Source organism: Salvelinus fontinalis, chromosome 12 (assembly GCF_029448725.1).
Source record: "Salvelinus fontinalis isolate EN_2023a chromosome 12, ASM2944872v1, whole genome shotgun sequence".
Taxonomy (NCBI): domain Eukaryota; kingdom Metazoa; phylum Chordata; class Actinopteri; order Salmoniformes; family Salmonidae; genus Salvelinus; species Salvelinus fontinalis.
This window is the reverse complement of record NC_074676.1, coordinates 58,336,024-58,408,112: the sequence shown is the minus strand read 5'-3', so window position 1 is coordinate 58,408,112 and position 72,089 is coordinate 58,336,024. Positions and strand designations below refer to the sequence as shown.

Below are 72,089 nucleotides of genomic sequence, written 5' to 3'. Positions count from 1 at the left end.
ACTATCATTACTTCATAGGCTATGTTGGTATGTCCTGTATACTATCATTACTTCATAGGCTATGTTGGTATGTCCTATACACTATCATTACTTCATAGGCTATGTTGGTATGTCCTGGGTACTATCATTACTTCATAGGCTATGTTGGTATGTCCTATACACTATCATTACTTCATAGGCTATGTTGGTATGTCCTATACACTATCATTACTTCATAGGCTATGTTGGTATGTCCTGTATACTATCATTACTTCATAGGCTATGTTGGTATGTCCTATACACTATCATTACTTCATAGGCTATGTTGGTATGTCCTGGGTACTATCATTACTTCATAGGCTATGTTGGTATGTCCTATACACTATCATTACTTCATAGGCTATGTTGGTATGTCCTATACACTATCATTACTTCATAGGCTATGTTGGTATGTCCTGTACACAATCATTACTTCATAGGCTATGTTGGTATGTCCTATACACTATCATTACTTCATTGGCTATGTTGGTATGTCCTGTACACTATCATTACTTCATAGGCTATGTTGGTATGTCCTGGGTACTATCATTACTTCATAGGCTATGTTGGTATGTCCTGGGTACTATCATTACTTCATAGGCTATGTTGGTATGTCCTGGGTACTATCATTACTTCATAGGCTATGTTGGTATGTCCTGGGTACTATCATTACTTCATAGGCTATGTTGGTATGTCCTGGGTACTATCATTACTTCATAGGCTATGTTGGTATGTCCTGTACACTATCATTACTTCATAGGCTATGTTGGTATGTCCTGTACACTATCATTACTTCATAGGCTATGTTGGTATGTCCTGGGTACTATCATTACTTCATAGGCTATGTTGGTATGTCCTATACACTATCATTACTTCATAGGCTATGTTGGTATGTCCTATACACTATCATTACTTCATAGGCTATGTTGGTATGTCCTGTACACTATCATTACTTCATAGGCTATGTTGGTATGTCCTGTACACTATCATTACTTCATAGGCTATGTTGGTATGTCCTATACACTATCATTACTTCATAGGCTATGTTGGTATGTCCTGTACACTATCATTACTTCATAGGCTATGTTGGTATGTCCTGGGTACTATCATTACTTCATAGGCTATGTTGGTATGTCCTATACACTATCATTACTTCATTGGCTATGTTGGTATGTCCTGTACACTATCATTACTTCATAGGCTATGTTGGTATGTCCTGTATACTATCATTACTTCATAGGCTATGTTGGTATGTCCTGTACACTATCATTACTTCATAGGCTATGTTGGTATGTCCTATACACTATCATTACTTCATAGGCTATGTTGGTATGTCCTATACACTATCATTACTTCATAGGCTATGTTGGTATGTCCTATACACTATCATTACTTCATAGGCTATGTTGGTATGTCCTGTACACTATCATTACTTCATAGGCTATGTTGGTATGTCCTATACACTATCATTACTTCATAGGCTATGTTGGTATGTCCTGTACACTATCATTACTTCATAGGCTATGTTGGTATGTCCTGGGTACTATCATTACTTCATAGGCTATGTTGGTATGTCCTGTATACTAACCACACATCTGAAGAAATATAATTTGCTTCTGAAAAAGTCTTTAAACACATTTGCTTACTAGCTCCTCTGAGTCGTTCAGCTAAAAACAGACACTGTCTTGTCGTTTTGCTCAACATATTTTTGATATCCAGACATTCTATATACACTACCGTTGAAAAGTTTGTGGTCACTGAGAAATGTGCTTGTTTTTGAAAGACAAACACAGGATAGAAAGTGGAGTGGGAGGCCCCGGAGCACAACTGAGCAAGAGGACAAGTACATTAGAGTGTCTAGTTTGAGAAACAAGACGCCTCACAAGTCCTCAACTGGCAGCTTCATTAAATAGTACCCATAAAACACCAGTCTCAACGTCAACAGTGAGGAGGCGACTCCGGGATGATGGCCTTCTAGGCAGAGTTGCAAAGAAAGCCATATCTCAGACTGGCCAATAAAAAGAAAAGATTAAGATGGGCAAAAGAACACAGACACTGGACAGAGGAACTCTGCCTAGAAGGCCAGCATCCCGGAGTCGGTTAAAGGGATACTTTGGGCATCCCGGAGCTGTGCACCGGGGCCTCCCACTCCACTTTCTATCCTGTGTTTGTCTTTCAAAAACAAGGTCATATCTAAGTGACCCCAAACTTTTCAACGGTAGTGTACACACTGAGTATACTAAACATTAGGAACACCTTCCTAATATTCAGTTGCACCCCTCTTTTCCCCCTCAGAACAGCCTTAATTTGTCGGCGCATGGACTCTACAAGGTGTCGAAAGCTTTCCACAGGGATGCTGGCCCATGTTGACTCCAATGAGCATGGCACCTACTACCATACCCCGTTCAAAGGCACTTCAATATTTAGTCTTGCCCATTCACCCTCTGAATGGCACACAATACACAATCCATGTCTCAATTGTCTCAAGGATTAAAAATCCTTCTTTAACCTGTCTCCTCCTCTTCATCTACACTGATTTGAAGTGGATTTAACAAGTGACATCAATAAGGGATCATAGCTTTCATTCTGGTCAGTCTACGTCATGGAATGTTAATGTTTTGTATACTCCGTGTGTCTGTCATTCCAATACACCTCTGACTGGTCTCCTTACTGTATGTCCCCTATCTCCCCCCCCCCCCCCCCCCTCCCCAGGAGAGGAGTTGATCTACCTGGACCCCCACACCACCCAGTCTGCAGTAGAGCCCTGTGAGGACGGTCAGGTCCTTGACGACACTTACCACTGTCAGCACCCGCCGTGCCGCATGCACATCTGTGAAATAGACCCCTCCGTCGCAGTGGTAAGAAGGACAGAGGCAGGGCCTATGTAGGTCAAAGAAGATGGAGCAATACTTTTAGCTTGCTGGCCGCAGGTACAACTTCATTTTCTGGGTGACCTAAATATGAACTAGTTTTCATCAAGCTGCCCACTCAAGGAAAAAGCTTCAAACGGTAATCAGTGTCTGTAACCTGTTATCAGTCAACCTACCAGAGTAGTAATAAACAGCAGAGGAATGAAATCATCCACATGTATTGATCACATCTTTACTAATGCTTCAGAAATCTGCTTTAAAGCAGTATCCAAATCAATAGAATGTATTGATCATAATATAGTAAGCCACATCTAGGAAAACCCAACGATCCAAAGGCTGGGCCTAGTGTCTAAGAGATCATACGAGAGGTTCTGTAGGGATTCCTATGTTGAAGATGTAAATAGTATTTATTGGTGTGATGAGGAGCCATCAGACGCTGCACTTGATTCTTTTAACTGGGTCTTCCACAGACCGATAACCCATTTAAAGGGATACTTTGGGATTTTGGCAATGAATCCATTTACCTACTATAGAGGGGGGAAAAATGGTCTTTATACACAGTGTACAAAACATTAAGAACACCTTCCTAAAATGTAGTTGCGCACCCTCCCCCGCTGCAGTTCTTGACAGAAACCGGTGCGCCTGGCACCTGCTACCGTAGGCCGTTCAAAGGCACTTAATGGCACACACACACTGAATGGTACACATACACAATCCATGTCTCAAGTCTTACAAATTATAATTCTGTCTCCTCCCCCTTCATCTACACTGATTTTGAAGTGGATTAATAAGTTATCAACTTCCTTCATACTTCATGCAGAGACATACAGATGTTATCCACGAGTTCATCTGACTCTGGGGAATTAAATAAGAAGAGCTTCATTACTAAAATCCCTGATTATCCCTTTAAGAAACTGACTGTAAAAACTGCTAAATCTCTGGATTGATGAGGAATTAAAACATTTAAGCAAAAGGAATGGCAAATAAGTCTGGCTGCACAGCCGATTGGTAAACGTACTGTAAATTGAAAAATCATGTGACTAAACAAAAATAATATACTGTACTATGAAATAATTAAATTATATTAAGGATGATAGTAAACACCTTTGGAGTGCCTTCATTTTTAAATTTTGCTCAAAAAGGCGAACTCCGCTCCGCTCCATGACCTAACACAAATGACTGAAAGACATAAGATTATAGGAGCTGCTGTTAAAAATCCCATCTGTTATAGCTTTACATCCTCTGCTATATTGTGGATCGAGATTTGTTACCTGTCTAACGGAACACACCGCCTCGCCAACATAATCGAGGTAGAGTCGGGCATACCCCAGGGCAGCTGTCTAGGCCCCTAACTTTTTCTATTATTTCTAATAACCTACCACTAGCATTGAGTAAAGCCTGTGTCTAGCTATACTGATGACTCAACATTATAATACGTTAGCTACCACAGCCAGACTTAACATAAAGCTGCAGTCCATTTTAGAATCGGTGGCAAGTAATATGCTAATCCTAAATTTATTAATAATTAGCTGAACCATAAACCTCGGGGCGGCAACAGAACCATGACTACACAGAACTCTTCCACACCAAAAATCAGATTTTTATTTTTTAAACGTAACACCTCACGGCACGACACGGAAAGTGAAAAGACAACAAACTCACACACTAACTCAAGCACTCTAGACACACACTGTAGTGTAGTGGATTTTATATTGTACATTTGTAATAGAGTAGTAATATATCTTGTATGATGTAATGTTTTATTTACAATGTAGGCTGTTGTGCTGTGAGGTAATTTATTATATATATATATATATATATATATATATATATATATATATATATATATATATATATATATATATATATATATATTTTTTTTTTAACCCTTTTTGGACCCCAGGAAGCGGTGAGAATTCTAATAAATACTAATGATAGAATTAGCACAAGCTAATTCTGATGACCACTATTTGAAGTGAATGGATAAATGCCTCTTAAGTCAGTTATTTATGATTCCAGTTTCGATAGATGTTTTTTTTTTATTGTACTGTAACAGATTGTTTTAACACAGTAAAGAAGACAATCCTACAGTTGTCTTGTTTTCTGATGCTCACCAGGGTTTCTTCTGCAGAACGGAGGACGACTTCGATGACTGGTGTATGCGTATCCGAAAGGTACAGGACGCTTGTTTTCCCTACGAGGTTAAAGGAAAAATCCACCCCAAAAACCACTCATTCCTTTTCATTTACATAGTATTATTTAACAATGTGAAAACAATATGTTTCATTTTTTGCGTTATAATAATGTTGGTAGCAACATGGGAAAATCGTTGTGGAAATATGTTGCAGCTCAAGTAGACTACAAAACCCACAATGCAGTGCTCTCTCTATGGGCTGGCTGGCTGGCTAGCTAGCTAGGTAGCTAGCAATTGTAGCTACACACAATACCAAAGACAATATCAGCATGTGAAGTAGCTAGTTAGCTGTAAAATCGGCCAAACAAATTGCACTGTCAATTTAGTCTACGAGCTCATCGTGTTCAACCTGCAGATCGATGTTCCTGGAGTCTGACCTGTACTTTTGAGGAGATGGGGAAACGCTGCTCATGCTACGTCAATGAGCCACACAGTGCATTCTGGGCGATTCTGGGACAAAGAGCGCTCTCCTTCAAGGAGTGAATGGGGGTCTATTGGGCGCTAGCTCAAAAACCCAAATATTAGCACAAAGTTTGTCAACAAAAAGTACAACATTACAAATCTTTCAATATTGTTAAAAATTTGATCAATGGCTCATTCGAGAGAACATTCTCCTGAGTTATGACATCAGCCAGTATTGTAACCTGACGTTTTCGCAATCTAAAAGTCATATTCCAATTAACTTCCGGTGTAGTGAGAGAGACTTTTATCACAGTGCTACATCGTACCGGCAGGATTTCTGTCTGCTTAAACGCCAATAGCTCAGATAAACATGAAATGACCCTGGGAATCAATAGAACATCACTCAAGAGATGCATTTAAAAACAATATAATTCAAAATGGGTGAATCTTTCCTGTTTAAAAAAAATAATTCACCTTGACACACAACTGATTTTCTGATGTGTTAGTCCCTATTCCTCTGGATCCCAGGAAGACTTGGTTCCTAAGGCGTCAGCTAATAGGGGATCTAGAGAAAGAAAGGGGTAGTCCTGCTGTGGTTGTTAGCCAGGCCCTGTGAGTATTGTGTCCTATGGTGCTGAGTGTATTATCTAACCTGTGTGCCCCCCCCCACCCCCACCCCCCAGTTGTCCCACACTAGAGGAAGCCTGCCCATGTTTGAGCTGGTAGACTGTCAACCATCTCACTTCGCCTGCTCTGTAGACGTGCTCAACCTTACTCCGGGTAAATATCAAACACTTCTGTCTACTTGACCTGTCGGGGGAAGAGATATTCTCTTGACCCGTCGGGGGAAGAGATATTCTCTTGACCCGTCGGGGGAAGAGATATTCTCTTGACCCGTCGGGGGAAGAGATATTCTCTTGACCCGTCGGGGGAAGAGATATTCTCTTGACCCGTCGGGGGAAGAGATATTCTCTTGACCCGTCGGGGGAAGAGATATTCTCTTGACCCGTCGGGGGAAGAGATATTGTGACTTCTCTTTACAGATGAGGCTGGGATTCAGTCAGAGGTGCGTTGTGGACGAGCACAATGCACTACCGACAAAGCGCCTTTTAAAGGCAATTTCCCTGATGTTCGCGGAGATCGCGTTCACGGTAAAATAACATATTAAAAAGCTGCTGACGTCGGCTCAAGTGGAAGTTACATTTTAAATGTCGAGAGCAGTGTCTTAATCTACAACACACTTTTTTGTTGTTGCTTGAATCCTGAATCCAGGACATTATGTTGAGGACTAGATCATGTGATTTGATGTCTCTTTACAGATTATACATGTGTTTAAGACATTGATGTGAGAATGTTGCTAAATCCTACATTTCTCACTCCATCTCCCGTCTATAGATTTCTCAGACCGGTTGGAGCGGTTCTTTGATTCTGAGGATGAAGAGTTTGAGATCTTGTCCCTGTGATGAACAGGAGGAATACAGTTACTATCTTGTCCTGGCAGAAGCCCCCGACGATTCTTCTCTGTGTCAGAAGGGAAGCCATAGGGGACAGGAGATGACTGGTGACATCACTAGCCAGTCTGGCACCGATGGTGTAGTGATGTGTCAAACAGTTGTCTTCTGGTCAGGTGCTCTCCGTGTCCAATGAGGAGACTCCTTGCTGCGAGGTGGTACCAGGTAGTGCTCTCCGTGTCCAATGAGGAGACTCCTTGCTGCGAGGTGTTACCAGGTAGCAGGAGCTCTCAGGAAACATTCAGTGCTACGTGTATCTTCATATTGTTTTCTCAATTTTTAAGTCTTAACACGTTAAATATTTCCTTTAAGTCAGGGGTGTCAAACTCATTCCACGGAGGGCTGAGTGTCTGCAGGTTTTGTCCCCCCCCCCCCCCCCCCCCATTAAATGAAGACCTAGACAAGTAGATGAATGAAGTTCCCTACTAATTAGTGACCTTAATTCATCAATCAATTACAAGGGTGAAGCAAAAAAAACAGACACTCGGGCGTCTGTGGAATGAGTTTGACACGTGTGCTTTAAGTGATATGGTGCCTTCCCCCCCCCCCCCCCCCCCTCCCTAAACTGAATTACCATAACACACAACGGTGGCTTTAGGAACTTGGTTTACTCTGTACACTTGGCTTATGTCACTACCTGTATTGACTGATGTCAATTGTAAACCAAAATGTGGTTGAGTGAAATTTGCAGACAAAGTTAGATATGCTTGTATTTATAATTTGTTTATTGAGACTACCATTATGTCTAAAATCTCTGTACTGAACACTGGCTCATTTTAAAGATGATTTATTTTCTTCTAACGACGCATAAAGAAAGATGAATGGACATGTCAATGAAAATACAATTTAAAAAGTTAAAGCTTGGACATTTAATTTAGTAGTTGTGGGGGGTGCTCTTTAGAGAAATAAGGATTTGAAATGGTTGATTTATATATATACCCACTTAAATATTGTACAACATATCCTCTTCATATTCAAGGCTTTTCCCTTCTCTGACCTTCATATTCAAGGCTTTTCCCTTCTCTGACTTCTTATCCTTGTGTACAGGCAGTGTCAGATGTAATCGAGGCCAGTGTGTGATCTTTCTCTCTAAGAGGATATATTCCATTTAGGCTTCCTGCTCCTTAGACACCAGGGTCACGTTCATTCGGTACCAAATAGACAAACAGGGAGGGATTACCTGGACTTGTCCAATAAGAAACACTAACACTACTATAACATTTTGCTACAGTGTGCCATAATGAACATGACCCAGGTAGGTCACTTCCACAGCTCCCCCGATAGGCTCATTCTCTGATGCATTAATGGTGTTTTACACCTGTGGTTGTTAATGTCTGTGCGCACATCTTCAATGTTCTTGGCCGCATCAATCCCCTAGGAGAAGAAAGACAAGAATATGACTCTTATCGATATCAACTGATCTACAGTAGGACTTAATTCAGCCTTTACTTGTGTTGAATAAAGAATGATGGATGGAAACCAAGGGCTGTGTTCATTAGTGCACACTGTAGCAAAACTTGAGCGCTTCTTATTGGACACGTTCCAATAGTACCTCCCCGTTTCGCTCAGTTTGAGTTTTTTTTAATCCCTTTTGTACCTATTGAACACAACCCAAATCTCCCCAGAGCCACTTACATGCCAGTTGTGACAGAGGGGTCCTTCCTCAGCTGTTCAAACTTTCTGCTGTACGGCTTTCTGGAAGGCGCTGGTCTCATATCTTAAATCAAACTGGCTCCGCTGGGCCGCCTCCTCCTCCTCCTCGGGGTTGATCAGAAGGAACACCACTGGGGCTGCCGACGCAATCCCTACGTCAGGCATCGTACACCAGACTGAAATCCGGTAGACCTACTGTAACAGCTAGTTGTTACTGGACTCTTAACCTTAGCCCTGGATCTATGTCTTTGGGTTAAAGATGTCCTCCAGTAATTAAAAAAAAACTTTTCCTGTTGAATAGTGAGTATTTATACTTGGGATAATCACTAAAGGGTACAAAAATGTTTTGAGCAAAATAGTTAAAAATAAATACATGTTTTACACAACTGCAAACTTGAAGGAGAAGGGTATTCAGGGAGTTGGTCTGATGGGACATTGTGACTTTGTGACCCAGAAGGAGAGTGATGGACTGCTGAATCAGATGACCTGGCCTCCACAATCACCCGACCTCAACCCAATTGAGATGGTTTGGGATGAGTTGGACCGCAGAGTGAAGGAAAAGCAGCCAACAAGTTCTCAGCATATGTGGGAACTCCTTCAAGACTGTTGGAAAAACATTCCAGGTGAAGCTGGTTGAGAGAATGCCAAAGGTGTGCAAAGCTGTCATCAAGGCAAAGGGTAGCTACATTGAAGATTCTCAAATATATTTCGATTTGTATAACACTTTTTTTGGTTACTACATGATTCCATATGTGCGTGTTCAGTCTTTATACATTCTTGCAAATCTTCAGACTCCTTGAATCCATACACCTGAAGGAGAAGGATGGTGTCATCTTTTTAATATTGACTATGGAACAGGGGAAAATATCAATATGGGATCATTATAGGAAACATAATACGTTTACATTATTGATAACTTCAATTTCAAATGTTTACTGGACAGCTGCCCATTTGGTCCCTCTGGACATGGCCCCTTTTTTCTCCAGTTGATGGAAAAGCGTTTCAGTGACTACTGGGTTGATAATGTCTGGGAAATCTGCATGATCTGTCACATACTGTTGTACATCTGACACATTTAGTTCTTCAACTGTTGGCATTATCAAGTCCCGTCAGAGCAGCACAAACACTCATTTGGGTCGGTACTGCCTTACACCAGGGTCTGTGGAATTTGGAGGTGTGGCTACACGAGGCAAGCAGCAATGATGTTTTTTTATAACTAACCGAGGTAGTGAGATCCTATTGGCGCGTTCTAGTATTTTATTAGCATATTTTCATTTGGGAACACCTACTCTGTGAAGTGGGCGTGTGCAATAACTCTCCCTTGCGCTCCTTAGAAACATTTACATTTAAGTCATTTAGCAGACGCTCTTGTCCAGAAACAACGCAAAGGGTGAAGTCTACAAACGCAGTCCACTCTGTTACAGATTTTAGATGGGGAAAAAGAAGACTGTATCGATGAGAAATTGCAGAATGTCAAACTCCATCTCGCTCCATCTTCTCCCACCGTGGCTTCCTCTCATCACCATATTTGGTCATGAGTGGCTTCCTCTCATCACCATATTTGGTCATGAGTGGCTTCCTCTCATCACCATATTTGGTCATGAGTGGCTTCCTCTCATCACCATATTTGGTCATGAGTGGAAACGCCAACCAGATGGTTCACATTTATTCGTCCGGTCATAATATACTCTACACAAATATAAAAACGCAACATGTAACAATTTTGAAAGATTTTACTGAGTTACAGTTCATATAATGAAAATAGTCAATTGAAATAAATTCATTAGGTCCTAATCTATGGATTTCAAATAAATGGGAATAGAGATATGCATTGGTTGGTCACAGATACCTTAAAAACTAAAAAAAGGTAGGGGTCTGGATCAGAGAACCAGTCAGTATCTGGTGTGACCACCATTTTGCCTCATGCAGCGCTATATCGCCTTCGCATAGAGTTGATCAGGCTGTTGATTGTGGCCTGTGGAATGTTGTCCCACTCCTCGACAATGGCTGTGCGAAGTTGCTGGATATTGTCATGTGACCTACATCCCTCAAACTACTTTCAGAATATCCATTGAGTAGCCGTATCCATGGCACTCCCATTTGTTTGTTCATTTTCAACTCACACAATTTTACATTAATTGCCTGCTAACCCTGAAGGACAGTGTCACTCGCACACCTATTCACTTGGGCCTTCTCCCTGGGGCCTTCCTGACCTCCAGGCTGGCCCCCATTGACCTGGTGACCTCTGCCTCAAGGCCTACACTTCCTGCCCGCCCTCTCCCTGGGCCTGAGAGTGTATAGCTTACTCCCTGGAACTACAGACCTCCAGGCTTCCACACCTACTCTCCCTACCCGGTCAACACCCCTCTCACTGGGCATCACTGTGTCTCGGCCGGTGCTCAGGGGCTCAGCCATCTCCATAACCTTGCCCACCGGGTTCCCCACTAACATGCGGTGCGTATCAGGAGAGGGGCGGCAACTCATCTGGCCACACCCCAAACCCCGTCACGAGCAGCTCGACTCACCTGCCAAAAGAGGCAGGCTATCCCGGACTAACCGAAGATCCATGGCGCTACGGTATGATTACGTTTAGGGGGGGGATTCTGACTTAGAGGTGTTCAGTCATAATCCCACAGATGGTAGCTTCGCACCATTGGCTCCTCAGCCAAGCACATACACCAAATGTGCTTGGGGGATTTGAGTGCGACCGTGACAGGTGGGTATGCTCCTTTTGAACTTCATCAAGTCGACATTCAGTGATCCGTGCCCAGTGGGAACCTAGGCTTCTTCCGTCCGTTTTATGGGTCCGTAGCAAATCAATGGGCGTGGATGGTACTACCCACATCAGATGTAGGCCTCCCTTCCCAGACAAGCTGGAGATACCTCTCCCCACTTCGTAGGGCATGAGCCAGATCCATGCAATGTCCTATCACTGCGGGGCCAATGGGTTTAGTTTCTGCCTCAAGTCTAGTGAGCATAGAGGAGACCTCCCCACCTACAATGTGTGGTGAACGCATTCAGGCAAGCCTGAGGCCTGGTAGTGTCAGCTAATGGTAAGGCACATGCCATCTCCACTACGTGCTCCAAGGAGCGTGGAGGAGAGCTCCCACATAGAATGTGTAGAGTCCCGCACCCAGGCGGCCCTGAGACCTGGCAGTGTCCATAACTGCTAAGCACATTCCATCTCCATTTAGTGCTCCACTGTTAGCGGGTCGAGCCGAAGCCAGCGCCCGATTCAAACCTTTGCGGTTTAGAGTTAGCTAAGTATACGGGGGACACGTGTTTTAAACGTTTCACCACAGTCACTCTGTGATCAGACTGATGCCAGTAAGTAAACTATCAGCCATCTCCCAGGACTTAACTCCCTCTTCCCAGCCAAAGCCAGGGATGTGTTCGAGCCATCATTCTCTGATTGGCTTCCTGTCAAGGTCAGGATTTGTTAACAAGAGCGCCTCAGCAAATCATCGAGTCTGGTGGAACCGCCCTCACATCTTCATGCTTGACCTAAAGCCCCATATTCCAGGACCGACTGCCGCCTTTCTGTTAACGATCAACAGCCGTCACCATCTGCAGGACTGTCTTTGCGTACGGACTAGTACTGAGGTAACTCCCGTTTGGTTTGCATCGTTAGCGACACTTGAAAACAGGTGGCATACAGGGAGGGATTGGAAGAGCTCTGCTTAGAGGGCTACCTCGTTATCTCCCTTACTAAAGCTCAGGACTCCTTAAGAGAGTCATTATTACTCATTGAATTTCTGCCCAGTGCGCTTCATTGAATTCAGAGCACTGGGCAGAAATCACATTGCGTCAACACCCACCTCGGGCCTTCGTGATGCTTGGTTTTAATTAAACAGTCGGATTCCCCTGGTCCACACCAGTTCTAAGTCAGCTGCTAGGCGCCGGCCGATACGACTCGCCGGAGACCCAGCGCGAACAGGGGAGATGCACAAGAATGATTAACACCCTGTCCCCCAGATTTTCAAGGGCCAACGAGAGCTCACCAGTCACCGCCGGAACTGCAACCCTTTCCAGGGCTTGGGCCCCTCTCTCGTGGCGAACCCATTCCAGGGCGCCATGCCCTTCACAAATAAAAGAGAACTCACCCCGGGGCTCCTTCCAGCTTCTCCGGGATTGATCGCGGTACCGCACTGGACTTCTCAAGGCGCCCGTCTCCGCCAGTCCGTGGACATTTTGAAAGTAGTTTGAGGTCAGTAGGTCACAAATTAGGAAGTTTGAAAAATGTATGTAAAATCTTGTGAGATGATAATGAACAAACTAAAGAGTGTGCAATGTGTAGGCCCACTAAGTGGACATTCTGAACCTTGTTTGAAGTCAGTAGGCCACATGACCAAGGAGCTATTTCATTTTTTTAATTGTTAAAAAATCATGTCAAATCGAGTGATGAAAATGGACAAACTAAAGGGTGTGCAGTATAGAAGGGTAGCCAGTGGACATTCTGCACCTTGGTTGAGGTCAGTAGGTCACATGACAAAGGAGCTATTGAAATTCGAATGTCAAAAAAAGTTTACTTGCTCACATTTCCACATGTGTATTAGATTTGGAAAGCGAATTAATGTCCATATCGTGAAAATAAGACTGTGCAATTTTTCCAACATCATGACACTTATTTGGAAGTCTGTGGCTCAAGTGGTTTGAAAGCGCGAATATCCGTTGAATATCCAACTTCAAACGGGCTTTACCTGGGTCTCAAACCGGTCGTTCGCTCTCCTGCAGTGTTTGGACTAGTTTGTTACATGGTGTCGTTTTCACTGCCTTGTCGATGACTGAGAGCTCCTCTTCGGCATGTCATTGTTAAATAGTGCACGAATATATCTTTATAGCTATTGTACCGGTGTTCGGGAACTCACAAAAGTAAAAGCCTTGTTGTAGCTAGCTAACTTGCCCCCCCCAGACACGGACCGATAACACAATGGAACAGTTCCACGCGCTTTTGTGCAAAACGTCAACAAGGAAGGAACGTCCGGCGGCGCCACATCTGGATTGTTCTTCTTCTTCAAAATAAAATGTAAGTAGCACTTCTGTAAATAGAGGGCGTAATCTACTGTTGACAGAATATTATTACAGTTTTGGAAAACGAGCGACAAAAATGTATTCAAACATTGAAAGCATTGAGTACATTGCTTTGTTTTTAATCAAATGAAAGGAAAACACACAATCACTTAATGACATGTATTTGATTAGAAGTTTACACAACACTTGCATCCGAGGTAACAAACAAATCATACTTCATTATTATTTTTGATTCAACATATATCCATTAATTGTTCTTCCCTGGTATCAAAGCTGACTTAAACTGACTTTCAGACAGCCATGTTATGATTTGTTCTTATGGCAGTGTTTTAGCCATGTTTGACCTTGCCAGAGACGGTTTACAATGTTGATCCAGACTTTGACCTTGCTATTATGGAAGCGTTTGAGCCATGTTATACTTTGCTTTTATGACAGTATCTGAGAGCATCTCTCAGGGCCTCCAGCACCATGTCAACACTGGCCTTGCTGCTGTTACCCCCCATCAGTCCCACACGCAGCACCTGAGGAGAGAGACGAGACAGGTCAGTGAGACGGTTGCACATAGGGGAAGGCATGGTCGAGCCCACACAACCAACCTGTTATCGCAGCAGTAGACAATGGTTGTTATCATTAGTAAAGAGGGCTGATGATCACAATCGTAGCTACTTATCCCATGGTCAAAGCAATGCATAACGGTTCATAAAGGTACCTACTATGACTGGTAACTCATCCAGAACTAAGAAGTAGCAGTAGTCCAGTCTGTGTCCTGGCTTGAGACGACCTCAGTCCACTAACTCAGTGGTTCTCAACCATTTTTTTGCTCTACCCCCTGAAGTAACTCACCTGGCCAACGGATGGTCCCAGTCCTCCAGAGATCTCTAGGTTGTGATTCTTCATGATGTATCTGGTGATCTCCTTCCAGTCATATCCAGGGGGTGCTACTATAGTGGTGACAGTGGGCAACCTGGCGTTCTGGTGAATGGAACCATCAATGGAAAGAGGAGTGTTTAAGGTGTCTGAGTGTTTTGTTTTACAGTAAAACATGTGGAAAGATGAGTGATTGAAAGCGTTCCCAAAGTAAACTGCCTGCTACTCATGCCCAGAAGCTAGGATATGCATATAATTGGTGGATTTGGGTAGAAAACACTCAAAAGTTTCTAAAACTGTTAAAATAATGTCTTTGAGTATAACAGAACGTATTTGGCAGGCGAAACCCCGAGGACAAACCATCGAGATTTTTTTTTTGTTGAGTTCACTGTGTTTTCAATTGGTTTTCTATGGGAAACTAGATTTCTGAGGCACCTGGTTGCAGTTCCTATGGCTTCCACTAGATGTCAAGTCTTTAGAAATTGGTTGATGTTTTTCTTTTGAGTAATGAAGAAGTAGCCCTGTTCAGAATGAGTGTCAAGCCAAGTGCACTCTTTTGTTTGGGGCGCGACCTGTAGCTCGCTCCACTTTGATTTTATCCGCTATTGAACACAGTATATTCCGTCTTAAATTTGATAGATTATTTACGTTTTAGGATACCTAAAGTTGGATTAGGAAGTTGTTTGAAATGTTTGGACCAAGTTTACAGGTAACTTATTAGATGATTTGTAGTCATGTTGGGCGAGTTGGAAATGGTGTTTTTCTGGATCAAACGCGCCAAATAAATTTACATTTTGGAGATATAACGAAGGAATTTATCGAACAAAAGGACCATTTGTGATGTTTATGGGACATTTTGGAGTGCCAACAGAAGAAGATCTTCAAAGGTAAGGCATGAATTATATCGTTATTTCTGACTTTCGTGTCGCACCTCCCTGGTTGAAAAGTATTTGTTATGCATTTGTATAATGAGGCGCTGTCCTCAGATAATCGCATGGTTTGCTTTCGCCGTAAAGCCTTTTTGAAATCTGACACGGCGGCTGGATTATCAACAAGTTAAGCTTTATTTTGGTGTATTGCACTTGTGATTTTATGAAAGTTAAATATTTCTAATAATTTAATTTGAATTCCGCGCTCTGCAATTTCACCGGATGTTGTCGAAAGGAACGTCTAGCCGTAACAGGCTAAGGGGTCTGAGTGTTTTTGTTTTACAGTAAAACATATGGCTGTCTGCAATATATTTAACATACTTCTGTTACAACACAGAATAAGGTTATAGTGTATGTGTAGTTAAATTATTTAATGTTTTTTTTTTTCATTTGTACTTTAAATAGACTACAGTAAATAGTTTACAGTAAATCTCTTTAAGGTCTTTGATACTGACCTTGTCTTTCACAAACAGTTTGAGGCCCATTTTCTCTAGGCCTTCATGGAAATATTCTGCTACTTCCTTGTGTCTTTGCCAGGAGTTCTCCAGACCCTGGGAGAGAGTAGAGACACAGGTCTGTCATTTCATCATCACTAACACAACTACTGTGTTCTCCAGACCCTGGGAGAGAGTAGAGACACAGGTCTGTCATTTCATCATCACTAACAGAACTACTGTGTTCTCCAGACCCTGGGAGAGAGTAGAGACACAGGTCTGTCATTTCATCATCACTAACAGAACTACTGTGTTCTCCAGACCCTGGGAGAGAGTAGAGACACAGGTCTGTCATTTCATCATCACTAACAGAACTACTGTGTTCTCCAGACCCTGGGAGAGAGTAGACACAGGTCTGTCATTTCATCATCACTAACACAACTACCGTGCACTATGCTGCTATAGCATATTCCTGTTTACATTTTCAATGATCTTATAATTGAGAGAGAGAGAGAGAGAAGATTAGTGGATGATTTAAAACATATATCAGAGTGCTATGATATAATTTATCCCTGTGAATTATCTTATGAATCTATAAGATGGAACTCTATCTAAGAGGGTGAATGGCATCATGATTTAGGAACCAGACTAAAGTCACCTGTTCAGCGAGGATAGCCAGGCTCTCCCGGAGAGAGTAGAAGGCAGACACAGGCACAGTGTGGTGGTATCTGTTCAAAGGAACAACGGGTCAGACTAAGTACTGTCACGAATGATACATTCTGCTTAACTTACACTCTGAGCTGTGATTCCCTTGACATTCACAGGAGCATCATCTCAAACTGTTAAACTGTGTTTTTGTTAAGGTAGATGATGTCATAGATTGTGGTGTACGATGATGTCATAGAATGTGGTGTTAGATGATGTCATAGAATGTGGTGTTAGATGATGTCATAGAATGTGGTGTACGGTGATGTCATTGAATGTGGTGTACGATGATGTGATAGGTGGTGTTAGATGAGGTCATAGAAGGCGGTGTTAGATGAGGTCATAGAAGGCGGTGTTAGATGAGGTCATAGAAGGTGGTGTTAGATGAGGTCATAGAAGGTGGTGTTAAAGTATGTCAGAATGTGGTGTTAGATGATGTCATAGAATGTGGTGTACGATGATGTCATAGAATGTGGTGTACGATGATGTCATAGAATGTGGTGTTAGATGATGTCATAGAATGTGGTGTTAGATGATGTGTTGGTGACACAAGACTCTTGATGTAATGCATAATGGGAGTCTCACATTCTAGCAGGTTTGCCGTCACAACCCCAGTAGTTTGCCAGCCATGTCATGTCCAGGAAGAACGACACTGGCTTTGTTTTCCGATTGAATACTTTCTGGCTGGATAGAAGCAGAAAATAAGTGCTCATAGAACAAATTCATTTGATAGTTTTGTTTCTGTTTAATTGCTTCGTAAATATCAGGTCATTTTTGTACCATTTAAAAAAGTGCTTACAACATGTATTTTTTCCCAGCATTTCTAAAGCTACGGACTAGAACACCTTCCTCACCATGCTCTTTCACTGAAGGAAATGGGAGCGGTCCCAGGTGGGGCATTTAGGACCTTCTGTGAGCCAGAGTACAGGATGTCGATACCTGAAGAAAACACAAAAAAACAAAATTAACTTGACTTGTTAAGTTTCAACCTGAAAATCTGTTAGCTCTTATGGCAGTACAATGAATTAAACTAGTAGTAATGCTATTTTCACATCGTTAAATAATTGGTATGTAGCAAAGTTATATGCAGGGTTATGGTGCATGCCAATAGTCCAACGTAACTTCACAATAAGCATCAACACAGGCAAGCTTTCGCCAAGGGTCTTTAACTAGCTTTCCCCCTCAGGGTATTTAACTAGTTTTCCCCCTCAGGGTATTTAACTAGCTTTCCCCCTCAGGGTATTTAACTAGCTTTCCCCCTCAGGGTATTTAACTAGTTTTCCCCCTCAGGGTCTTTAACTAGCTTTCCCCCTCAGGGTATTTAACTAGCTTTCCCCCTCAGGGTCTTTAACTAGCTTTCCCCCTCAGGGTCTTTAACTAGCTTTCCCTCTCAGGGTCTTTAACTAGCTTTCCCTCTCAGGGTCTTTAACTAGCTTTCCCTCAGGGTCTTTAACTAGCTTTCCCCCTCAGGGTCTTTAACTAGCTTTCCCCCTCAGGGTCTTTAACTAGCTTTCCCCCTCAGGGTCTTTAACTAGCTTTCCCTCTCAGGGTCTTTAACTAGCTTTCCCTCAGGGTATTTAACTAGCTTTCCCTCAGGGTATTTAACTAGCTTTCCCCCTCAGGGTCTTTAACTAGCTTTCCCTCTCAGGGTCTTTAACTAGCTTTCCCTCTCAGGGTCTTTAACTAGCTTTCCCCCTCAGGGTCTTTAACTAACTTTCCCTCTCAGGGTCTTTAACTAGCTTTCCCCCTCAGGGTCTTTAACTAGCTTTCCCCCTCAGGGTCTTTAACTAGCTTTCCCCCTCAGGGTCTTTAACTAGCTTTCCCCCTCAGGGTCTTTAACTAGCTTTCCCTCAGGGTATTTAACTAGCTTTCCCTCAGGGTCTTTAACTAGCTTTCCCTCAGGGTCTTTAACTAGCTTTCCCTCAGGGTCTTTAACTAGCTTTCCCTAAGGGTCTTTAACTAGCTTTCCCTAAGGGTCTTTAACTAGCTTTCCCTAAGGGTCTTTAACTAGCTTTCCCTCTCAGGGTCTTTAACTAGCTTTCCCTCAGGGTCTTTAACTAGCTTTCCCTCTCAGGGTCTTTAACTAGCTTTCCCTCAGGGTCTTTAACTAGCTTTCCCCCTCAGGGTCTTTAACTAGCTTTCCCCCTCAGGGTCTTTAACTAGCTTTCCCTCAGGGTCTTTAACTAGCTTTCCCTCAGGGTCTTTAACTAGCTTTCCCCCTCAGGGTCTTTAACTAGCTTCCCCCCTCGGTCTTTAACTAGCTTCCCCTCTCAGGGTCTTTAACTAGCTTTCCCCCTCAGGGTATTTAACTAGCTTTCCCTCTCAGGGTCTTTAACTAGCTTTCCCTCTCAGGGTCTTTAACTAGCTTTCCCTCTCAGGGTCTTTAACTAGCTTTCCCCCTCAGGGTCTTTAACTAGCTTTCCCTCTCAGGGTCTTTAACTAGCTTTCCCTCAGGGTCTTTAACTAGCTTTCCCCCTCAGGGTCTTTAACTAGCTTCCCCCCTCAGGGTCTTTAACTAGCTTTCCCTCGGGGTCTTTAACTAGCTTTCCCTCAGGGTCTTTAACTAGCTTTCCCCCTCAGGGTCTTTAACTAGCTTTCCCTCAGGGTCTTTAACTAGCTTTCCCTCTCAGGGTCTTTAACTAGCTTTCCCTCAGGGTCTTTAACTAGCTTTCCCCCTCAGGGTCTTTAACTAGCTTTCCCCCTCAGGGTCTTTAACTAGCTTTCCCTCGGGGTCTTTAACTAGCTTTCCCTCGGGGTCTTTAACTAACTTTCCCTCTCAGGGTCTTTAACTAGCTTTCCCCCTCAGGGTCTTTAACTAGCTTTCCCCCTCAGGGTCTTTAACTAGCTTTCCCTCTCAGGGTCTTTAACTAGCTTTCCCCCTCAGGGTATTTAACTAGCTTTCCCTCTCAGGGTCTTTAACTAGCTTTCCCCCTCAGGGTCTTTAACTAGCTTTCCCTCTCAGGGTCTTTAACTAGCTTTCCCCCTCAGGGTCTTTAACTAGCTTTCCCTCTCAGGGTCTTTAACTAGCTTTCCCCCTCAGGGTCTTTAACTAGCTTTCCCCCTCAGGGTCTTTAACTAGCTTCCCCCCTCAGGGTCTTTAACTAGCTTTCCCTCGGGGTCTTTAACTAGCTTTCCCTCAGGGTCTTTAACTAGCTTTCCCCCTCAGGGTCTTTAACTAGCTTTCCCTCAGGGTCTTTAACTAGCTTTCCCTCTCAGGGTCTTTAACTAGCTTTCCCTCAGGGTCTTTAACTAGCTTTCCCCCTCAGGGTCTTTAACTAGCTTTCCCCCTCAGGGTCTTTAACTAGCTTTCCCTCGGGGTCTTTAACTAGCTTTCCCCCTCAGGGTCTTTAACTAGCTTTCCCCCTCAGGGTCTTTAACTAGCTTTCCCTCAGGGTCTTTAACTAGCTTTCCCTCAGGGTCTTTAACTAGCTTTCCCTCAGGGTCTTTAACTAGCTTTCCCTCAGGGTCTTTAACTAGCTTTCCCTCAGGGTCTTTAACTAGCTTTCCCTCAGGGTCTTTAACTAGCTTTCCCTCAGGGTCTTTAACTAGCTTTCCCCCTCAGGGTATTTAACTAGCTTTCCCTCTCAGGGTCTTTAACTAGCTTTCCCCCTCAGGGTATTTAACTAGCTTTCCCCCTCAGGGTCTTTAACTAGCTTTCCCTCTCGGGGTCTTTAACTAGCTTTCCCCCTCAGGGTCTTTAACTAGCTTTCCCCCTCAGGGTCTTTAACTAACTTTCCCTCTCAGGGTCTTTAACTAGCTTTCCCCCTCAGGGTCTTTAACTAGCTTTCCCCCTCAGGGTCTTTAACTAGCTTTCCCCCTCAGGGTCTTTAACTAGCTTTCCCCCTCAGGGTATTTAACTAGCTTTCCCCCTCAGGGTCTTTAACTAGCTTTCCCTCTCGGGGTCTTTAACTAGCTTTCCCCCTCAGGGTCTTTAACTAGCTTTCCCTCAGGGTCTTTAACTAGCTTTCCCTCAGGGTCTTTAACTAGCTTTCCCCCTCAGGGTCTTTAACTAACTTTCCCTCTCAGGGTCTTTAACTAGCTTTCCCCCTCAGGGTCTTTAACTAGCTTTCCCCCTCAGGGTCTTTAACTAGCTTTCCCCCTCAGGGTCTTTAACTAGCTTTCCCTCTCAGGGTCTTTAACTAGCTTTCCCTCTCAGGGTCTTTAACTAGCTTTCCCTCTCAGGGTCTTTAACTAGCTTTCCCTCTCAGGGTCTTTAACTAGCTTTCCCTCAGGGTCTTTAACTAACTTTCCCTCTCAGGGTCTTTAACTAGCTTTCCCCCTCAGGGTCTTTAACTAGCTTTCCCTCTCAGGGTCTTTAACTAGCTTTCCCTCTCAGGGTCTTTAACTAGCTTTCCCTAAGGGTCTTTAACTAGCTTTCCCTCTCAGGGTCTTTAACTAGCTTTCCCTCAGGGTCTTTAACTAGCTTTCCCTCTCAGGGTCTTTAACTAGCTTTCCCTCTCAGGGTCTTTAACTAGCTTTCCCTCAGGGTCTTTAACTAGCTTTCCCTCTCAGGGTATTTAACTAGCTTTCCCTCTCAGGGTCTTTAACTAGCTTTCCCCCTCAGGGTCTTTAACTAGCTTTCCCTCTCAGGGTATTTAACTAGCTTTCCCTCTCAGGGTATTTAACTAGCTTTCCCTCGGGGTCTTTAACTAGCTTTCCCTCGGGGTCTTTAACTAGCTTTCCCCCTCGGGGTCTTTAACTAGCTTTCCCCCTCGGGGTCTTTAACTAGCTTTCCCCCTCGGGGTCTTTAACTAGCTTCCCCCCTCAGGGTCTTTAACTAGCTTTCCCCCTCAGGGTCTTTAACTAGCTTTCCCCCTCAGGGTCTTTAACTAGCTTTCCCCCTCGGGGTCTTTAACTAGCTTTCCCCCTCGGGGTCTTTAACTAGCTTTCCCCCTCGGGGTCTTTAACTAGCTTTCCCTCAGGGTATTTAACTAGCTTTCCCCCTCGGGGTCTTTAACTAGCTTTCCCTCAGGGTCTTTAACTAGCTTTCCCTCAGGGTCTTTAACTAGCTTTCCCCCTCAGGGTCTTTAACTAGCTTTCCCCCTCAGGGTCTTTAACTAGCTTTCCCCCTCAGGGTCTTTAACTAGCTTTCCCTCAGGGTCTTTAACTAGCTTCCCCTCTCAGGGTCTTTAACTAGCTTTCCCCCTCAGGGTCTTTAACTAGCTTTCCCCCTCAGGGTCTTTAACTAGCTTTCCCTCGGGGTCTTTAACTAGCTTTCCCTCAGGGTCTTTAACTAGCTTCCCCTCTCAGGGTCTTTAACTAGCTTCCCCTCTCAGGGTCTTTAACTAGCTTTCCCCCTCAGGGTCTTTAACTAGCTTTCCCTCGGGGTCTTTAACTAGCTTTCCCCCTCAGGGTCTTTAACTAGCTTCCCCCCTCAGGGTCTTTAACTAGCTTTCCCCCTCAGGGTCTTTAACTAGCTTTCCCTCGGGGTCTTTAACTAGCTTTCCCCCTCAGGGTCTTTAACTAGCTTCCCCCCTCAGGGTCTTTAACTAGCTTCCCCCTCAGGGTCTTTAACTAGCTTTCCCTCTCAGGGTCTTTAACTAGCTTTCCCTCTCAGGGTCTTTAACTAGCTTTCCCCCTCAGGGTCTTTAACTAGCTTTCCCCCTCAGGGTCTTTAACTAGCTTTCCCTCAGGGTCTTTAACTAGCTTTCCCCCTCAGGGTCTTTAACTAACTTCCCCCCTCAGGGTCTTTAACTAGCTTTCCCCCTCAGGGTCTTTAACTAGCTTCCCCCCTCAGGGTCTTTAACTAGCTTCCCCCCTCAGGGTCTTTAACTAGCTTCCCCCCTCAGGGTCTTTAACTAGGTGGTCTTGATAAACCTGTCTGTGTATCCCGGAGCAACGGGTGTCTCTGTAACACCGATGTGATCTTTGCTCATCCCTCTCAACAGGAACTCTGTTATTCCTGCAGGGTCCTTGTGCTATTTGCTACAGGGTCTCTACAACACAATAACGTGTTGGTCCATGTAAAGTGGGGCACCTCCCTTCATACCTTGTTTGTCCATGTAAAGTGGGGCACCTCCCATTGAAGCCACACAGTCAACGAGAAACAGACAGTTGTGCCTTGCAGAAAGAAAAGAGAGGCGCTACTTTATAACAAATAATTCACTGGTACTGTATATTATCTGTTGGGTTTTATACGCATTTATATTGACGTGGAAGCTGAAGAGGTGGATTAAGGGGCTCTTTACTTGTGACATATGTCTCCAATGCCATCTAGTGGATGAACTACTCCTGTGGAGGATTCTCCGTGGGTTAGGAAGAACAGCACAGGCTTGTGTTTGGCCAGGGCCTGGGGAGAAACAGAGACACGACAGATCAGAAATACCACTCTTGATGCACAGAATGAAATGGGCCCTGGTCAAAAGTGATACACTACATAGGGAATAGGGCACTGGTATATAGTAGTACACTACACAGGGAATAGGGCTCTGGTCAAAAGTGATACACTACATATGGAATAGGGCACTGGTATATAGTAGTACACTACATAGGGAATAGGGCTCTGGTCTAAAGTAATACACTACATAGGTAATAGGGCCCTGGTCTAAAGTAGTGCACTAAATAGGTAATAGGGTTCCACTTGGGATGTACTTATGGTGTATCGATAGCAGCAATTTGGTATATCTATACCTATAGATGAAGGTTAGGGTTGGAGTATCTATACCTATAGATGAAGGTTAGGGTAGGAGCATCAATACCTATAGATGAAGGTTAGGGTAGGAGTATCTATACCTAGAGATGAAGGTTAGGGTAGGAGCATCAATACCTATAGATGAAGGTTAGGGTAGGAGTATCAACACCTATAGATGAAGGTTAGGGTAGGGGTATCTATACCTATAGATGAAGGTTAGGGTTGGGGTATCAACACCTATAGATGAAGGTTAGGGTAGGAGTATCAACACCTATAGATGAAGGTTAGGGTAGGAGTATCAACACCTATAGATGAAGGTTAGGGTAGGAGCATCTATACCTATAGATGAAGGTTAGGGTAGGGGTATCAACACCTATAGATGAAGGTTAGGGTAGGAGTATCAACACCTATAGATGAAGGTTAGGGTTGGGGTATCAACACCTATAGATGAAGGTTAGGGTAGGAGCATCTATACCTATAGATGAAGGTTAGGGTAGGAGCATCTATACCTATAGATGAAGGTTAGGGTTGGAGCATCTATACCTATAGATGAAGGTTAGGGTTGGAGTATCTATACCTATAGATGAAGGTTAGGGTAGGAGTATCTATACCTAGAGATGAAGGTTAGGGTAGGAGCATCTATACCTATAGATGAAGGTTAGGGTAGGAGTATCAACACCTATAGATGAAGGTTAGGGTAGGGGTATCTATACCTATAGATGAAGGTTAGGGTAGGGGTATCTATACCTATAGATGAAGGTTAGGGTTGGGGTATCAACACCTATAGATGAAGGTTAGGGTAGGAGTATCAACACCTATAGATGAAGGTTAGGGTAGGAGTATCAACACCTATAGATGAAGGTTAGGGTAGGAGCATCTATACCTATAGATGAAGGTTAGGGTAGGGGTATCAACACCTATAGATGAAGGTTAGGGTAGGAGTATCAACACCTATAGATGAAGGTTAGGGTTGGGGTATCAACACCTATAGATGAAGGTTAGGGTAGGAGCATCTATACCTATAGATGAAGGTTAGGGTAGGAGCATCTATACCTATAGATGAAGGTTAGGGTTGGAGTATCTATACCTATAGATGAAGGTTAGGGTAGGAGCATCTATACCTATAGATGACAATTAGGGTTGGGGTATCAACACCTATAGATGAAGGTTAGGGTAGGAGTATCTATACCTATAGATGAAGGTTAGGGTAGGAGTATCTATACCTATAGATGACAATTAGGGTTGGGGTATCAACACCTATAGATGAAGGTTAGGGTAGGAGCATCTATACCTATAGATGAAGGTTAGGGTAGGAGCATCTATACCTATAGATGAAGGTTAGGGTAGGAGTATCTATACCTATAGATGAAGGTTAGGGTAGGAGCATCTATACCTATAGATGACAATTAGGGTTGGGGTATCAACACCTATAGATGAAGGTTAGGGTAGGAGCATCTATACCTATAGATGAAGGTTAGGGTAGGATTATCTATACCTATAGATGAAGGTTAGGGTAGGAGCATCTATACCTATAGATGAAGGTTAGGGTAGGATTATCTATACCTATAGATGAAGGTTAGGGTAGGATTATCTATACCTATAGATGACAATTAGGGTTGGGGTATCAACACCTATAGATGAAGGTTAGGGTAGGAGCATCTATACCTATAGATGAAGGTTAGGGTAGGAGCATCTATACCTATAGATGAAGGTTAGGGTAGGAGCATCTATACCTATAGATGACAATTAGGGTTGGGGTATCAACACCTATAGATGACAATTAGGGTTGGGGTATCAACACCTATAGATGACAATTAGGGTTGGGGTATCAACACCTATAGATGACAATTAGGGTTGGGGTATCAACACCTATAGATGACAATTAGGGTTGGGGTATCAACACCTATAGATGAAGGTTAGGGTAGGAGCATCTATACCTATAGATGACAATTAGGGTTGGGGTATCAACACCTATAGATGAAGGTTAGGGTAGGAGCATCTATACCTATAGATGAAGGTTAGGGTAGGAGCATCTATACCTATAGATGACAATTAGGGTTGGGGTATCAACACCTATAGATGAAGGTTAGGGTAGGAGCATCTATACCTATAGATGAAGGTTAGGGTAAGAGTATCTATACCTATAGATGAAGGTTAGGGTAGGAGTATCTATACCTATAGATGACAATTAGGGTTGGGGTATCAACACCTATAGATGAAGGTTAGGGTAGGAGCATCAACACCTATAGATGAAGGTTAGGGTAGGAGCATCTATACCTATAGATGAAGGTTAGGGTAAGAGTATCTATACCTATAGATGAAGGTTAGGGTAGGAGTATCTATACCTATAGATGACAATTAGGGTTGGGGTATCAACACCTATAGATGAAGGTTAGGGTAGGAGCATCTATACCTATAGATGACAATTAGGGTTGGGGTATCAACACCTATAGATGAAGGTTAGGGTAGGAGCATCTATACCTATAGATGAAGGTTAGGGTAGGAGCATCTATACCTATAGATGACAATTAGGGTTGGGGTATCAACACCTATAGATGAAGGTTAGGGTAGGAGCATCTATACCTATAGATGAAGGTTAGGGTAGGAGTATCTATACCTATAGATGAAGGTTAGGGTAGGATTATCTATACCTATAGATGAAGGTTAGGGTAGGAGCATCTATACCTATAGATGACAATTAGGGTTGGGGTATCAACACCTATAGATGAAGGTTAGGGTAGGAGCATCAACACCTATAGATGAAGGTTAGGGTAGGAGCATCTATACCTATAGATGAAGGTTAGGGTAAGAGTATCTATACCTATAGATGAAGGTTAGGGTAGGAGTATCTATACCTATAGATGACAATTAGGGTTGGGGTATCAACACCTATAGATGAAGGTTAGGGTAGGAGCATCAACACCTATAGATGAAGGTTAGGGTAGGAGTATCTATACCTATAGATGAAGGTTAGGGTAGGAGTATCAACACCTATAGATGAAGGTTAGGGTAGGGGTATCTATACCTATAGATGAAGGTTAGGGTAGGAGTATCTATACCTATAGATGAAGGTTAGGGTAGGAGTATCAACACCTATAGATGAAGGTTAGGGTAGGGGTATCTATACCTATAGATGAAGGTTAGGGTAGGAGTATCTATACCTATAGATGACAATTAGGGTTGGGGTATCAACACCTATAGATGAAGGTTAGGGTAGGAGCATCAACACCTATAGATGAAGGTTAGGGTAGGAGTATCTATACCTATAGATGAAGGTTAGGGTAGGAGTATCAACACCTATAGATGAAGGTTAGGGTAGGGGTATCTATACCTATAGATGAAGGTTAGGGTTGGGGTATCAACACCTATAGATGAAGGTTAGGGTAGGAGTATCAACACCTATAGATGAAGGTTAGGGTAGGAGCATCTATACCTATAGATGAAGGTTAGGGTAGGGGTATCAACACCTATAGATGAAGGTTAGGGTAGGAGTATCAACACCTATAGATGAAGGTTAGGGTTGGGGTATCAACACCTATAGATGAAGGTTAGGGTAGGAGCATCTATACCTATAGATGAAGGTTAGGGTAGGAGCATCTATACCTATAGATGAAGGTTAGGGTTGGAGTATCTATACCTATAGATGAAGGTTAGGGTAGGAGCATCTATACCTATAGATGACAATTAGGGTTGGGGTATCAACACCTATAGATGAAGGTTAGGGTAGGGGTATCAACACCTATAGATGAAGGTTAGGGTAGGAGTATCTATACCTATAGATGAAGGTTAGGGTAGGAGTATCTATACCTATAGATGACAATTAGGGTTGGGGTATCAACACCTATAGATGAAGGTTAGGGTAGGAGCATCTATACCTATAGATGAAGGTTAGGGTAGGAGCATCTATACCTATAGATGAAGGTTAGGGTAGGAGTATCTATACCTATAGATGAAGGTTAGGGTAGGAGCATCTATACCTATAGATGACAATTAGGGTTGGGGTATCAACACCTATAGATGAAGGTTAGGGTAGGAGCATCTATACCTATAGATGAAGGTTAGGGTAGGATTATCTATACCTATAGATGAAGGTTAGGGTAGGAGCATCTATACCTATAGATGAAGGTTAGGGTAGGATTATCTATACCTATAGATGAAGGTTAGGGTAGGATTATCTATACCTGTAGATGACAATTAGGGTTGGGGTATCAACACCTATAGATGAAGGTTAGGGTAGGAGCATCTATACCTATAGATGAAGGTTAGGGTAGGAGCATCTATACCTATAGATGAAGGTTAGGGTAGGAGCATCTATACCTATAGATGACAATTAGGGTTGGGGTATCAACACCTATAGATGACAATTAGGGTTGGGGTATCAACACCTATAGATGACAATTAGGGTTGGGGTATCAACACCTATAGATGACAATTAGGGTTGGGGTATCAACACCTATAGATGACAATTAGGGTTGGGGTATCAACACCTATAGATGAAGGTTAGGGTAGGAGCATCTATACCTATAGATGACAATTAGGGTTGGGGTATCAACACCTATAGATGAAGGTTAGGGTAGGAGCATCTATACCTATAGATGAAGGTTAGGGTAGGAGCATCTATACCTATAGATGACAATTAGGGTTGGGGTATCAACACCTATAGATGAAGGTTAGGGTAGGAGCATCTATACCTATAGATGAAGGTTAGGGTAGGAGCATCTATACCTATAGATGAAGGTTAGGGTAGGAGTATCTATACCTATAGATGAAGGTTAGGGTAGGATTATCTATACCTATAGATGAAGGTTAGGGTAGGATTATCTATACCTATAGATGAAGGTTAGGGTAGGAGCATCTATACCTATAGATGACAATTAGGGTTGGGGTATCAACACCTATAGATGAAGGTTAGGGTAGGAGCATCTATACCTATAGATGAAGGTTAGGGTAAGAGTATCTATACCTATAGATGAAGGTTAGGGTAGGAGTATCTATACCTATAGATGACAATTAGGGTTGGGGTATCAACACCTATAGATGAAGGTTAGGGTAGGAGCATCAACACCTATAGATGAAGGTTAGGGTAGGAGCATCTATACCTATAGATGAAGGTTAGGGTAAGAGTATCTATACCTATAGATGAAGGTTAGGGTAGGAGTATCTATACCTATAGATGACAATTAGGGTTGGGGTATCAACACCTATAGATGAAGGTTAGGGTAGGAGCATCTATACCTATAGATGACAATTAGGGTTGGGGTATCAACACCTATAGATGAAGGTTAGGGTAGGAGCATCTATACCTATAGATGACAATTAGGGTTGGGGTATCAACACCTATAGATGAAGGTTAGGGTAGGAGCATCTATACCTATAGATGAAGGTTAGGGTAGGAGCATCTATACCTATAGATGACAATTAGGGTTGGGGTATCAACACCTATAGATGAAGGTTAGGGTAGGAGCATCTATACCTATAGATGAAGGTTAGGGTAGGAGTATCTATACCTATAGATGAAGGTTAGGGTAGGATTATCTATACCTATAGATGAAGGTTAGGGTAGGAGCATCTATACCTATAGATGACAATTAGGGTTGGGGTATCAACACCTATAGATGAAGGTTAGGGTAGGAGCATCTATACCTATAGATGAAGGTTAGGGTAAGAGTATCTATACCTATAGATGAAGGTTAGGGTAGGAGTATCTATACCTATAGATGACAATTAGGGTTGGGGTATCAACACCTATAGATGAAGGTTAGGGTAGGAGCATCAACACCTATAGATGAAGGTTAGGGTAGGAGCATCTATACCTATAGATGAAGGTTAGGGTAAGAGTATCTATACCTATAGATGAAGGTTAGGGTAGGAGTATCTATACCTATAGATGACAATTAGGGTTGGGGTATCAACACCTATAGATGAAGGTTAGGGTAGGAGCATCTATACCTATAGATGACAATTAGGGTTGGGGTATCAACACCTATAGATGAAGGTTAGGGTAGGAGCATCTATACCTATAGATGAAGGTTAGGGTAGGAGCATCTATACCTATAGATGACAATTAGGGTTGGGGTATCAACACCTATAGATGAAGGTTAGGGTAGGAGCATCTATACCTATAGATGAAGGTTAGGGTAGGAGCATCTATACCTATAGATGACAATTAGGGTTGGGGTATCAACACCTATAGATGAAGGTTAGGGTAGGAGCATCTATACCTATAGATGAAGGTTAGGGTAGGAGCATCTATACCTATAGATGACAATTAGGGTTGGGGTATCAACACCTATAGATGAAGGTTAGGGTAGGAGCATCTATACCTATAGATGAAGGTTAGGGTAGGAGCATCTATACCTATAGATGACAATTAGGGTTGGGGTATCAACACCTATAGATGAAGGTTAGGGTAGGAGCATCTATACCTATAGATGAAGGTTAGGGTAGGAGCATCTATACCTATAGATGACAATTAGGGTTGGGGTATCAACACCTATAGATGAAGGTTAGGGTAGGAGTATCTATACCTATAGATGAAGGTTAGGGTAGGAGCATCTATACCTATAGATGACAATTAGGGTTGGGATATCAACACCTATAGATGAAGGTTAGGGTAGGAGCATCTATACCTATAGATGAAGGTTAGGGTAGGAGCATCTATACCTATAGATGACAATTAGGGTTGGGGTATCAACACCTATAGATGAAGGTTAGGGTAGGAGCATCTATACCTATAGATGAAGGTTAGGGTAGGAGCATCTATACCTATAGATGACAATTAGGGTTGGGGTATCAACACCTATAGATGAAGGTTAGGGTAGGAGCATCTATACCTATAGATGAAGGTTAGGGTAGGAGCATCTATACCTATAGATGACAATTAGGGTTGGGGTATCAACACCTATAGATGAAGGTTAGGGTAGGAGCATCTATACCTATAGATGAAGGTTAGGGTAGGAGCATCTATACCTATAGATGACAATTAGGGTTGGGGTATCAACACCTATAGATGAAGGTTAGGGTAGGAGCATCTATACCTATAGATGAAGGTTAGGGTAGGAGTCTCTATACTTACTGATGAAGGTTAGGGTAGGATTATCTATACCTATAGATGAAGGTTAGGGTAGGAGTATCTATACCTATAGATGAAGGTTAGGGTAGGATTATCTATACCTATAGATGAAGGTTAGGGTAGGATTATCTATACCTATAGATGAAGGTTAGGGTAAGAGTATCTATACCTAGAGATGAAGGTTAGGGTAGGAGTATCTATACCTATAGATGAAGGTTAGGGTAGGAGTATCTATATTTACTGATGAATGTTAGGTAGGAGCAGATCAAGTGAGATGTGTGTCATTACCTGATCAATCTCTTCACTGGTGAAATAGCCCCCTGCAGTTGTCACAATGGAATTAACTCTGGCACCTGTTGGGTTGATGAGAAATGTATTATGTAAATCACATATGTATCAATTGAAAGGGAACTTCCTCAATGGGCAAAGCTTCGGTATTTGAAACGAGGTCTTTATAACCAGGTGTGCTCGCAGGTTCATATTTGTGTCACAGACGTGTAAATAGGGTGAAACTGCTAGCTAGTTAGCGGTGCACGCTAGCAGCGTTTCAGTTGGTGACTTCACTCGCTCTGTTGACCTTGAACTAGTTGTTGCTCTGCTAAGGCTGTGGCTGTTGTGGAGCGATAGGTAACAATGCTTTGTGGGGAAGGCAGTTGTTGATGTGTTCAGAGGGTCCCTGGTTTGAGCCCAGGTTGGGGCAAGGAGAGAGACGGAAGCAAAACTTTTACAGGCAATGGTCATGGTTACCCAATGACACCCTATCCACTATATAGTGCACTGCTGTTGACCACGACCCATAGTGCACTGCTGTTGACCACGACCCATAGTGCACTGCTGTTGACCACGACCCATAGTGCACTGCTGTTGACCAGGTCCCATAGTGCACTGCTGTTGACCACGACCCATAGTGCACTGCTGTTGACCAGGACCCATAGTGCACTGCTGTTGACCACGACCCATAGTGCACTGCTGTTGACCACGACCCATAGTGCACTGCTGTTGACCAGGACCCATAGGGCACTGCTGTTGACCACGACCCATAGTGCACTGCTGTTGACCACGACCCATAGTGCACTGCTGTTGACCACGACCCATAGTGCACTGCTGTTGACCACGACCCATAGTGCACTGCTGTTGACCACGACCCATAGTGCACTGCTGTTGACCACGACCCATAGTGCACTGCTGTTGACCACGACCCATAGTGCACTGCTGTTGACCACGACCCATAGTGCACTGCTGTTGACCACGACCCATAGTGCACTGCTGTTGACCACGACCCATAGTGCACTGCTGTTGACCACGACCCATAGTGCACCGCTGTTGACCACGACCCATAGTGCACTGCTGTTGACCACGACCCATAGTGCACTGCTGTTGACCACGACCCATAGTGCACTGCTGTTGACCACGACCCATAGTGCACTGCTGTTGACCAGGTCCCATAGTGCACCGCTGTTGACCACGACCCATAGTGCACTGCTGTTGACCAGGACCCATAGTGCACTGCTGTTGACCAGGACCCATCGGACACGGCTGTTGACCACGACCCATCGGACACTGCTGTTGACCACGACCCATAGTGCACTGCTGTTGACCAGGACCCATAGGGCACTGCTGTTGACCAGGACCCATAGGGCACTGCTGTTGACCAGGACCCATAGGGCACTGCGGTTGACCAGGACCCATAGGGCACTGCTGTTGACCAGGACCCATAGGGCACTGCTGTTGACCAGGACCCATAGGGCACTGCTGTTGACCAGGACCCATCGGACACTGCTGTTGACCAGGACCCATCGGACACTGCTGTTGACCAGGACCCATCGGGCACTGCTGTTGACCAGGACCCATAGGGCACTGCGGTTGACCAGGACCCATAGGGCACTGCGGTTGACCAGGACCCATAGGGCACTGCGGTTGACCAGGACCCATAGGGCACTGCGGTTGACCAGGACCCATAGGGCACTGCGGTTGACCAGGACCCATAGGGCACTGCGGTTGACCAGGACCCATAGGGCACTGCGGTTGACCAGGACCCATAGGGCACTGCGGTTGACCAGGACCCATAGGGCACTGCGGTTGACCAGGACCCATGGGGCACTGCTGTTGACCAGGACCCATGGGGCACTGCTGTTGACCAGGACCCATAGGGCACTGCGGTTGACCAGGACCCATAGGGCACTGCGGTTGACCAGGACCCATAGGGCACTGCTGTTGACCAGGACCCATAGGGCACTGCGGTTGACCAGGACCCATAGTGCACTGCTGTTGACCACGACCCATAGGGCACTGCTGTTGACCAGGACCCATAGTGCACTGCTGTTGACTGTTACGTTCCCCAGTTTCTGTGTTCTGTTTTGTATTTGAGTGTGTGTTTCAGGAGATGGCTTCCTGAAGTACTCCCCAACCAGCTGATTGGTCAACCCCAGGCTAATTGGTGATTGGAGCTGACCCCGCCCCCTCGTCAAGAAGCAGCTGACACTAATCACCATTGCCACCTGAAGATAAAAGCCAGTGTTCTGCCCCAGGAGTTTTTGGAGAGAGAGGAGATGAGATAGGGAGTAGAGATTTGGAGATTGAGAGAGAGAAATTAGATTGTGATATAGTGTTGGTTGTGTATCAGAAAGTGTGGTATGTACTGTTGTTGTTGGTAGCAGTTTTTCTATGTTCTGTGTTTGAGTGTTTGTGAAATCATTAATAATTACTCTGTTTCATTTGTTCCCAGGGGGGAAGGAGAAGGCACTTTGGGAGTGCTTAGGCAAGAGGCCCGAGGGCATACATATACCCGTAGTATATTTACTGTCTAGGCACACTAGGTAAGACCTGGGCGGACCACCCCCTGTATTTTGGTTAGGGCACCAGGTGGTGCTAAGTTAGGTAAGTTAAGTGGGTAGGCAGGTTAGATAGGAGAGGGGGAACTTTGATATTTACTTTCTTTGCTTTGGTTCCGTCCAGCCCCTTTTCCCCATATTACCGTGTAAGAAAATAAATCCAAGTAAACGGTAAATTCTGCTTTTGTGTCATCCTTACTCGCACCTACAGTCCATACCTCTTGCACTTCAGAGAGTTGAGTTGTAGCAGGGAGTTGCGTTCCCTCTTCTCAGAGGCGTGCGTAACATAAATGGGGGCTCATCCGGGATTCCATTAAACCCACCGGACCCTGCTGCACTGAGCTCTCTGTGGTTAGTGATTGAGGTGTGATGGTAGGTTGTGAGTTTGGATGACTTGTTTAGTTTGTGTGTTCAGTAAATTGCTGTGTACAAGATGGCTGCCTCAGCCATCTCCAAGTTCATTGAAGCGCCCTCTATTGATTGTTTGGTGAGGTTTCGAAAAGTAGACCTTATAGCTATAGCTGACCATTATGGATTTGTTATCCCTGAGAAAGCCCTAAAGGCTGAGCTTTTGGTGCTAGTCAGGGAGGGTTTAGTGAGAGAAAGAATTCTCTCATTGCAAGGAGAGGAGACGGGTAGACCTTCCGATGCCAAGTCGGAGGACAGGGCGAAGGAAGGGGTTGCTCGTACCCCCTTTACATTGCCTCGATTCGATCCTTTATCTTCTGCTTCAGGTCGTTCAGAAGGGACCGCTAGGCTGAAGGTGAGGCTGGCCCGGTTAGAAATGGAGCAAAAAGATAAGGAGAGACAGATGCATTTTGATCTTGAAATTAGGAAAATAGAAGCCGACAAGGAGGTGAGGATCCGACAACTGGAGCTAGAAGCTGGCTCCGGTACGACTCCAAAAGCTGCTCATCATCAAGCCCACTTTGATGTAAGTAAAAATATCGCTTTAGTCCCACCATTCCGAGAGTCGGAAGTTGATTCCTATTTCTCTGCGTTTGAGCGTGTGGCCGCTGCGCTGCATTGGCCACTTGAGGTTTGGCCGCTCCTGTTACAATGTAAATTGTCTGGGAAAGCCCAGGAAGTAGTAGCTGCTCTCTCGCTGGAAGACAGTTTACATTACGAAACAGTTAAAACTACCGTGTTGCGGGCTTATGAGTTGGTGCCTGAAGCTTATAGACAGCGCTTCAGGAACCACAAGAAACCCTCTCACTGTACTTTTGTTGAGTTTGCTAGGGACAAAGAGTCTCTGTTTAATCGATGGTGTTCAGCCAGCAAAGCTAACACCTTTTCTGATATTCGGGAGTTGATGCTGTTGGAGGATTTTAAAAGCAACCTCCCTGATAGAATTGTAGTTCATTTAAATGAACAGAAAGTGGTGACATTGGCCCAGGCAGCAGTGTTGGCAGATGAGTATGCTTTGACACACAAGACTGTCTTTGGTGCACCTCGTTTTGAAGGTAGACTGATTACGTCATCAGTGCCTCGTTCAGGTCGCTTTTCCTCTGACAAGCCTTTTCATGAGATCCGTGAATGTTTTTACTGTCACCAAAAGGGTCACGTGATTGCGGACTGCCCAGTTTTGAAAAATAAACCGAAACAGTCCCAGTCACCGTCCCCAAAAAGGAAAAGTTTGGGTTTAGTCAAGTCTTTGGCTCGTCCGTTGGCCCGAGTTCTTGATTCAGCATTTGAGAAACCGGATCCTGTTTATGCTCCGTTTATCTCTACCGGTTGTGTTTCCTTAACTGGAGAACAAGCTGATCAAAAGCCAATTAAAATCTTACGAGACACTGGGGCGGCACAGTCAGTAATCATTACTGATGCTTTACCCTGGTCTCCTGAAACATATTGTGGCTCACATGTTATATTACAGGGCATAGAGACAAAAACAGTACCTGTACCATTACACTGGGTTCACTTAGTGTCAGATTTGGTATCAGGATGTTTCCGTGTTGGTGTAGTGTCTACACTGCCAGTAAAAGGAGTCACATTGCTACTAGGGAATGATATTGCTGGTGGTAACGTTACTCCTGTGTTAGAGGTAGTAGACAACCCAGAAATCAGAACTACAGATGAGATATTGGTTCAAGCATTTCCACATGTTTTTCCTGCTTGTGTGTTAACGAGGGCACAATCTCGCAAGCTTGGAGATGTGGTGGATTTGGCTAGTTCCATTTTTGAGAATGTTGAAGTAGAAGACAATGCACCGAGTATTCCTTCTGCAAGTCCGACAGTTTTTACTCCTGTAAAAACTAAGGAAGGGGACTGCGAAATCGCACCCCAATTACATGACATTCTTTTGTCTGTCACCCCTGAGAAGGTGATTGAATGTCAAAAAGGAGACACCAGTCTTCGCAAGTGTTTTGCTTCGGTAATTTCCATTGAAGAAGCTAAAACTAGAGAGACTGCCTACTTTATGGAAGCAGGAGTTTTGATGCGTAAATGGGCAGCTCATGACACCGTTAATGACTGGAGTGAAGTGTGTCAAGTGGTTGTTCCTACACCGTTCCGACAGCAGGTGCTGTCACTCGCCCATGACCAGGCGTGGTCTGGACATTTGGGGATCACAAAGACTTATAACCGGGTCCTTCGTCATTTTTTTTGGCCAGGTTTGAAGTCTGATGTGGTCCAATTTTGTAAAACATGTCACGTATGTCAACTCACTGGGAAAGCGAATCAAACAGTTCCTAGAGCACCGCTCTACCCGATTCCTGTGGTGGGGGAACCGTTTGAAAGAGTGATAGTTGATTGTGTAGGTCCGTTGCCGAAAACCAGGTCAGGTAACCAGTTCCTATTAACAATAATGTGCAGTGCTACTCGATACCCAGAGGCTATTCCTCTCCGTACTATTACGGCTAAGACTGTGGTGAAGGCACTGGTGAAGTTCTTCTCTACGTTTGGACTTCCTAAAGTAATCCAAACTGATCAGGGATCCAACTTTATGTCCAAAATGTTTTCAAATGTGTTAAAGACATTGTGTATTTCCCATCAGGTCTCAAGTCCGTATCATCCAGAGAGTCAAGGGGCTCTCGAACGCTGGCATCAGACGCTGAAGGCAATGCTACGCAAGTATTGTATGGATACCAGTACCGATTGGGATGAGGGGGTGCCCTTTGTCCTATTTGCTATTAGGGAAACGATACAAGAGTCCTTAGGGTTTAGCCCTGCTGACCTTGTGTTTGGACATACCCCAAGGGGTCCGCTGAAAGTGTTGAAGGAGCATATCTTATCTCCTACACCCAGTAGCGCCCCTAAAAATGTGTTGGATTATGTCAGTAAAATGCGGGAGAGACTGCACGCCGCATGTGCGTTAGCCCAAAAGTCTCTTTCCTCTTCGCAAAAACGCATGAAGGTGCATTATGACAAAAAGGCTGTTGGCCGTTCTTTTGCACCAGGGGATCAAGTTTTAGTTTTGTTGCCAATTCCTGGCTCATCTCTGTCAGCACGTTTTTCTGGACCATATCTGGTGGAAAAGAAACTCAGTGACACCAACTATGTGATAAAGACCCCAGATCGGAGGCGTTCTTCCCGTGTGTGTCATGTTAACATGCTAAAAGAATATTATGTACGTGACTCTCCAGACAGCTCCTCAAGTAAGCCGGTCCAGCCCGCCGTCTCCAGTGTGGCTGCGGTGGTGCTGAAGCCTGGCTGGGACCTAGAGGAGGATAAGGAGGATGGGTTGGAGTTACGCCATACGTTACAGCAGTGTGAACGCCTATGTAATTCAGAGATGCTGAAGAAGTTACCCTCTCAAATGGAACATTTGGATAACGATCAAACTAAGGACCTTATCCTATTGATAAACAGTTTTCTCAGTGTGTTTCAGGACGTTCCAAGTCGCACGTCCATCTTGGAACATGACGTGGATGTAGGGAATGCTGCTCCTATACGTCAGCATCCGTACCGGGTTAATACAAAGAAAAGGGAGGTAATGAAAAGTGAGGTAGCTTATTTATTACAGAATGACATGGCAAAACCCAGTAACAGCTCCTGGAGTTCCCCATGTATTCTTGTTCCTAAGCCTGACGGTACGTCCCGCTTATGCACAGACTATCGTCGAGTAAATGCAGTTACAAAGTCTGATTCTTTTCCTCTACCTCGATTAGATGACTGCATTGATAGAATTGGCTCTGCTGCTTACGTTAGTAAGTTAGATTTGTTAAAAGGTTATTGGCAGGTGCCTCTGACCTCTAGAGCTTCTGACATATCGGCTTTTGTTACGCCTGATAACTTTGTACAATACACTGTGATGCCCTTTGGCATGTGTAATGCACCTGCTACTTTTCAGCGTCTAGTTAACATTGTGTTTGCAGATGTGCCAAATTGTACTGCATACCTTGATGATGTGGTGATCCATTCGTCTACTTGGTCTGATCATCTCTCCACTTTGAAAAGTGTGTTTCAGCGGTTGGAGAATGCTTCTTTAACCCTCAATTTGGCCAAGTGTGAGTTTGGGAAGGCTACGGTGACTTACTTAGGGAAACAAGTGGGACGAGGTCAAGTGCGCCCAGTATCTGGCAAGGTGGAGGCAATTGTTGCTTTTCCTGCTCCCACGACTCGACGCCAGTTGCGCAGATTCCTAGGGATGGTAGGGTACTATCGTACATTCTGTAAGAATTTCTCGACGGTAGTAGCTCCCCTTTCATCTCTGCTTAGTCCCAAGGTACCATTTAGGTGGTCCAAGGACTGTAACCATGCGTTTGAGTCCGCTAAAGCGCTACTTTGTAGTGCCCCAGTGCTTGCCGCCCCCAACTTTGACAAACCTTTTAAGTTGGAGGTTGACGCTAGTATAGTGGGGGTGGGTGCGGTTCTCTTACAGGAAGATGAAGACGGAGTGGATCGGCCCGTCAGTTTCTTCTCCCGTAAGTTCAACTCGTGTCAGTCAAGGTACTCCACAATTGAACAAGAGACGCTAGCTTTATTGCTAGCCTTACAGTTCTTTGAGGTATATGTGGGATCCAGTGCCTTTCCTGTAATGGTCTTCACGGACCATAATCCTTTAGTGTTCTTAAAGCAAATGTACAATCAGAACCGCCGCCTTATGCGGTGGGCTCTGATTGTACAAGGATATAATGTACAGATAGCCTATGTGAAGGGCTCAGCGAATGTGGTTGCTGACGCTCTATCACGGGTTTACTAACTGGGGAAGCGTTGGTTTTTGTTATTACAAACTGTATGTTTGCAATTTTTGTGGTGGGCGTGTTACGTTCCCCAGTTTCTGTGTTCTGTTTTGTATTTGAGTGTGTGTTTCAGGAGATGGCTTCCTGAAGTACTCCCCAACCAGCTGATTGGTCAACCCCAGGCTAATTGGTGATTGGAGCTGACCCCGCCCCCTCGTCAAGAAGCAGCTGACACTAATCACCATTGCCACCTGAAGATAAAAGCCAGTGTTCTGCCCCAGGAGTTTTTGGAGAGAGAGGAGATGAGATAGGGAGTAGAGATTTGGAGATTGAGAGAGAGAAATTAGATTGTGATATAGTGTTGGTTGTGTATCAGAAAGTGTGGTATGTACTGTTGTTGTTGGTAGCAGTTTTTCTATGTTCTGTGTTTGAGTGTTTGTGAAATCATTAATAATTACTCTGTTTCATTTGTTCCCAGGGGGGAAGGAGAAGGCACTTTGGGAGTGCTTAGGCAAGAGGCCCGAGGGCATACATATACCCGTAGTATATTTACTGTCTAGGCACACTAGGTAAGACCTGGGCGGACCACCCCCTGTATTTTGGTTAGGGCACCAGGTGGTGCTAAGTTAGGTAAGTTAAGTGGGTAGGCAGGTTAGATAGGAGAGGGGGAACTTTGATATTTACTTTCTTTGCTTTGGTTCCGTCCAGCCCCTTTTCCCCATATTACCGTGTAAGAAAATAAATCCAAGTAAACGGTAAATTCTGCTTTTGTGTCATCCTTACTCGCACCTACAGTCCATACCTCTTGCACTTCAGAGAGTTGAGTTGTAGCAGGGAGTTGCGTTCCCTCTTCTCAGAGGCGTGCGTAACATTGACCAGGACTCATAGGGCACTGCTGTTGACCAGGACCCATAGTGCACTGCTGTTGACCACGACCCATAGGGCTCTTGTCAAAAAAGGGAACAGGGGGCCCTATGGAACGTATCCCAAAACAATCAAGTACCTATCCTCTCTGCCATCTCCGCCGCCCGTTCTCCCCAGATCCCATTGACCGCGGTGAGAACCCCTTCGCCTGGCTCTACGGCGTTGAAGATGGCACACTCCATGGCCGTGTGTCCTGTGCCACTCACTGCTATTGTCATGTTGTTCTGGGTCTGGAAGGCGTATTGGATCCCACTCTTGATGTCACTCATTATCTACAACGACAACAAACACAGTAAAGAGATGATTATGGGACCAGGAGTCTGTCTGGCAGACACTGAGTATTAGGACATGTACTGTATGTGTTATGTCTAGTGTGTAGTGTACAGTGTCTATTGTGTATACTGCAGTACTGTGTGTCGAATACAATTTTCCCCCCTCGGGATATTAAACTTGATCCTATCCTACATCTCATATAATGATTTTTGGTACATTTGTCTCAACACTGTAATAGGTTTGATGGGTAGTCAAAACAGATTTAAAACACACATCACTTTTACATCAGTTGAACGCAGTCTACATGCTGTGTTTAGGGCCACGCGGCAAGACCCAAATGTAGTTATTTATGTATTTTTAACTCAGTCGGGGGTCTCAAATTACTGTTGAAAGATAGAATACACATGTTGCATCAGACGTTTTCCCCACTTTGTTATGTCAGTAGCTCAATTAGTCCATGTCAGCTAACATGTTTTTGATTGCTAAGGAAGGTAGCTGTCTGGAAGATTGTAGGCCTTATCATCGCCATGCCGACCGGGCACGCAAGGCAAGTGCTCAAGGGCCCTGACCCCCCCCCCATTTGATTTTGGTAGTCATTCTCACACAGATATCATATGAACATGGCATAAGTCATGGCAGGAATGTGAAGAATTGCAGGGAATGTACTTTACACTAACCAGGTTTCCATCCAATTTTGTTTTATATTTAACTAGGCAAGTCGGTTAAGAACACATTCTTATTTACAATGACGCCCTGCCAGGGAACAGTCGGCTAACAGCCTTGTTCAAGGGCAGGATTTTTGACCTTGTCAGCTCAGGGATTTGATCTAGCAACCTTTCAGTTATTGGCCCAACGCTCTAACCACTAGGCTACCCTGCAATGACAGGCCTGATGGAATCAGCCAATTTGTTTGGTAAACTTTCCAAATTTCATAAAATGAAATACACTAGACAAAGGTGGGATCTTTCTGTTTCAGTTAAAATTAATTATGCGAGAAATTATATATTGATATAATAACCAAATGATCACGCAATGATGCAATGATGTTGTGTGGTCTTCCCACCTACGACTCGGGAAAGCATGCAGTTTATTAGGCTCGATGATAACTTCTGATAAACTTCACAGGGTGGTTAAAGTGTACGATGTTGAGCTTGATGCTCCTTTCCATTAAATATCGAGGGTCTAATGACTTGATGATCGATCCTTGGCTGCCGTTTGACAAATAAAAATAATATCACTCTCACTCATAATAATCTCATAATGTAGGTAACCTAACCACCCTGTATCTGCCAGCTGTTGGCTAGAGCGTTCCTGCCAAGACCAGAGTTGGGCACAATCGCTATTTAACACCATTTTTTTTTGTGACAAAACCATCAGTAAAGTTGAAAATGCGACGGAAACCCATTTAAATTATATTTTTTTAATCGGTACATGGGAATTTAACCGCAAAATGTATTTTTATGTGCACTACGTCACTACACCCATCCTTTTATCCGCCACAGGTCAATTTGATGGAAACATCACTGGTGGGGAAAATGTGCCTATTGTTTCTATGCAGATTTTAGAATCTTCGCGTGATAGATCTGTCCCCAATTGGATGGAAACCTAGCTAGTGCCAAAAAACGTATTTACTGCCAAAAAAACGTATTTACTGCCAAAAAACGTATTTACTGCCAAAAAACGTATTTACTGCCAAAAAAACGTATTTACTGCCAAAAAACGTATTTACTGCCCCAAAAACGTATTTACTGCCCAAAAACGTATTTACTGCCAAAAAATGTATTTACTGCCAAAAAATGTATTTACTGCCAAAAAATGTATTTACTGCCAAAAAACGTATTTACTGCCAAAAAACGTATTTACTGCCTAAAAACGTATTTACTGCCAAAAAACGTATTTACTGCCAAAAAAAACGTATTTACTGCCAAAAAAAACGTATTTACTGCCTAAAAACGTATTTACTGCCTAAAAACGTATTTACTGCCTAAAAACGTATTTACTGCCAAAAAACGTATTTTCTGTCTAAAAACGTATTTACTGCCAAAAAACGTATTGACTGCCAAAAAAAACGTATTTACTGCCAAAAAAAACGTATTTACTGCCAAAAAAAACGTATTTACTGCCCCAAAAAACGTATTTACTGCCCCAAAAAACGTATTTACTGCCAAAAAACGTATTTACTGCCCCAAAAACGTATTTACTGCCAAAAAACGTATTTACTGCCAAAAAATGTATTTACTGCCAAAAAATGTATTTACTGCCAAAAAACGTATTTACTGCCTAAAAACGTATTTACTGCCAAAAAACGTATTTACTGCCAAAAAAAACGTATTTACTGCCAAAAAAAACGTATTTACTGCCTAAAAACGTATTTACTGCCTAAAAACGTATTTACTGCCTAAAAACGTATTTACTGCCAAAAAACGTATTTTCTGTCTAAAAACGTATTTACTGCCAAAAAACGTATTTACTGCCAAAAAAAACGTATTTACTGCCAAAAAAAACGTATTTACTGCCAAAAAAAACGTATTTACTGCCCCAAAAAACGTATTTACTGCCCCAAAAAACGTATTTACTGCCAAAAAAACGTATTTACTGCCAAAAAAATTATTTACTGCCCAAAAAATTATTTACTGCCAAAAAACGTATTTACTGCCTAAAAACGTATTTACTAACCCCGGGTGGCGCAGTGGTCTAGGGCAATTGGGCTAGCGTCGTCCGGGTTAGGGAGGGTTTGGCCGGTAGGGATTTCCTTGTCTCATCGCGCTCCAGCGACTCCTGTGGCGGGCTGGGCGCAGTGCGCGCTAACCAAGGGGGCCAGGTGCACGGTGTTTCCTCCGACACATTGGTGCGGCTGGCTTCCGGGTTGGAGGGGCGCTGTGTTAAAGAAGCAGTGCGGCTTGGTTGGGTTGTGCTTCGGAGGACGCATGACTTTCGACCTTCGTCTCTCCCGAGACCGTACGGGAGTTGTAGCGATGAGACAAGATAGTAATTACTAGCGATTGGATACCACGAAAATTGGAGAGAAAAGGGGCTAAAATTAAAAAAAAAAAAAAAAAACGTATTTACTTTCAAAAAACTTATTTACTGCCAAAAAACCCCGTATTTACTGCCAAAAAAACGTATTTACTGCCAAAAAACATATTTACTGCCAAAAAAAAAACGTTTTGCCCGCAAGGTGGGGGGCCCCCAACCAAATCTAGTTTAGGACCCCCCCAAAAGGCTGGTTGACATACAGTATTGTACAATGGCAAATCTTGAAATGTTCATAAAATACTTTTGCTTGGGGAGATGAGCAGCTAAACAAACAGACAATATGGTTCAGGGATGATATTATAAGACTTATCTAAAATATCCAATTCTTTTCTCTGAAGAAGCACGAATTGTGCGAAACGTCAGGAACCTTTTCTTTTTAAATTTTTTATATTTATATTTATATTTCTTTTTAAATTTAGGCATATGTGTAAATCCTGCATAAAAGTATTATTATTTTTTTTTTACATGGTTACCTTAGTTGAGATTGATTGTTCATAACCAAACTTTGTCGACATACCTCGAGCATTTCTGGATGCATGTGACCGATGATGGGCTCGGCTCCTGCCGCTAAGATGCGAGGAGGAACATTGGACGGTCCAGGTCCAAACATGTGTCGCCGCGGAGCCACGAAGGTTTTCTGGAGACATTTTGGTGGTGGGACGGAGAGGGACGACATGGCTCTAGCTGGGCTTGTTAGCAGTGTGGATTGGATAAAATGACACGATCTGGACTCTGACTCTGTAAAAGCAGCCTGACAGACGCACACCTCTCATCTGACAAAAGAGCGCTTTAAACGCCTCCCACTTCCATGTTTGGTTTGCATACTGTTTTGACTTTGAGGATTTCGTTCAAGTAAACCTTTCGTCGTTTACTCCTGAAAAGTGTTTTTTTTATTTTTTATTTGATCAGAATGCATAAAACCATGTATTACACACCTCTTTTGTTTTCTTCTTCAGGTCACATGTTTGTTCCCGGTAATGTATTCACACCATTGTTCAACACACATTTACAAAGGTTAACCATTAACCACCGTTGCTTCAGTAGGTCATAGAATTATATCACAACACTGTAGGAAGAATTCAGCACACACTAACTTTTTCATTTCAATCAAATAAACCTAATGGTAAAAAATATGGACCTTGATACTTGTCTAATAAAATGTATATATCAATTTTTTTTGTGATCATGTGATTCTGCCCTGTTTTTAATTTATGGTGTTTTGTTTTGGGGTGAGCTGATATGGTTTCGCTCCAATGTGTCTGTTTGGTCAGTGGTTACTCAGTGACACAGAGAGGCAGTGAACAGGCACAAGAGACCCACACCCCCCCCCCCCACCCCCCCAACTCTTCTCTAGTTCCTAAACCGTTATCCCTTGGAGTCGAGTCAATTCAGGGGGGGGGGTGTTGGAAAGACTCTCAGTGGACTTTTGTTTATTTAAACACCACTCCAGTGAAGCATCTGTACCCCCCCGTCCCCGTCCCCCCCGTCCATTCATTTAGAGTGTTGGCCCATTAACCCATTAACAACACATTACACTGTAGCTATCATACTACTATGGCTGACCCTGTAAAACAACACATTACACTGTACCTATCATACTACTACGGCTGACCCTGTAAAACAACACCTATCATACTACTATGGCTGACCCTGTAAAACAACACCTATCATACTACTATGGCTGACCCTGTAAAACAACACATTACACTGTACCTATCATACTACTATGACTGACCCTGTAAAACAACACCTATCATACTACTATGACTGACCCTGTAAAACAACACATTACACTGTACCTATCATACTACTATGACTGACCCTGTAAAACAACACATTTCACTGCACCTATCATACTACTATGGCTGACCCTGTAAAACAACACATTACACTGCACCTATCATACTACTATGGCTGACCCTGTAAAACAACACATTTCACTGTACCTATCATACTACTATGGCTGACCCTGTGTAAAACAACACATATCATACTACTACGGCTGACCCTGTAAAACAACACCTATCATACTACTATGGCTGACCCTGTAAAACAACACCTATCATACTACTATGTCTGACCCTGTAAAACAACACCTATCATACTACTATGACTGACCCTGTAAAACAACACCTATCATACTACTATGACTGACCCTGTAAAACAACACCTATCATACTACTATGACTGACCCTGTAAAACAACACCTATCATACTACTATGACTGACCCTGTAAAACAACACCTATCATACTACTATGGCTGACCCTGTAAAACAACACATTACACTGCACCTATCATACTACTATGACTGACCCTGTAAAACAACACCTATCATACTACTACGGCTGATCCTGTAAAACAACACCTATCATACTACTATGGCTGACCCTGTAAAACAACACCTATCATACTACTATGGCTGACCCTGTAAAACAACACCTATCATACTACTATGGCTGACCCTGTAAAACAACACATTACACTGCACCTATCATACTACTATGACTGACCCTGTAAAACAACACCTATCATACTACTACGGCTGACCCTGTAAAACAACACCTATCATACTACTATGGCTGACCCTGTAAAACAACACATATCATACTACTACGGCTGATCCTGTAAAACAACACCTATCATACTACTATGGCTGACCCTGTAAAACAACACCTATCATACTACTACGGCTGACCCTGTAAAACAACACCTATCATACTACTATGGCTGACCCTGTAAAACAACACCTATCATACTACTATGGCTGACCCTGTAAAACAACACATATCATACTACTACGGCTGACCCTGTAAAACAACACCTATCATACTACTATGACTGACCCTGTAAAACAACACATTACACTGCACCTATCATACTACTATGACTGACCCTGTAAAACAACACCTATCATACTACTATGACTGATCCTGTAAAACAACACATTACACTGCACCTATCATACTACTATGACTGACCCTGTAAAACAACACCTATCATACTACTACGGCTGACCCTGTAAAACAACACCTATCATACTACTATGACTGACCCTGTAAAACAACACATTACACTGCACCTATCATACTACTATGACTGACCCTGTAAAACAACACCTATCATACTACTATGGCTGACCCTGTAAAACAACACCTATCATACTACTATGACTGACCCTGTAAAACAACACCTATCATACTACTATGGCTGACCCTGTAAAACAACACCTATCATACTACTATGACTGATCCTGTAAAACAACACATTACACTGCACCTATCATACTACTATGACTGACCCTGTAAAACAACACCTATCATACTACTATGGCTGACCCTGTAAAACAACACCTATCATACTACTATGGCTGACCCTGTAAAACAACACCTATCATACTACTATGACTGACCCTGTAAAACAACACCTATCATACTACTACGGCTGACCCTGTAAAACAACACATTACACTGCACCTATCATACTACTATGACTGACCCTGTAAAACAACACCTATCATACTACTACGGCTGACCCTGTAAAACAACACATTACACTGCACCTATCATACTACTATGGCTGACCCTGTAAAACAACACCTATCATACTACTACGGCTGACCCTGTAAAACAACACCTATCATACTACTATGACTGACCCTGTAAAACAACACCTATCATACTACTATGGCTGACCCTGTAACAACACATTACACTGCACCTATCATACTACTATGACTGACCCTGTAAAACAACACCTATCATACTACTACGGCTGACCCTGTAAAACAACACCTATCATACTACTATGACTGACCCTGTAAAACAACACCTATCATACTACTACGGCTGACCCTGTAAAACAACACCTATCATACTACTACGGCTGACCCTGTAAAACAACACCTATCATACTACTACGGCTGACCCTGTAAAACAACACCTATCATACTACTATGGCTGACCCTGTAAAACAACACCTATCATACTACTATGGCTGACCCTGTAAAACAACACCTATCATACTACTATGGCTGACCCTGTAAAACAACACATTACACTGCACCTATCATACTGCTATGGCTGACCCTGTAAAACAACACCTATCATACTACTATGACTGACCCTGTAAAACAACACATTACACTGCACCTATCATACTACTATGGCTGACCCTGTAAAACAACACCTATCATACTACTACGGCTGACCCTGTAAAACAACACCTATCATACTACTATGACTGACCCTGTAAAACAACACCTATCATACTACTATGGCTGACCCTGTAAAACAACACCTATCATACTACTATGACTGACCCTGGAAAACAACACATTACACTGCACCTATCATACTACTATGTCTGACCCTGTAAAACAACACCTATCATACTACTACGGCTGACCCTGTAAAACAACACCGATCATACTACTATGACTGACCCTGTAAAACAACACCTATCATACTACTATGGCTGACCCTGTAAAACAACACCTATCATACTACTATGACTGACCCTGTAAAACAACACCTATCATACTACTATGACTGACCCTGTAAAACAACACATTACACTGCACCTATCATACTACTATGACTGACCCTGTAAAACAACACCTATCATACTACTATGACTGACCCTGTAAAACAACACATTACACTGCACCTATCATACTACTATGACTGACCCTGTAAAAAAACACCGATCATACTACTATGACTGACCCTGTAAAACAACACATTACACTGTACCTATCATACTACTATGGCTGACCCTGTAAAACAACACCTATCATACTACTATGACTGACCCTGTAAAACAACACCTATCATACTACTATGACTGAACCTGTAAAACAACACCTATCATACTACTATGGCTGACCCTGTAAAACAACACCTATCATACTACTATGGCTGACCCTGTAAAACAACACATATCATACTACTATGGCTGACCCTGTAAAACAACACCTATCATACTACTATGGCTGACCCTGTAAAACAACACCTATCATACTACTATGGCTGACCCTGTAAAACAACACCTATCATACTACTATGGCTGACCCTGTAAAACAACACCTATCATACTACTATGTCTGACCCTGTAAAACAACACCTATCATACTACTATGGCTGACCCTGTAAAACAACACCTATCATACTACTATAACTGACCCTGTAAAACAACACCTATCATACTACTATGACTGACCCTGTAAAACAACACCTATCATACTACTATGACTGATCCTGTAAAACAACACATTACACTGCACCTATCATACTACTATGACTGACCCTGTAAAACAACACCTATCATACTACTACGGCTGACCCTGTAAAACAACACCTATCATACTACTATGACTGACCCTGTAAAACAACACATTACACTGCACCTATCATACTACTATGACTGACCCTGTAAAACAACACCTATCATACTACTATGGCTGACCCTGTAAAACAACACCTATCATACTACTATGGCTGACCCTGTAAAACAACACCTATCATACTACTATGACTGACCCTGTAAAACAACACCTATCATACTACTATGACTGACCCTGTAAAACAACACCTATCATACTACTATGTCTGACCCTGTAAAACAACACCTATCATACTACTATGACTGACCCTGTAAAACAACACCTATCATACTACTATGGCTGACCCTGTAAAACAACACATATCATACTACTATGGCTGACCCTGTAAAACAACACCTATCATACTACTATGGCTGACCCTGTAAAACAACACCTATCATACTACTATGGTTGACCCTGTACAACACCTATCATACTACCATGGCTGACCCTGTAAAACAACACATTACACTGCACCTATCATACTACTATGGCTGACCCTGTAAAACAACACATTACACTGCACCTATCCGTTGTATGTGCCGATTAAAATATTAGTTGTATTTATTTTGTCGAGGATAGTCCAGTCAGTATCATGCCTTGCCATTGTTTTCCAAAGAGTCCCAGTCTAGATTTTCTCCAGGCTCAATATCATTTCAATTCCAGTCAATTCTGAAAGTACACTACTTTCAAATTCCAAATAATTTCAGTCTACTTCCTGAATTGTATTTAAATTTGTTGATTTTTATTTGGATCCCCATTAGCTGATGCCATGGTGACAGCTAGTCAGTCTTCCTGGGGTCCGACACGTAACAAAAATACATTACAGACAAATACTTTTTAATTTACATACACTACCGTTCAAAAGTTTGGGGTCACTGAGTAATGTTCTTTGCTTTTGAATGAAAAACACTTTTTTTTTGTCCATTTTAAAATAACATCAAATTGATCAGAAATACAGTGTAGACATTGTTAATGTTGTAAATGACTATTGTAGCTGGAAACGGCAGATTTTTTAATGTAATATCTACATAGGCGTACAGAGGTCCATTATCAACCACCATCACTCCTCTGTTCCAATGGCACGTTGTGTTAGCTAATCCAAGTTTATCATTTTAAAAGGCTAATTGATCATTAGAAAACCCTTTTGCAATTAAGTTAGCACAGCTGAAAACTGTTGTTCTGATTAAAGCAACAATAAAACTGGACTTCTTTTAGACTAGTTGAGTATTTGGAGCATCAGCATTTCTGGGTTCAAAAAGCCAGGAACAACGCACTTTCTTCTGAAACTCGTTAGTCTATTCTTGTTCTGACAATTGATAGGCTATTCCATGTGAGAAATTGCCAAGAAACTGAAGATCTCGTACAACGCTGTGTACTACTCCCTTCACAGAACAGCGCAAACTGGCTCTAACCAGAATAGAAAGAGGAGTGGGAGGCCCCGGTGCACAATTGAGCAAGAGGACAAGTATATTAGTGTCTAGTTTGAGAAACAGATGCCTCACAAGTCCTCAACTGGCAGCTTCATTAAATAGTACCCGCAAAACACCAGTCTCAACGTCAACAGTGAAGAGGCGACTCCCGGAATGCTGGCCTTCTAGGCAGAGAAGACAGAGAAAACAGAGAAGACGCACCACGTCAGACAGGGTGAACCCTTTCTTACTGTCCAAGTGATTGGAGAGAGGTTGGGAAACCTCTTATTAGACCCTATTCACTATCTTTGTCTTAAAACACTCAGGATGACAGGGAGAGATGGAGTGACTGATCTCTCTCTCTTTCAAACTTAAAGGGAAAAGCTACTGTTTAAACAGACAGACAACATGTTAAAGTGCAATGTCAGGTTTGTTGATTCATAATTCGATCCTGCTTTAAATTATGTTCTTCATAAAGCCTTAATAAACACTACATAAATGTGTTATAAATCATCTATAACCTTATTTCATGCTTTATAAAGGGTTCATAAATGTGGCATAACCGTGTGACATAACCACCAATGTCAAATATGACACAAGCCACTATGTCAAATATGACATAAAAAGAAGCTGATTAAACAGCATGATCATTACACAGGTGCACCTTGTGCTGGGGACAATAAAAGGGTTAGGGTTTTTGTAACACAACACAATGCCACAGATGTCTCAAGGGAGCGTGCAATTGGCATGGTGACTGCAGGAATGTCCACCAGAGCTGTTGCCAGATAATTGAATGTTCATTTCTATACCATAAGCCACCTCCAACGTTGTTTTAGAGAATTTGGCAGTACAGCCAACCGGCCTCACAACTGCAAACCACGTAAAACGACGCCAGCCGAGGACCTCCACATCCGGCTTCTTCTTCACCTGCGGGATCGTCTGAGACCAGCCACCCGGACAGCTGTGGGTTTGTACAACCGAATCATTTCTGAACACACTGTCAGAAACCGTCTCAGGGAAGCTCATCGTCCTCACCAGGGTCTTGACCTGTCTGCACTTTGGCGACGTAACCGACTTCAGTGGGAAAATGCTCACCTTTGATGGCCACTGGCTCGCTGGAAAAGTGTGCTCTTCACGAATGAATCCTGGTTTCAACTGTACCGTGCAGATGGCAGACACGGTGGTGGTGGTGGGGTTATGGTACGGGCAGAGAAGCTACGGACAACTAACACAATTGCATTTTATCATTGGCAATTTGAATGCACAGAGATACCGTGACGAGATCCAAAAGGCCCGTTATCGTGTCTTTCATCCGCCGCCATCACCTCATGTTTCAGCATGATAATGCACAACCTCATGTCACAAGGATCTGGACACAATTCCTGGAAGCTGAACATATCCCAGTTCTTCCATGGCCTGCATGTTTATGTTATGAATGACCAAAGGTGTTTGACTTTAAATGAAGCGCAGCATCATGGGATATAGTGTTGTTATGGATGTGTTAGCCAAGACCTAAAGTTGTCTCACTTCATACGAAGTATTACAGGACATTACATCAAGTGTCAATGTGTGTGTGTGTGTGTGTGTGTGTGTGTGTGTGTGTGTGTGTGTCAGAACCAAGATGATTCGGAGTAGTCCAACCTGAGACATTTTGTGGCTGATCTTTTCAGCAGGGGAGTGGATGTGTCAAAGACCTGACTGGGCCCAGCACTGTGATTGTGGCTAGTTATATTGTGATGTTAAAGACCTGACTGGGCCCAGCACTGCGATTGTGGCTGGTTATATTGTGATGTTAAAGACCTGACTGGGCCCAGCACTGTGCGATTGTGGCTCGTTATATTGTGATGTTAAAGACCTGACTGGGCCCAGCACTGTGCGATTTGGCTGGTTATATTGTGATGTTAAAGACCTGACTGGGCCCAGCACTGTGCGATTGTCGCTCGTTATATTGTGATGTTAAAGACCTGACTGGGCCCAGCACTGTGCGGTATGGCTCGTTATATTGTGATGTTAAAGACCTGACTGGGCCGAGCACTGTGCGATTGTGGCTCGTTATATTGTGATGTTAAAGACCTGACTGGGCCCAGCACTGTGCGATTGTGGCTCGTTATATTGTAATGTTTAAGACCTGACTGGGCCCAGCACTGTGCGATTGTGGCTCGTTATATTGTGATGTTAAAGACCTGACTGGGCCCAGCACATGGCTTGTTTTTGTTGCTTCTTTGTACTGAGGAACATGTAACCTGTTTCCAGAAGATATATAATTTAAATGTATTTTCATCAAGGTCAGTGTTTCTTCAGGTTGGGGGCTTTCATCAAGGTCAGTGTATCTTCAGGTTTAACGTCGTCTCCAGGCTATTGAACACACAGCTCATATAAGCCTGGCATATCAACCATTCAGAGTTGGCCTTAGAGGGAATGACCATTACATTCTATAGGAGTGGCCTCACTGAGTAAAGTATTAACACAGTCATAAAGTCATATTTATGGCTAAACCCTGCCCATTACCACCATTCATCTTCTTAAAATGTTTTTTTAAACCTAACCCTAACTAATGAAGGCCAAGGTTGATGCGTTGGTCCGTCAGAACGCACATTAGGGCGGAAGTGTCTGGGAACGAGATTAGGTGTGATGTGACTAACATGACATCACTTTAGAGCCTATGACATCACTTTAGAGCCTATGGCATCACTTTAGAGCCTATTGCATCACTTTAGAGCCTATGACATCACTTTAGAGCCTATGACATCACTTTAGAGCGTATGACATCACTTTAGAGCCTATGGCATCACTTTAGAGCCTATGACATCACTTTAGAGCCTATGACATCCCTTTAGAGCCTATGAAATCACTTTAGAGCGTATGACATCATTTTAGAGCATTTTACCATCCGTCAGCACAGCATGTCACCCTTTATAAATGGCTGATGTCATGATATAATGTTTATATCATATTCGACATAGTGGGTTATGTCACATTTGACACCGGTGATTATCTCAAACAGTTATGCCACATTTATGAACTCTTTATTAAGCTTGACATCCAGTTATAGATGCTTCGTAACATATTTATGTATTGTTAAGGAAGGCATAAGCTGGATATAATTTAAAGCGGAAGCCATAATTTCATAGACTATTTATTTAATTCATACTTCAACCAAACCAATGTTTATAACGTTTATTTCTGATTGAACGACGGTAAACCGAATACTCAATATAGCCTACGTGTCATATGAAATGTTTGAATGGATTCTAGTTCATCCCGTTGACAGTGAAGAGACTTTGACCAGACCAGTAAATAATTAGACTGTCTTGTAAACTAGGGCTGAAATCCTGTGGACTTTGTTTATTAGCAGGAGATTAAAGTTACATCAAAGCACAGTGATCAAGGGGGAGGGAGTTTAGTTTAGGGCTCTGGTAGCTTTAGAAGTCATGGGTTAATGTATAAATCAACATTCTGTTATATATATATATATATATATATATATATATATATATATATATATATATATATATATATATATACACTGCTCAAAAAAATAAAGGGAACACTTAAACAACACAATGTAACTCCAAGTCAATCACACTTCTGTGAAATCAAACTGTCCAATTAGGAAGCAACACTGATTGACAATAAATTTCACATGCTGTTGTGCAAATGGAATAGACAAAAGGTGGAAATTATAGGCAATTAGCAAGACACCCCCAATAAAGGAGTGATTCTGCAGGTGGCATTTCTTTGTGGGGCCGCACAGCCCTCCATGTGCTCGCCAGAGGTAGCCTGACTGCCATTAGGTACCGAGATGAGATCCTCAGAGCCCTTGTGAGACCATATGCAGACACATGCACATTTGTGGCCTGCTGGAGGTCATTTTGCAGGGCTCTGGCAGTGCACCTCCTTGCACAAAGGCGGAGGTAGCGGTCCTGCTGCTGGGTTGTTGGCCTCCTCCACGTCTCCTGATGTACTGGCCTGTCTCCTGGTAGTGCCTCCATGCTCTGGAAACTACGCTGACAGACACAGCAAACCTTCTTGCCACAGCTCGCATTGATGTGCCATCCTGGATGAGCTGCACTACCTGAGCCACTTGTGTGGGTTGTAGACTCCGTCTCATGCTACCACTAGAGTGAGAGCACCGCCAGCATTCAAAAGTGACCAAAACATCAGCCAGGAAGCATAGGAACTGAGAAGTGGTCTGTGGTCACCACCTGCAGAATCACTCCTTTATTGGGGGTGTCTTGCTAATTGCCTATAATTTCCACCTTTTGTCTATTCCATTTGCACAACAACATGTAACATTTATTGTCAATCAGTGTTGCTTCCTAAGTGGACAGTTTGATTTCACAGAAGTGTGATTGACTTGGAGTTACATTGTGTTGTTTAAGTGTTCCCTTTATTTTTTTCAGTGTATATATTCTGAAGAAAAATTTAAACACAACACGCAAAAATTTCAAAGATTTTTCTGAGTTACAGTTCATCTAAGGAAATCAGTCAATTTAAATAAATTCTTTAGGCCCTAGTCTATGGATTTCACAAGACTGGGCAGGGGCACAGCCATGGGTGGGCCTAGGGCAAAGGCCCACCCACTTGGCAGCCAGACACACCCACTGGGGAGTGTAATTTCTTCAGTGTTGTCACATGAAAAGATATACTCAAATATTTACAAAAATGTGAGGGGTGTACTCACTTTTGTGATATACTGTATATACAGTGTAAATGTAGAAAAGTAGGGAGGTAGGCAATACATAGGCGATAAAGGCGAAATAATTACAATTTAGTATTAATACTGGAGTGATAGATGTGCAGATGATGATGTGCAATTAGAGATACTGGGGTGCAAAAGAGCAAGAGGGTAAGTAATAATATATGGATGAGGTAGTCGGGTGTGCTATTTACAGATTGGCTGTGTACAGGTACAGGGATCAGTAAGCTGCTCTGACAGCTGATGCTTAAAGTTAGAGAGGGAGATATAAGACTCCAGCTTCAGTGATTTTTACAATTAGTTCCAGTCATTGGCAGCAGAGAACTGGAAGGAAAGGTGGCCAAAGGACGTTGGCTTTGGGGATGACCATTGAAATATACCTGCTGGACCACCTATATAGCCTAAAGAACAATACAAATATACCTTTAAAAATGTATATACCTTTTTATATTAGTACATTTAAGGGGCTCCCGAGTAGCACAGTGGTATAAGGCATCACTACAGACCCTGGTTCGATTCCCAGGCTGAATCACAGTGGTCTAAGGCACTGCATCTCAGTGCTAGAGGCGTCACTACAGACCCTGGTTCCATTCCAGGCTGTATCACAATCGGCCGTGATTGGGAGTCCCATAGGGCGGGGCACAATTGGCCCAGCATCTGCGTTAGTGTTTGGCCGGGGTAGGAGTCATTGTAAATAAGAATTTGTTCTTAACTGGCTTGCCTAGTTAAATAGAGGTTAAATAAAAAAGAAATAAAAATGGACGTAAGGCTTCAATTTGGAACTATTACTATATCATGCTAATGATATCCCTCTGATGAGAGGTGTACCTGGTTAGATATCCCTCTGATGAGATGTGTACCTGGTTAGATATCCCTCTGATGAGATGTGTACCTGGTTAGATATCCTTCTGATGGGAGGTGTACCTGGTTAGATATCCCTCTGATGGGAGGTGTACCTGGTTAGATATCCCTCTGATGAGATGTGTACCTGGTTAGATATCCCTCTGATGGGAGGTGTACCTGGTTAGATATCCCTCTGATGGGAGGTGTACCTGTTTAGCTACCCCTCTGATGGGAGGACAGCATTTGAACTGAGTGGCCCCAGCAGGGATGTGTTCAGTAGGGGCAGAAGGGCTCCTGCCTGCTTCACTGCCTGGATCAGAGCCCAAGGCTGGGCAGAGAACAGGTGCACTATATGGCAATGCACTCTAGAGAGAGACATACACAGACTACGTCAATCAATCAATCAATCAAATTGATTTTTTAAGCCCTTTTTACATCAGCCGATGTCACAAAGTGCTATACAGAATCCCAGCATAAAACCCCAAACAGCAAGCAATCCAGGAGGTCCGTGGGGCGACGCACAATTGGCCTAGCGTCGTCCGGGTTAGGGAGGGTTTGGCCGGTAGGGATATCCTTGTCTCATCGCGCTCCAGCGACTCCTGTGGCGGGCCGGGCGCAGTGCGCGCTAACCGAGGGGGCCAGGTGCACGGTGTTTCCTCCGACACATTGGTGCAGCTGGCTTCCGGGTTGGAGGCGCGCTGTGTTAAGAAGCAGTGCGGCTTGGTTGGGTTGTGCTTCGGAGGACGCATGGCTTTCGACCTTCGTCTCTCCCGAGCCCGTACGTACGGGAGTTGTAGCGATGAGACAAGATAGTAATTACTAGCGATTGGATACCACGAAAATTGGGGGAAAAAGGGGGGGAAATAAAAATTAAAAAAATGAAAAAATGTGCCACCATCCTCTTCCTTATGTCTGAAACACAGGCGTTCAGGGAGGGCAATTTTGGGACTTCACCATGTTTCATCGAAATGTACAGCTGTGTATCGTCCGCATAGCAGTGAAAGTGAACATTATGTTTCCCGAATAACATCACCAAGAGGTAAAATTTATAGTGAAAACAATAGTGGTCCTAAAACAGAACCTTGAGGAACACCGACATGTACAGTTGATTTGTCAGAGGACAAACCATCCACAGAGACAAACTGATATCTTTCCGACAGACAGATTAGATCTAAACCAGGCCAGAACTTGTCAGTGTAGAACAATTTGGGTTTCCAATCTCTCCAAAAGAATGTGGTGATTGATGGTATCAAAGGCAGCACTACGGTCTAGGAGCACGAGAACAGGTGCAGAGCCTTGGTCTGACGCCATTAAAAGGTAATTTACCACCTTCACGAGTGCAGTCTCAGTGCTATGATGGGGTCTAAAAGGAGACTGAAGCATTTCGTATACATTGTTTGTCTTCAGGAAGGCAGTGAGTTGCTGCACAACAGCTTTTACAAAAAATGTTTGAGAGGAATGGGAGATTCGATATAGGCCGATAGTTTTTTATATTTTCTGGGTCAAGGTTTGGCTTTTTCAAGAGAGGCTTTTTTTACTGCCACTTTTAGTGAGTTTGGTACACATCCGGTGGATAGGGAGCCATTCATTTATTATGTTCAACATAGGAGGGCCGAACACAGGAAGCAGCTCTTTCAGTAGTTTAGTTGGAATAGGGTCCAGTATGCAGCTTGAAGATTTAGAGGCCATGACTATTTTCATCAATGTGTCAAGAGATTAAAAAACTTGAGTGTCTCCCTTGATCCATCAGAGCCCAGGGCTGGGCAGAGGACAGATGCACTATGTGGAAATGCACTCTAGAGAGAGAGAGTTAAGAACAAATTCTTATCTACAATGATGGCGGCTGGGATTAAAAATAAAATTAAAAATAATTAAAAAATAAGTATTTTTATGGCTTGGGGATAGAAGCTGTTTGGAAGCCTCTTGGACCTAGACTCCCTGGTCTTTGTGGTAGAATCTGTGTTTGAAATTCACTGCTGGACTGAGGGACCTTACAGATAATTGTATGTGTTTGGGTACAGAGATGAGGTAGTCATTCAAATATCATGTTAAACACTATTATTGAACACAGAGTCCGTGCAACTTATTATGTGACTTGTTAACCACATGTTAACTCCTGAACTTATTTAGGCTTGCCATTACAAAGGGGTTGAATACTTATTGACTCAAGACATTTCAGCTTTTAATTTTTAATGTTTTTTATTTTTTATTTTAAATACACATAATTCCACTTTGACATGATGGGTTATTGTGTGTAGGCCAATGACAAAAAAAGATCTGAATTTAATTAATTTTAAATTCACGCTATAAAACAAACAAATGTGGAAAAATACAAGGGTTGTGGATACTTTCTGAAGGCTCTGTGTCCTAAAAGGATCTTTTATTTGGTCTTATCGGAATACTGATTTCCTGAGTGTACTGTCTGCATTCATTTCAGACTTTCTTTGAACAACGTGCGTGATACAGTAGCTCTGTGTGTAACCCAAAAATAAATCTGAAACCTGAAACCAGGACGCCACAGGAGTAGGCTTACTGAGTCGTTGTGACAGGCAGATTTAAAAGGTAGGCTTACTGAGTCGTTGTGACAGGCAGATTTAAAAGGTAGGCTTACTGAGTCATTGTGACAGGCAGATTTAAAAGGTAGGCTTACTGAGTCATTGTGACAGGCAGATTTAAAAGGTAGGCTTACTGAGTCATTGTGACAGGCAGATTTAAAAGGTAGGCTTACTGAGTCATTGTGACAGGCAGATTTAAAAGGTAGGCTTACTGAGTCATGGTGACAGGCAGATTTAAAAGGTAGGCTTACTGAGTCATGGTGACAGGCAGATTTAAAAGGTAGACTTACTGAGTCATGGTGACAGGCAGATTTATAAGGTAGGCTTACTGAGTCATTGTGACAGGCAGATGTAAAAATGTGATCTTTACTCAAGGCCAGCTTTGAAAGAGTAAACCTTAGGCAATCTGTTTACCCCTCTTTCCCCATGCCCCCCTATCTCTGACCCCTAACCCCTGGATGTAGATTATGTGGGAAAGGGGACTCAGTCAGCCTCAATCACTCATTAACCCTAACCCATTTGGCCCTAAGTCCTCAATGTTTGCAGATCTGAAAGGGTCTGGATAAGTATAACCGGAGAAGCTTCCACCATCAGAGGTGTCATGCCCATAGGGGGAAACAGAGACACATGTCCTCTCAGTCTATCAATCAAGATAGAGAAGCTAGCATGTCTAACTATCTTAGCCGAGATGCCTGCTGGCAAGATTGGTAGACTTTAGAAAAGCCTGCATGTACTGAATATAAGACTCACATTCCTTTCAATCTTTTACACACATTTCAGCAGAGATGTAGAGAAGCGTATTTAGTTTCTTTAGTAAAGAACCACCAGTCAGGAGGATACAGACAGATCAAGAGGTATGTAAAGAATCACCAGTCAGGAGGATACAGACAGATCAAGAGGTATGTAAAGAATCACCAGTCAGGAGGATACAGACAGATCAAGAGGTATGTAACGAACCACCAGTCAGGAGGATACAGACAGATCAAGAGGTATGTAAAGAACCACCAGTCAGGAGGATACAGACAGATCAAGAGGTATGTAACGAACCACCAGTCAGGAGGATACAGACAGATCAAGAGGTATGTAACGAACTACCAGCCAGGAGGATACAGACGGATCAAGAGGTATGTAACGAACTACCAGCCAGGAGGATACAGACAGATCAAGAGGTATGTAACGAACCACCAGTCAGGAGGATACAGACGGATCAAGAGGTATGTAACGAACCACCAGTCAGGAGGATACAGACAGATCAAGAGGTATGTAACGAACCACCAGTCAGGAGGATACAGACAGATCAAGAGGTATGCTTAGATATGCAGAAAAATATAAAATACAATTTTTTTACAAGGAATTAAGCCTAATAATTATGGCTCTAGATTTCAGGAAAAAGCTGTTTCACGTGTTTTAATTTATGAATGGCGGGCATAGCGCCCCATGTTTTACACATTTTATTACAGTGTAATTTGGTTAAAATGGTTGAGGTTTTATGAAATAACCTCTTTAATAGGCTATAGAATGAACTACAAATGGCTGATGTATGAATACATACACTGAATGGCAAATCAGTATATTTTCTCTCCAACAGGGGGAGACGTATGTTGTACGTGAGCCACAGAACCAGAGAGAGCCATACAGAGCCTAGCTCACAGTCAGCAGCACCAGCAGGCCGTATCTCAGTACCTCAACACAGAACCTTCCTACTCCTCACTGCACTCACTGTCGACCCAGGATCCGTTACCGCAGGCCTACCTTAGGCTGGTGTCATTAAAAAAAAAAGTATTAAATATACCTTTATTTAACTAGGCAAGTTAGTTAATAACAAATTCTTATTTTACAATGACGGCCTACTCTGGCCAAACCCTGACGACACTGGGCCAATTGTGCGCCGCCCTATGGGACTCCTAATCACGGCCCGGTTGTGATACAACCTGGATGCTTATCAAGTGTATAACGGAGCTAGTTTGAGGTTTTATATTTATCTCTTCAAGGGTATAAATCAGATACTGTACATGTGCAGTGAAGAAACTCATCTTGTTCACGACTCTAATAGACATCGATGTGTCTTTAATGATTATGCAGTGATTTTGTGAACTATAAGGTTTGATATCCTGTTCCATGGGGCTGAGAGGGGACTACAGGTAGTAGCGAAACTCTTAGAAAAATAGTTACAAACGGGTTTTTCGGCTGTCCCCATAGGAGAACCCTTTTTGTTTCCAGGTAGAACCCTCTGGAACCAAAAAGGGTTCTTCAAAGGGTACTCATACGGGGACAGTCGATGAACCCTTTTAGGTTCCAGGTAGAACCCTTTTAGGTTCCAGGTAGAACCCTTTTGGTTCCAGGTAGAACCCCTTTGGTTCCAGGTAGAACCCTTTTGGTTCCAGGTAGAACCCTTTTAGGTTCCAGGTAGACCCCCCTTGGTTCCAGGTAGAACCCCCATTGGTTCCAGGTAGAACCCTTTTGGTTCCAGTTAGAACCCCCTTGGTTCCAGGTAGAACCCTTTTGGTTCCAGGTAGAATCCCTCTGGTTCCAGGTAGAACCCCCTTGGTTCCAGGTAGAACCCCTTTGGTTCCAGGTAGAATCCCTCTGGTTCCAGGTAGAACCCCCTTGGTTCCAGGTAGAACCCTTTTGGTTCCAGTTAGAACCCCTTTGGTTCCAGGTAGAACCCTTTTGGTTCCAGTTAGAAACCCCTTGGTTCCAGTTAGAACCCTTTTGGTTCCAGGTAGAATCCCTCTGGTTCCAGGTAGAACCCTTTTATTTCTAAGAGTATAGTGTCTCACGAGTGTACGTCAGACACTGACCTAGCAGCAACAACTCATTCTACCAATAAATTATTCAAGCCCCAGTGCCACTAAATTGAGATGTGGAAGAGAGAGCGAGCGAGAGAGAGGAAAGGAAAGAGGAGGGGAGAGGAGAAGAGAGAGAGAGAGGAGAGGAGAGGAGGAGAGAGTAGGAGGGGAGAGGAATGGAAAGGAGAGGATACCATATCAGTTTACCTCTGGCTCTGTAAAATGATATTCCTTTATCTGATGGGTGTTTATGTGAGTCATAAGGCCTGCTGCTATACACTTTTCTACTGCTCTACTTTATAATATTCACTGGATTAGCTGATGGCAGTACGGCTCTGAGAGCTAGACCATGATACAGTATTGTTTTAATATTAATGACAGCTATTGCAGAGTGAGCCAGAGAGTAACAGAGTGAGTCAGAGAGAGAGAGAGTGTGTGATGGAGGGCAGAGAAGAGGGTGAGGTACTAGAAAAAGAGAGCGAGAGAGAGGGAGATGGAGGGAGTGAGATAGATAGAGAGGTAGAGGGTGCTGGAGGGAGTGAGATGGAGATAGAGAAGGAGAGTCAACAAGGAGGGAGAGAGAGAGAGAGAAAGAGAGAGAGTGGGAGAGAGAGCAGGGAGGGAAAGAGAGAGAGGGAGCGAGCAGGTAGGGCGAGAGAGAAAGAAGGGAGAGAGCAACTGTCTAACAGTAGCTAGCTAGCGTGTCTAATCTGGACTGAGGCTCTCTACGTGGATAGCGAGGTCAGAAAACACAATGTCATTCAGTTACAGGCGGGTTGAAACCTGAGTGGCCTCTGCCTGCCTGCCCGAGCATGGTACCTTCCAGAGCAGCCAGCTAGACACTATACACTACATCTTATCCGCTAGCCATTATTATGGAGGAAACATTACAATAGACTGTAGCCAGGCCTACACTCAACCAGGCCTAGAGTCAGCCAGGCCTAGACTCAACCAGGCCTAGACATAGGTAGGCCTAGACTCAACCAGGCCTAGACAGACAGGCCTAGAATCAACCAGGCCTAGATTCAGCCAGGCTTACACTCAGCCTACACTCAGACAGGCCTAGACTCAGACAGGCCTAGACTCAGACAGGCCTAGACTCAACCAGGCCTAGACTCAACCAGGCCTAGACTCAGACAGGCCTAGACTCAACCAGGCCTAGACTCAGCCAGGCCTAGACTCAGCCAGGCCTAGATTCAGCCAGGCCTACACTCAGCCAGGCTTACACTCAGCCAGGCCTACACTCAGCCAGGCCTAGACTCAGCCAGTCTTACACTCAGCCATGCCTAGACTCAGCCAGGCCTACACTCAGCCAGGCCTACACTCAGCCAGGCCTAGACTCAGACAGGCCTAAACTCAACCAGGCCTAGACATAGGTAGGCCTAGACTCAACCAGGCCTAGACATAGGTAGGCCTAGACTCAGCCAGGCCTAGACTCAGCCAGGCCTAGAGTCAGCCAGGCCTAGAGTCAGCCAGGCCTAGAGTCAGCCAAGCCTAGACTCAGACAGGCCCAGACTCAGACAGGCCCAGACTCAGCCAGGCCTAGAGTCAGCCAGGCCTAGACTCAGCCAGGCCTAGACTCAGACAGGCCTAGAGTCAGCCAGGCCTAGACTCAACCAGGCTTAGAGTCAGCCAGGCCTAGACTCAGACAGTCCTAGACAGACAGTCCTAGTCAGCCAGGCCTAGAGTCAGCCAGGCCTACATAAACAACACGTCATCATTTAACTATTTAGTGTGATGTGATGATTTAATCTGTATACAACACTGCTGTATGAATCCAACATATGGATTTTATCAGTTATCCAAGAGACATTAGAGGAAGACATGAGGTCAGTTTTACAATATCAATATAATTATGAATACATATTTAATGTTGACCACATCGTCAGGTGCTAACTTTGCACATTGTGGGTTCTATTTGAGTAAACACAATGTGGCGGTAGTGCTATAGGTTCGGGGGCGTGTCAGAAGTATTTCTGCTATTTTCACAACCGGAGTTATGGGCGCAGTAGCTGGATGTGGTGTTAAAGGGCGGAGTTTTGATGAATAAACAAGTTAAAGGTGTGTCAAGGCTTGACCCCCTCACTGGCCAATCAGAACGCGCTCCATGGTTAAATATGTGGATTGCTTTAAGTTGTGGTTTACCGTCTTTTATCTATTGCATTGTCATCGACTCCACTTCATATGTTAGTCCGTTATAGCCCATTTTTGGTAAATATCCTTGTCACGCCCTGACCGTAGAGAGCCTTTTTATTTCTCTATTTGGTTAGGTCAGGGTGTGATTTGTGGTGGGCATTCTATGTTTTCTATTTCTTTGTTTTTGGCCGAGTATGGTTCCCAATCAGAGGCAGCTGTCTATCGTTGTCTCTGATTGGGAATCATACTTAGGCAGCCTTTTTTCCCCACCTACTGTTGTGGGTAATTATTTATTTTCTGTGTGTGTTTGTGTGCGTCACGTTTGTTTCTGTTTACCTGTTTTTTTTGTGGTTTCACTACTATTAAAAGAAATGTGGAATTACATGCTGAGCCTTGGCTCATCTATGACAGTGAGTTTGAAGACAGTGATCGTGACAATCCTACAGAAACAAAATAACAAAATGTAAACCTAATCCCATATTTGACACTTGACACTCTAGGATTCTTCTTAACCTCATTGAGCATTCTGCGCTGTGCTCTTGCAGTCATCTTTGCAGGACGGCCACTCCTAGGAAGAGTAGCAAAAATTTTCATTTATAGACAATTTGTCTTACTGTGGAATGATGAACATCAAGGGTTTTAGAGATACTTTTGTTACCCTTTCCAGCTTTATGCAAGTCAACAATTCTTAATCTTAGGTCTTCTGAGATCTCTTTAATTCGAGGCATCAGGCAATGCTTCTTGTGAATAGCACACTCGAATTGTGTGAGTGTTTTTTATACGGCAAGGCAGCTCTAACCAACATCTCCAATCTCGTCTCGTTGATTGGACTCCAGGTTCGCTGACTCCTGACTCCAATTAGCTTTTGGAGAAGTCATTAGCCTAGGGGTTTCACATACTTTTTCCAAACTACACTGTGAATGTTTAAATGATGCATTCAATATAGACAAGAAAAATGCAATCATTTGTGTGTTATTTGTTTAAGCACATGTTTGTCTATTGTTGTGACTTAGGTGCTGTAACAGCAGTCCTCCTCCTCTTCATCTTCGGAAGAGGAGGAGTATAGAGGGAACCAAGGCGCAGCGTAGAGAACAGACATATTTTATTTAACGAAAACACGAACTTGATAAACTAACAAAAAAACAACAAACGGTGTAGACAGACCTAGACGACGTACTTACATAAAACAAGAAAACGCACGAATAGGAACATAGGCTACACAAACCGAACAAACTGTAAACAGTCCCGCGTGGTGTACAGACACAGACACGGAAGACAATCACCCACAACGAACACTGTGACAACGCCTACCTAAATATGACTCTTAATTAGAGGAATGCCAAACACCTGCCTCTAATTAAGAGCCATACCAGGCAACCCAAAAACCAACACAGAAACAGAAAACATAGAATGCCCACCCAACCTCACGTCCTGACCAATTAACACACATAACAAACTAACAGAAAATAGGTCAGGAACGTGACAGGTGCAGATCAGATCAAATGTTATATGTAATTTATGCACAAATCCAGGTAATTCCAAAGGGTTTACATACTTTTTTTGCTACGTGAAAGGTAAACAAACCAACAGGCAAATGGATTCAGCACCACGGACAGAGGTTGAAGTTCCTGAGATTTGACAGTTGGGTCCAGCAGAGGAAAATAGTAGATGTATTTTTTGACAAAAATGATCAATGAAAAACAATTTTCAGTCTTTTTAAAATAACTCGATGTTCCTAAACAGGCTTCCTACGGTCACTGACACCTTTCATGAAATGGGCATCACACGTACTGAGTCCAAACATTTGAAAGAAACTGGACAGAAATATTGTCGAATATAAACAAAAAAAGACAAATGTCTGTTGACTGTTTGCTGCTCGTGATATTTTAATAAAAACATTGGTGATGTACGTAAGGATTCTGTGTGCTCCTCCGCTAGCAAACCCAATGTCACATAACTAATTGTGTTACCACTAAGACCAGATTTTAGTCGGTCCAAAATATCCCTAGTTGCGCTGACTGAAATTGGCATATTGACACAAGTTTAGGACACACCTCAAATATTTCCACCTCTCCCACCTCAGTGCAAGCCAGCTGATGTTAGACAGGTAAATTGCCAAACATGACGTAAGGGCTGGAAAATGCCGGTGCGCCAGTTTTTACATGACGAAATTGCAATGTAACGTGCGTTTGACGCCTGTGCCTCCTTAGCGCTAGCCGAACATAGAGCCCCGGGTGAGAAGAGGATAACCCAGTCAGTATAGGTTAGTGAGCTGGACATAGAGCCAGCTGGACATAGAGCCAGCTGGACATGGAGCCTGCTGAACATAGAGCCAGCTGGACATAGAGTCAGCTGGACATGGAGCCAGCTGGACATAGAGACAGCTGGACATAGAGCCAGCTGGACATGGAGCCAGCTGGACATAGAGCCAGCTGGACATGGAGCCAGCTGGACATAGAGACAGCTGGACATAGAGCCAGCTGGACATGGAGCCAGCTGGACATGGAGCCAGCTGGACATGGAGCCAGCTGAACATGGAGCCAGCTGGACATAGAGCCAGCTGGAAAGGAGCCACCTGGACATGGAGCCATCTGGACATGGAGCCAGCTGGACATGGAGCCAGCTGGACATAGAGCCAGCTGGACATAGAGCCAGCTGGACATGGAGCCATCTGGACATGGAGCCATCTGGACATATAGTCAGCTGAACATAGAGCCAGCTGAACATAGAGCCAGCTGGACATAGAGCCAGCTGAACATAGAGCCAGCTGAACATGGAGCCAGCTGGACATAGAGCCAGCTGAACATAGAGCCAGCTGAACATAGAGCCAGCTGAACATAGAGCCAGCTGAACATAGAGCCAGCTGAACATAGAGCCAGCTGAACATAGAGCCAGCTGAACATAGAGCCAGCTGAACAGCTGAACAAATACCTCTCCTCTTCCACCTCTCCCACCTCAGTGCAAGCCAGCTGATGTTAGACAGGTAAATTGCCAAACATGACGTAAGGGCTGGAAAATGCCGGTGCGCCAGTTTTTACATGACGAAATTGCAATGTAACGTGCGTTTGACGCCTGTGCCTCCTTAGCGCTAGCCGAACATAGAGCCCCGGGTGAGAAGAGGATAACCCAGTCAGTATAGGTTAGTGAGCTGGACATAGAGCCAGCTGGACATAGAGCCAGCTGGACATGGAGCCTGCTGAACATAGAGCCAGCTGGACATAGAGTCAGCTGAACATAGAGCCAGCTGGACATAGAGCCAGCTGGACATGGAGCCAGCTGGACATAGAGCCAGCTGGACATGGAGCCAGCTGGACATAGAGACAGCTGGACATAGAGCCAGCTGGACATGGAGCCAGCTGGACATGGAGCCAGCTGGACATGGAGCCAGCTGAACATGGAGCCAGCTGGACATAGAGCCAGCTGGAAAGGAGCCACCTGGACATGGAGCCATCTGGACATGGAGCCAGCTGGACATGGAGCCAGCTGGACATAGAGCCAGCTGGACATAGAGCCAGCTGGACATGGAGCCATCTGGACATGGAGCCATCTGGACATATAGTCAGCTGAACATAGAGCCAGCTGAACATAGAGCCAGCTGGACATAGAGCCAGCTGAACATAGAGCCAGCTGAACATGGAGCCAGCTGGACATAGAGCCAGCTGAACATAGAGCCAGCTGAACATAGAGCCAGCTGAACATAGAGCCAGCTGAACATAGAGCCAGCTGAACATGGAGCCAGCTGAACATAGAGCCAGCTGAACATAGAGCCAGCTGGACATGGAGCCAGCTGAACATAGAGCCAGCTGAACATGGAGCCAGCTGGACATGGAGCCAGCTGGACATAGAGCCAGCTGAACATAGAGCCAGCTGGACATAGAGCCAGCTGAACATAGAGCCAGCTGAACATAGAGCCAGCTGAACATAGAGCCAACTGAACATGGAGCCAGCTGAACATAGAGCCAGCTGGACATGGAGCCAGCTGAACATAGAGCCAGCTGAACATAGAGCCAGCTGAACATGGAGCCATCTGGACATGGAGCCAGCTGAACATAGAGCCAGCTGAACATAGAGCCAGCTGAACATGGAGCCAGCTGAACATAGAGCCAGCTGAACATAGAGCCAGCTGAACATGGAGCCAGCTGAACATAGAGCCAGCTGGACATGGAGCCAGCTGAACATAGAGCCAGCTGGACATGGAGCCCATAGTCTGTAAATATGCCAACATAATGTTGTACTCTAAGTTTGTGTTAGAAATGTGGAATTATGATCACACAATAATATTACCTCTATTTTTCCTAAATCATTTCTTTGTTGAGAAAATACTTTCAACCCCTTGCAAGGCTAAGCCAAAGCTGCCTTAACAAGAAGAGCTGTGTTCATCATGGCTCACTGCGCTCTATTCTCCAATCCCTACCATTGAGAGAGTATTACGTGGGTGTCTTGCATTGGGATTTACTGACAACTATTAGATTTTCTCTCACATTTTGTGGGTTGGATATTATGTGCATCCCAAATGGGTCCTGGTCAAAAGTAGTGCACCGTATAGGGAATAGGGTGCCAGCCCTGGTCTAAAATAGTGCACTGTATAGGGAATAGGGTGCCAGCCCTGGTCTAAAGTAGTGCACCGTATAGGGAATAGGGTGCCAGCCCTGGTCTAAAGTAGTGCACCGTATAGGGAATAGGGTGCCAGCCCTGGTCTAAAGTAGTGCACCGTATAGGGAATAGGGTGCCAGCCCTGGTCTAAAGTAGTGCACCGTATAGGGAATAGGGTGCCAGCCCTGGTCTAAAGTAGTGCACCGTATATGGGAATAGGGTGCCAGCCCTGGTCTAAGTAGTGCACCGTATAGGGAATAGGGTGCCAGCCCTGGTCTAAAGTAGTGCACCGTATATGGGAATAGGGTGCCAGCCCTGGTCTAAAGTAGTGCACCGTATAGGGAATAGGGTGCCAGCCCTGGTCTAAAGTAGTGCACCGTATAGGGAATAGGGGTCAATTTGGGATGTATCCATAGTTCCCCCACTCCAACAGAGTGAGATGTCCTAGCACTTACCTTCAGATGGGAAGTCCTCCCTTCAGCAACAATGTCTTGGTGTCCAACCCACTCTTATACATACGTTTTAAAGAACTTGTTACCTTACCTTTAATTACCTAAGTAATGTGCAGGGTGAAAAAAGGTCAGACATTATTTACAGAACCACTGCACAATAAATGGCTGTCATGACATGACACTAAATTCAATATGGTGCTTTATTTATATCATGACATTACACTAAATTCAATATGGTGCTTTATTCAAATCATGACATTACACAAAATTCAATATGGTGCTTTATTCATATCATGACATTACACTAAATTCAATATGATGCTTTATTCATATCATGACATTACACTAAATTCAATATGGTGCTTTATTCATATCATGACATTACACAAAATTCAATATGGTGCTTTATTCATATCATGACATTACACTAAATTCAATATGGTGCTTTATTCATATCATGACATTACACTAAATTCAATATGGTAGGCTTTTTTCATATCATGACATGACACTAAATTCAATATGGTGCTTTATTCATATCATGACATTACACTAAATTCATTATAGTGCCTTATTCATATCATGACATTAAACTAAATTCAATATAGTGCCTTATTCATATCATGACATTACACTAAATTCTATATAGTGCTTTATTCATATCATGACATTACACTAAATTCAATATGATGCTTTATTCATATCATGACATTACACTAAATTCAATATGGTGCTTTATTCATATCATGATGGCGTAAATGTCTAATCGTGGGGAAAATCATGTGAGTTTATTAAGCAGCTACATCTAGGAATAAATATGTTAATCCGTCCGTCATTCATTTTTCTATACAATTATAAGAAACCTATTAACAAAAATATTTGTTTTGTGTTTGTCTGAGACCTACTGAAATACATGTATGACCACTGATATTAAAACTGGGAGTATTTGACCTAGCAACTCTCCTCTTGGCATGAGATCTGACATCCTACTTTTATGTTTCTGTCTGATATCATCTTGAGCCAATGTAAACAACTTGGTGGTCTACCAACTAACCAGGACTCTAAACAACTTGGTGGTCTACCAACTAACCAGGCCCTCTAAACACCTTGGTGGTCTACCATCTAACCAGGTCCTCTAAACAACTTGGTGGTCTACCAACTAACCAGGCCTTCTAAACAACTTGGTGGTCTACCAACTAACCAGGCCCTCTAAACAACTTGGTGGTCTACCAACTAACCAGGCCTTCTAAACAACGTGTTGGTCTACCAACTAACCAGGCCCTCTAAACAACTTGGTGGTCTACCAACTAACCAGGCCCTCTAAACAACTTGGTGGTCTACCAACTAACCAGGCCCTCTAAACACCTTGGTGGTCTACCAACTAACCAGGCCCTCTAAACAACTTGGTGGTCTACCAACTAACCAGGCCCTCTAAACACCTTGGTGGTCTACCAACTAACCAGGCCCTCTAAACACCTTGGTGGTCTACCAACTAACCAGGCCCTCTAAACACCTTGGTGGTCTACGAACTAACCAGGCCCTCTAAACACCTTGGTGGTCTACCAACTAACCAGGCCCTCCAAACAACTTGGTGGTCTACTGTTACATTTCTCAGCAAGAAAAGCAAACATTTTTGCTCATACAGACAGGGTAACTAACAAAGAGTCACTGACCACAACCAAAACAAAAAAGGGGGGGGGGGTTTAGGGGGGGTTCTGAAAGACATTCATGGGGGTGTCCACTGAAAGTTGACTAGCAACATCAACTAGGACCTAAAAGACACCCACCATGAGACCCAGTAAGAGGCAAACAAAAGAAACAAAACAACAACTTAAAGACAGGAAGCAAACCAAACAGGAAGCAAACCAAACAGTGGAGCAAACCAAACAGGAAGCAAACCAAACAGTGGAGCAAACCAAACAGGAAGCAAACCAAACAGTGGAGCAAACCAAACAGTGGAGCAAACCAAACAGGAAGCAAACCAAACAGGAAGCAAACCAAACAGTGGAGCAAACATTTACATTTACATTTAAGTCATTTAGCAGACGCTCTTATCCAGAGCGACTTACAAATTGGTGCATTCACCTTATTACATCCAGTGGAACAGCCACTTTACAATAGTGCATCTAAATCTTTTAAGGGGGGGGGGGGGGTCATAAGGATTTCTTTATCCTATTCTAGGTATTCCTTAAAGAGGTGGGGTTTCAGGTGTCTCCGGAAGGTGGTGATTGACTCCGCTGTCCTGGCGTCGTGAGGGAGTTTGTTCCACCATTGGGGTGCCAGAGCAGCGAACAGTTTTGACTGGGCTGACTGGGCCAAACAGGAAGCAAACCAAACAGTGGAGCAAACCAAACAGGAAGCAAACCAATTAGTGGAGCAAACCAATTAGTGGAGCAAACCAAACAGTGGAGCAAACCAAACAGTGGAGCAAACCAAACAGTGGAGCAAACCAAACAGTGGAGCAAACCAAACAGGAAGCAAACCAAACAGGAAGCAAACCAAACAGGAAGCAAACCAAACAGTGGAGCAAAATGAAAACAGGTATGGTCAGATAAAGGAATGTTTGTCTAGAAATTAAATAGGGAGAAACAACTAAAGGCGTTAACCCTCCAAGACAACTGGGAGCACTGCGTCAGCCACTCTAAAATATCACCTGAGCCAGCCATTCTTAAATATCACCTGGGCCAGCCACTCTAAAATATCACCTGGGCCAGCCACTCTAAAATATCACCTGGGCCAGCCACTCTAAAATATCACCTGGGCCAGCCACTCTAAAATATCACCTGGGCCAGCCACTCTAAAATATCACCTGGGCCAGCCACTCTAAAATATCACCTGAGCCAGCCACTCTTAAATATCACCTGAGCCAGCCACTCTTAAATATCACCTGAGCCAGCCACTCTTAAATATCACCTGAGCCAGCCACTCTTAAATATCACCTGAGCCAGCCACTCTAAAATATCCCCTGAGCCAGCCACTCTAAAATATCACCTGGGCCAGCCACTCTAAAATATCACCTGGGCCAGCCACTCTTAAATATCACCTGGCCAGGCACTCTTAAATATCACCTGAGCCAGCCACTCTTAAATAGCACCTGGGCCATCACAGGTGTAACACATACTGACTAACGAGGTGACACCAATCGGTATGCTCAATGCGCTAACGTGCTAACGTCCAACCTCACAATATAAATGGAAAAAACAAAGCCTGTAACAGCTACCAACTGACCAAATCAAATGTATTTACAAAGCCCTTCTTACATCAGCCGATGTCACAAAGTGCTGTACAGAAACCCAGCCGAAAACGGCCAAAACAGCAAGCAATCCAGATGTAAAAGCACGGTGACTAGGAAAAACTCTCTAGAAAGGCAGGAACTTAGAAAGAAGCCTAGAGAAGAACCAGGTTCTGAGGGGTAGCCAGCACTCTTCTGGCACGCCCCTCTAAACAACTTGGTGGTGTCCCAACCAACTAACCAAGCCTATTAACATTCACAGGGCATTTCCATGGTGCAGAGCTCTGCTTTGTGCTGGTATTGTGTCCTCTCAGCTTGATGTCTCAGGCTTGACCTATAAACAGGGATTAATTCAACATGCAGATCAAAATCTCCAGGACATTAATGCTGTAAATAAATGTACCTTACCGTATTCCTCGTTAGGAATTCACTTTTCCTCTGTCTCTCGTGACGGCCTCAACATTACAATTAACTTAGAGTAGCTGATTGGTTCTGGGTGCCTAGATGAGTAAATCTGTCTTGATATGCCCGTATACAATACTATAGCTAGATGTTATACAGAATTATACAATGGGTGGGGACTAATCCTGAATGCTGATTGGTTAAAACCGCTTTCCAGCCGGTGTCTATTCGACAAGTTACCACTGGCTGATGTTAAAATGCCTGTTTACTCTGTTTCATCTGACAGCTGCAATCCACTGTCTCATCAGCCCAGCCGGGCAATTTATAAACTTGATCTCCACTATTAAAAGCATCTAGACATTGGGCCTCCCGGGTGGCGCAGTGGTCTAGGGCACTGCATCGCAGTGCTAGCTGCGCCACCAGAGTCTCTGGGTTCGCGCCCAGGCTCTGTCGCAGCCGGCCGCAACCGGGAGGTCTGTGGGGGCGACGCACAATTGGCATAGCGTCATCCGGGTTAGGGAGGGTTTGGCCGGTAGGGATATCCTTGTCTCAGTAATAAAAATGTATGCACTCTACTGTAAGTCGCTCTGGATAAGAGCGTCTGCTAAATGACTAAAATGTAAAATGTAGACGCTATCTCACATGTCTTTTAGACTTAACATTTCGTTTTCAACTGTGGAGATTTGTATAAATGTTGCTGTCTGTCTCTCTCTGACGTTTGCAACATTGTTTCAATATTCAAATTCGATCTCCGGCTGTCCCGTAGTAATGAACATGTCGGGAGTCGGGACGAGAGAGACAGGCAGGCAGCGTTTCTCAGCCAGTCGAAATCAGGAATCAGCTGGCATATATTATATGGACGTGTACAAATAAAATCCAATTGAAAAAAGGTCAAACGAAATCGAAGTGCAACTAGTTTTCAGTCTTTCCAGCTCCAGTTTGACGTGATTGCGTTAGCTGTGTTGTTGACTAGCTTGTTATTCGGTCTGCACTGTTTGACGTGATTGCGTTAGCTGTGTTGTTGACTAGCTTGTTATTCGGTCTGCACTGTTTGACGTGATTGCGTTAGCTGTGTTGTTGACTAGCTTGT

The 72,089-nt window shown here is 43.6% G+C and overlaps 2 protein-coding genes across 3 annotated transcripts in view; one reads left to right on the top strand and one right to left on the bottom strand.

The window, feature by feature from the left end:
* Window positions 1-7,854, top strand: part of LOC129867641 (cysteine protease ATG4B-like) — a 24,650-nt gene extending 16,796 nt beyond the window's left edge. Inside the window, exons 10-14 of one of the 2 annotated variants that reach the window (XM_055941203.1) lie at window positions 2,731-2,876; window positions 5,006-5,062; window positions 6,168-6,264; window positions 6,528-6,635; window positions 6,880-7,854. In XM_055941203.1, the coding sequence (XP_055797178.1) occupies window positions 2,731-2,876; window positions 5,006-5,062; window positions 6,168-6,264; window positions 6,528-6,635; window positions 6,880-6,947 (476 nt within the window). In that variant the 3' untranslated portion in view covers window positions 6,948-7,854. The remainder of the gene's footprint in view (window positions 1-2,730; window positions 2,877-5,005; window positions 5,063-6,167; window positions 6,265-6,527; window positions 6,636-6,879) is intronic. The other variant, XM_055941204.1, reaches the window with a different exon arrangement.
* A 5,923-nt stretch (window positions 7,855-13,777) lies between these two features.
* Window positions 13,778-43,333, bottom strand: agxta (alanine--glyoxylate and serine--pyruvate aminotransferase a). Its single transcript, XM_055941205.1, has 11 exons — window positions 43,022-43,333; window positions 39,275-39,467; window positions 30,606-30,670; window positions 22,803-22,903; window positions 22,604-22,674; window positions 17,469-17,553; window positions 17,200-17,298; window positions 16,568-16,637; window positions 15,931-16,026; window positions 14,523-14,651; window positions 13,778-14,200 (listed from the first exon to the last, which is right to left on the bottom strand). Exons 1-11 carry the CDS (start codon window positions 43,178-43,180, stop codon window positions 14,093-14,095), a joined length of 1,176 nt encoding a protein of 391 aa, XP_055797180.1. The 5' UTR covers window positions 43,181-43,333; the 3' UTR covers window positions 13,778-14,092.
* Between the last annotated feature and the right edge of the window lie 28,756 nt (window positions 43,334-72,089).

Coding starts and splice junctions, on each gene's coding strand:
- agxta (XM_055941205.1), bottom strand. CDS start 43,180: ATGTCGTCCCTCTCCGTCCCACCACCAAAATGTCTCCAGAAAACCTTC. Junction 39,468..43,021: donor TGCATCCAGAAATGCTCGAG/GTATGTCGACAA, acceptor TTGTCGTTGTAG/ATAATGAGTGACATCAAGAG. Junction 30,671..39,274: donor GGAGATGGCAGAGAGGATAG/GTACTTGATTGT, acceptor TCAACCCAACAG/GTGCCAGAGTTAATTCCATT.